Here is a 71,665-nt window from a genome sequence, read left to right on the forward strand (position 1 = left end):
CTATTCTATTCTAAGCACTAAAAAGGATCCCATCCCTGTTGTTGCTAAAGTGCCTGATAAAATTAGGAAGAAGGATGTTCTAATTGAGGTGTTTAGATCCTGTTGACATTTTAATTCCCCAAGTGCCTGCTGAGCCTCAGTACTGATGTTTCAGGTCTCTAATTGTATATTGGCTGCTGAGTCCGAAAGCCGACCAACTTTGGACTTTGATCCTTTAATCTTAAGTCGCCAAAAAATTATCAGTCCTTTGGAACAGCTCTTGGACAATGTCTGTCAAATGAGCCATGAGGGACCCTGAAATACAATTACCCCCACTCTAATCCTGGAGACTGCTTCCTATCTAGACTTTGCATGGGGATCAAGAAGCCCTGTATTTTTTCTTCCCTGCTCTAACTCCTTGCTTGTCTCTCTCCATCTCAGTGCTGGGAACAAAACCCACCAGCCATGGGATTTCCTTGCTTTGGAGATCAGTCAAAGGTCTAATTCTTCCACTGTGTCCCAAACAGCCTTCTTGTGCCATCTCAGCACCAGAGGGAATTTGCAAAGGCTGTAACATTGACATGGCTCATGTCAACACACATAGAGACTGAAATGTGCCGTGGAGTTATTAAAGACTCCTCTTGTGGAAGAATCCCCAAATCTCCAAAGTGGCAACTTCCTTAATCGTGCCTATTAAAATTCAAGAGTATTTCAGTGACTCTTTTCTCCTAGCACCAGCCTTAGTGGGGGTCAATAAGCACATAAGGGGAAGATTTCTGGGGCTGTCTCCTCCTTGGAACTGCGTCTTCTTCCTCTGCTGGCCAGGACCACAATGATCAGCTCTGAAGTTTGACTGCCTCAGGCCATCCTTTGGAGGCAGCCGGTTCTGAGGTCACAGATACAGGAGGTCATTCAAGGTATGGACTATTGAATCAAACAACATGCAATGTGATAGTAGGGGGAAGTATTGTTATTATGAGGAGGGCAGTTGCTCAGACACCCCATTGATAAAGAAAGAACGACCTGGTTGGGGGGATAGTATTAAGCACTCACAAGTGAATACTTCTCTAAAGGGCTCTACAGATGTTACGTGGGGTTTCCAGAGGAGTCTAAGTGTGTTGGGAGGAAGAACAGATCACAGATGCTTTGCTGAGGTCTTCCTGTGCCTTGCTCCCTCAGATCAGGTTTCTCCAATGGCAGGGCTTTAAGAGGCTCAGAATAGAGAGAGATGTCACAGGGACAGGGTGGAGGTATGAACGAAACTGAGAAAGAGCCCATGAAAGTGTCCAGATGTGCAGATAAAACCAGAATAAGATTCTCACCATGGGCTTCTTGTCTTTAGAACAGCTTACACTTTTTGATCTGTCTAGTAGCTGGGATTTCAAAGCTCCCAAAATTTCAGTGGGAGCTGGGCATCTAACTCCCATTGTCTTCATGGAAACTCCCAGCCTAAAGTGCCTGAAATGTTCAAATGTCTGACAGGGACAGTGTGCATCTTTGTCCCTTCGAATGGCTTCAGTAAGGACCGAGATTTATGGGTCTTCTACAGCAGTGGTGGTCAGTTAGTTCAGCCAGGCTTTTCCATCAAAATGTCTTCAGTTCAGTCTTGGACATATACCCCTTAAACATCCACACCTTAAAAGCTGCACCAACAGGGAATCTCTAAGGTCTACAGGATGGTGGTGGGCAATGCCCTTCTGCCAATTTCCCTGCCTTTCCCCAGAATTATCCACTACTTTCTCATTGTTCCTGAGTGCATCGCAGAGTATTGACCCTCACAGCCCTCTTGCCAAGCTGGAGAGCTGAAGAATTACACTTATTTTAGAAAGGGAAACTGAGGCACAGAGGCTGTGATTTTCAAAAGACACTAGAGTGGTTAGAAATCCACAGATCTATGGGAAGATCAAGGGGAATTGGTCACATAACTCCCTTATTCTCTTTGGAAAATCCCAGACAAGTCAGGGATGTGAGTTATCCATGGGCACAAAGATTGTCTGTGGCAGGACAGATATTGGACCTCACTCCCAAAGGCTTACTCACAAAGCCATTCTTCCCCATTGCTCACAGCAGCATCCCACTCTCCTTTAAAGCTGGCTGATATTCTTTTACAGAAACAGACACGTAAATACATTTTGAATTTTTATATTTTCAAGTGGGCAAAAAAGCCATTTTTCTCACCTTCTCACACTTTTTTTTCTCTCCTTCCTTCCACTGTTCCCTTTTTTCCAAATAGCAAATTAAAAATGGGAGAGAAAATGCTTGGGAGGATATGTTTTGTTTTGTATCAGAGGGGTAGCCATGTTAGTCTGGATCTGTAAAAGCAGCAGAGAATCACAGTACCTAACCAGATCAGCCATATCATCACTGGTTCATTCACCTGCACGTCCACCAATGTAATATACGCCATCATATGCCAGCAATGCCCCTCTGCTATGTACATCGGCCAAACTGGACAGTCTCTACGGAAAAGGATAAATGGACACAAATCAGATATTAGGAATGGCAATATACAAAAACCTGTAGGAGAGCACTTCAACCTCCCTGGCCACACTATAGCAGACCTTAAGGTGGCCATCCTGCAGCAAAAAAACTTCAGGACCAGACTTCAAAGAGAAACTGCTGAGCTTCAGTTCATCTGCAAATTTGACACCATCAGCTCTGGACTAAACAAAGACTGTGAATGGCTTGCCAATTACAGAACCAGTTTCTCCTCCCTTGGTTTTCACACCTCTACTGCTAGAACAGGGCCTCATCCTCCCTGATTGAACTAACCTCGTTATCTCTAGCTTGCTTGCTAGCATATATATACCTGCCCCTGGAAATTTCCACTACCTACGTCTGACGAAGTGGGTATTCACCCACGAAAGCTCACGCTCCAAAACATCTGTTAGTCTATAAGGTGCCACAGGATTCTCTGCTGCATGTTTTGTTTTGTTTTTCAAAAGCTAAATCAAAATGAAAATTTCAGTATGAATGGAATCAAAATAAAAATTGGGCAGGAAAAGCAATGAAACGAATATTATCATTTTGTTTCATCTAAAAAAAAATTCCCTGTGAAAAAAGTTTGAACCAAAAATATCAGTTTTTTCCCTTGAAAGATGTTGCTGGAAATAACATCTTTTTCAAGCAGCTCTAGAGATTTTCCAAATTTTTAATGGTGGGTGAGCAAATCATGCCTCTTCACCCGCAAGCTACCAATGCAGATCCTGAGTCAGTACCTTCCCCAGAAGTTGAAATTAGATCAAATTAGATCAAATTTACAGGGTTGGCTGGACTAAATTGACTACACAGTATGTAACTAGCTGAATATTGCAGGTGGGATGGGAGAGTTCGGGATGTGTGAGTAGAGAAATCTCTGGCTCTTAGGGTCTGCTGAAGCAAGAGTCCCCTGCAGCGGGGCTGAGGGGATAGTATTTAATTTAGGAAAATATAGACCTAGCCAAACCCAAACCCAAACCCAATGTCTTTCTTAGGGTGCAGTTAAGAAGGAGTCAATATCAGTAATTTAAAGGTGGAAAAATTACAAGAAACTTTTATTAATTATTATTGTCATTCAGTTTCCAGGTATATTTTAAGGACACCAAATGGAGCAGGAGAATCTAACCACCACAGTGACAGATTTTGTCCTCTTGGGCCTCACCCAAAGTCCTGAGCTGCAGCGATTCCTCTTTATTATCTTCTCCATAGTCTACCTGACAACCTGGCTCGGAAACTTCACCATCATCATCACCGTGATAACCGACCGCCAGCTCCACACCCCTATGTACTTCCTGCTGGCCAACCTGGCTTTCATAGATATTAGTGACTCTACAGTCAGTGTGCCAAAGATGCTCTTGGGTCTCCTCTCCCAGCGCAAAACCATCTCCTTCAATGAATGCATCCTCCAGATGTTCTTCTTTCACTTCATCGCTGGTGCTATGGTATTTTTACTTGCAGTGATGGCCGCCGATAGGTATGTGGCTATCCATAAACCATTGCAATATTTGACTGTCATGAACTGGGGTGTGTGCATGGGGCTAGTGACCGGCACATGGCTGGGTGGATTGGCTCACTCTGCTATTCAAATTGGAATGGTCCTCCAGCTACCGTTCTGTGGGCCGAACATCCTGGACAATTACTACTGTGATGTCCCACAAGTCGTGAAACTGGCCTGCACTGACACCCGCCTGTTTGAGCTGCTGATGGTCTCCCACAATGGGGTGATTGTCATAATTATCTTCATTCTCCTGCTCATTTCATACACCATTATCTTAGTCAAGATTAGGACACACCTTACGGAAGGGAAACGCAAGGCTCTGTCCACCTGTGGAACCCAGATCATGGTAGTATGTTTAATATTTGTGCCCTGCATCTTCATCTATGCCCGGCCCTTCCGGAAATTGCCTGTGGACAAGGTGGTCTCAGTCCTTTACACTATAATCCCCCCGATGCTGAACCCAATGATCTACACACTGAGGAATGCCGAGATGAAGAAGGCTATCAGGAGACTGATGAGCAGAATAGTCTTCTCAGGGAGGAAAATAAGGACATAATTTTTAAAAATTATGATTTCTCAAATTATTATTGTTTCAATTTTATTATTAACATGGTACATGAACTTGTCATACAGTGTTAACAACTCTCAGTAGGCATCTGTGTTTGTTCCCTCTATAGGACCCATTGTGTTGGGTCAAGCTGTGATAATTTTCTGTGGGTTTATTTTGTTCAAATTCTAAAAAATATTATACATTAGAAAATGTGGATGACCCTGTGATAGGTCTGGCTTCCCTCTTTTTTATTGGAAGGATTGTTGGGAAGCAGGGTCTGCTGCAAAGCTAGTCTCCAGGCAACCTAATGAGCACAAGAGGGGTGCCTAATTAAAGGCACCACCTATTTGGCGTCAAGAGTGAGCAGACTGGCTTTTAAGCCCAGCAGCCACAGCAGTTCCACAGCTGCTCAAAGTGTTCACCAGTGGCTGGGAGAGTCCCTGTGCTTTCTTGTTCCCAGCTGTTTCAGCCTTAGTCCTGTCTTGGGTCCTGCCTTCCCACACTACAGTTTACGTGATCCTGAGCTGTGCCTGCGATTCTTGACTTCTGACTTTGGCTCTGAGCCTTGGCTCTGATTCCTGACTACTGACTCCAGCTGTAACCACTAGGCCTGAGACCTGCTCTAACCACTGGGCACAACCGCCAGCGTCCCAGTCACTGGCAGGATTCCACATAGTTTATTCCTCCAAGTCACTAATGTGTTTTATACAGCTGTGAAACAAGAGGGGAAGTGGCTATGCCTCATCTCTGTCAAATGGCATAGCTGGGTGTGGTATCCAAGTAGGTCTGACAATTTTGGTTGGATGTATTCTGAGAAATTTAATCACATGGTATAATCCTTAATTAAAGATTAATCTTTAATTCCTGGAGACTCCAGGCCAGTCCTGGAGGATTGTCAGCCCTGCACCCAAGGAGATCAGATGCTGAACCCTCATGGAAACAGCAAGCTAGTGCATGAATTATAGATCCAGGGCATGAGTCAGTGGGACACATTGGTGCAAATCAGTGCAACTCCAGTAACACTAATGGGAAAGAGCCTCAGTTGGTATAAACTGGCCTTGCTCCATTGGAATCAATGAGCCAATTCCCCAGGAAATGGTGTATTTCCATTGTAGTCATTGAGGCCCAATCCCCAGCTGGAGTAAAAGAACTTTGCCCCATTGAAGTTAATATGGAAAATACTCGGCTGGTGTTAATTTGTGGAGCTCTGTGGAAGTGAATGGGAAAAATCCACAGCAGGTGTAAATCAACATTGTTGCAGCGAACATGTCCTAAGCTAGGCTAACATACTGCGGTTCAGTGAGTGTCTTCCACCAGGGAGCCTGGATGTTATTGCTGGCTGGGCTATTGTCAGCAACATTATGAGTTAAATTCTCACCATCGCCAGTGACACCTGTGCAAAACTGCTGAGGTCTGCACGAGTGCACAGGAGTACCTGAGAGCAGATCATGAAGGAATGGTATTGCACACAGTGTGCAGGATGTGAAGGAGTTGGGGCCGCAGAGGGGTCACTGTGATTGGACTGTGAAAGCAGCATGGTGGGATGGTTTGGGGGGGATCTGTGTTTACAACTTAAGAATGATGGTTGATGTTTTGAAATTGTCACTATTAAAATTGCCATGTTTCTGAATTCCTCCATGGAAAAGGAAAGTCCAGCATGGGCTGACAGTGATGTGTCAAGTGTCTGCAAGACCATGGACAATGATGTGTTGTTAGAAGCCAGTGACAGCTTACTCAAGGCAAAGCATATTGGTTCCATGGCCTCTCTGGGGCTGAGGGTTTGGAGATGGGAAGTTACTAACAACAGGACACAAAGATAAAGGGGGCAAAACAGGAGGGTCTAAAAAGACTCACACTGAAGGAGACACACAGGAAGTTTTGGGCATGAGAGGTGTACCCCGACTGACTGGGGGAGATATTTATTTTGATACACTACACAGCGGTTTGATAGTTTCTTCCTCCAAATCAGGCACCGCAATAGAATTATCAATAGAATGAGGCTCTTGAGGAGAGCCCAAGAAACAAGTCACATCCTGTTCTCCCACAAGTATAACATTTATTAGCAAAATCACCAAGATCACAGACAGTGTAACACAGCAAAGGCGGTAGAGCCAGTACAAAATGGCTAGCACTTCTATACTCACAGCATTCTTTAAGCCCCAGAATAGGTGAAGCCATCTGCTGGGTCATCAAGCCTACACATTCCACTTATCACCCTGCATTCGGGCTGGGTCTGACCTTTGATAGGGTGTTAGGCTGATGCCCACCATCCTTTATACATCTTAATGATGGGTTCTTCTTTTCCTGCTTCAGTTGACTTCCACCTCTCAACAATATTGGAGTTCTTATCTTCAGTAGGTCAGTCAGTTACTTATGTTATAATCATTAGCGTTTATGTCAATTAGTGGCCATGGTACATCTGCAACGAGTACATGTAAATTTTGGTTAAGTTCAACATCCTTTTAAACATCCCCTAAAATGCTAGAAGGATACATGGTGGTCCCTTCTGACCTTAAAGTCCATGAGGCTCCAAGCTCTTTGCTTTGCTTTTTCCCATCAGGTACCCCTCTTCTTTACTGTGATATTATAACTTAAGGTCAAACTATCAGTTAAATACAACGTATCTAGCAACTACATGCATCATCCTTTTATACCTAGGCCTTAGTTCTGCTAAGCTAATTGTCTAATAGGCTTGAGGCCTGTGGGCCCTTGCTTTATTCTTGTGGCAGGCTACATAGGGACAATGGACTGTCCAACCAAGGTCAGAGACCATGGGCTGCAAGGGTGAAGTCTCCTTGTTTCAGAAGTGTAGCCATGCACAGCTGCATCAGGATCGAGGATAGCCCCAGAGACCCCTAACCCAGCTCAAAAGACTGATAGTGACAGGTGAGGAAACAGAGGCAGGAAAATGTGTGTGGAGTTTATTGTATTGGAATATGTGATGTTGCACTCTATATGATTTTATGGAAAAATGCTAATGTAACTGGAATATGCTTCATGCAAAAGGTCTCTTGTAAGGTATCATTGGAAAGCTTATAATCTACTAAGTGTGGTCATCCTATTTGTATAAATATACCACTCTTGTATCTGAAACTAGAAATATGAAATATAACTCTCAGGAACTATTGTAATTATGCAAAGTGTGGGCCATTAATGGTGGTTTGGAATCTTGATGACTCCCATTAACTAGGACAATTGTCTGCAGATGGGTGTGTTTTACCAGTAAGTCTCCCTGTATACATGTGTGCTGGCAAGTGGGCAATGAAGTTTTACAGTGACATGTGATCATGTCACCTGAACTGAAATCCATCTTTAACCTGGTGCTTTTCCATTGAGAAGGGCAGGGGGGGACGACTGAGAGGGACAAAGGATTCACGCCTTACGCAAAAGATACATAAATGAGTGGAACAGAATAAAGGGAGAGCCATCATGAGGAAACCTCTAGCTACCACCTGAGATGGAACAAGGGCTGTACCAATGGAAAGGATTGTGCCCAGACTAGGAAGGCATCCAGTCTCTGAAAAAGACTTATTGAAACCTCTTTCAGGGTGAAATTTTATCTGTACTCAGTTGTATTGCAGTATTAAGCATATTTTTGCGTTTTATTTTATTTTACTTGGTAATTCACTTTGTTTAGTCTGTTATTACTTGGAACCACTTAAATCCTTCTTTCTGTATTTAATAAAATAACTTTTTACTTATTAATTAACTCAGAGTATTTATTAATACCCATGGGGGGACACAAACAGCTATGCATATCTCTCCATCAGTTTTATAGAGGGCGAACAATTTATGAGTTTACCCTGCATAAGCTTTATATAGGGTAAAACTGATTTATTTGGGTTAGATCCAATTGGGAGTTGGTCATCTGAGCGTTAAAGGCAAGAACTCTTCTGTAAGCTGCTTTCAGGTAAATCTGCAGCTTTGGGGCAAGTAATTTGGACCCTGAATCTTTATCGGAGGAGATGGGCATGTCTTGCTCAGCAAGACATGGTGCTGGGGTCCCGAGCTGGCAGGGAAAGCAGGGGCAGAAGTAGTCTTGGTACATGAGTTGGCAGTTCCCAAGGGGGTTTCTGTGATCCAACCCATCACAATATAGATCTGTGTATCTCTCCTGCTGTTAAAGAAAGAGCAATAGCTACTACTGGGCTGTTCACAGTGCTTTACAGGACCTTATCAGGTGACCGATGAAGTAAAAGACAAGGCCACTCTTTTGGGAGAGATTTGGCATGAGTTTGGGCTGAAGCAATGTGGGGGACCAGGGGTCATCACAGGACCTTGGGACAGGGCAGTGGATCATGTGGTCAAACCTTTCAGGAGGGGATATGATATCTACACCCCAAAAGTGTCCCCAATGGCCCAAAGACAGCAGCCATGCCTGGTCCATTCCAAAGACTGGAAGCTTAAAAGACTGGGCGGGATCACTGGTGGCAGGGTGTGAAGGGGAAGGGGCTGCACAGGGGTCACTGGTGGCAGGGTGTGAAGGGGAGGCGGCTGCACAGGGGTCACTGAGAGAAGGGCGAGAAAGGGATAGGTCTACTTGGGCCTAAAGATTATTTTTTTCTTGGTGATGATGAATGAAGGGAGAAACTGTTTAGATAGATAGATAGATAGATAGATAGATAGATAGATAGATAGATAGATAGATAGGTAGATCCTGCAGTCCATGAACTCATCATTATTACTAGAAAGCAGGGAAATAGCATTGCCTCTTTTTATAAATGGAGAAATTGAGAGACAATGTGCTGAAAGGGTTGATCAAGGTGATATCAGGAGGGTATGGGAGAGCCAGGAAAACAGTGCTTGGCATCAGTCACTATTGCTCTAACCACCAGGATAAATTTGCAGTATATTGCTGGAGTCTTGACTCTCAGTCCTCTGCATTGACACTTGGGCTGGGGAGCATTGTCTCTCTAATTCCCCCATTGGAATTGACTATGAAGCTTCCTACTTGCCAGCATACACAACACATGCATAATGCATGGAATCCCGCAACAGTGAGGTCCAGTGTTCCTCTGTGGTGTCTTCAACATCCTCCGGGCCAAGGGGTCAAATATGAGGACACACGAAGTCTGTTGTGTTTCTCTGTCTGTAAATAAACAATACTAGTGAAGATTCCACTGACATTTTAATAATTTTCCTTTAGACTAAATCTCCAGATAATTAATCCTCAGACCTCCAAAGCAGCAGCTCTCTTGATCACACCAGATATTCCTCAGGTGGATTTCCGAACGGTTTTGATCCCAGTTCTAGTGTCAATGGGAGGATAAGAATGATAAAAGGGGATGATTTCTAGGGAAGCATCCTCTTTGTAACTGACCTATTTCTCTTACCTATTATGGGAAACCACACACAGCTCTGAAATGTTCAAGGAATCCTCTGGTGGTTGGATATGGTCGGGGGGATATGCATAGAGAATCTGTTGGTAAGGAAATAGAGCTCCAGTTAGGGGGAAAGTCCTTAGCACTGGTAGACAGTTTCCTTTTCTAAAGGAAACAAATATTAGTTGGTATTTTGAAAGAAGCCTAAGGGAGTTAGATGCCTAACCTATTTGAAAGTCAATGGGCATTGGATACCTACGTCAATTAGATCCCTGTGAAAATCCCAGTCACTCTCTTTGTATCCCTTTACATGTTTGATTTTAACAATTGCTTCTAGTAGGACGGGTTGAATGGGTGGTGGCTACCCAGGTCTTGGCAAGAGCTGCAGACCCATGGAGTGGGATGGTTCTCGGAGTGTATGTCTACACTTACAGTGGCGTGTAGCGGACAGACACTTCATGCCCAGCTAGCCTGGGTAGAGTCAGCAGGGTAGACGGTGTGGAATGGCTTAGGTGAATAGAGTGCCCTACCTGCCTAAACCCTAGGATACGTACCCTGCACAGCTCTCTACATGTCCAGCCTACTCATCCCATGTCTGCACTGCTGTTTTTATCAGTCTAGCATGCCACTGCCTCCCTGCTGCCAGAGCCTTTCCCTGTGGCATATGGCTTCATACCCCAGTGACCGGTGTCATTCACTGCAGACAGTAGCGATATGTGTAATGCCTGTGCTCTATGAACAGCAGCAAGGGTAGATGCAGGCTAAGTTTAAGACTAAGGAGAAGATCCGAGTGAGGATGCCGAAGGGAAGGTTTAGATTCTTCTGAGCTGGGGGAGATGCGGATATGAATGATGTAGACCCTTACCTTCAACACCTAGGCTAGCCCGTAACTGCATGTGTATGAACTGGGGCTAGTGCAAGTATAGGTAAGGAGAACAAGGACTCTCAGGGCTGGAGCTGGAAGGATGGGAGAAGTCAAGGGAGTGAATATTGTCATGATTGTCTGGTGCCATAATGTAACTACTCACTACTGAACCCAGTTTTCCAGCCAACACGGGCCACTTATCCTCTGCTGTAGGTCAAAGTGGACCGAGCCGCGTTCTGCTGATATCACCACTGTGAGTATATCAGAAAGGACTTCTTGCTTGTTTGCTTTCTCATCCATTCCTGTTCATGAATTTCTATCTGAGTCTCTACGTCTCCATGCATTTAACTGCTTGTTAATGGATGACCTACCTCATATGATGGAAGAACTGAATTCATTAAAACAAAATCTTCATAGGTCTTACAAGTCAGGCTTAGAATATGACTCTGAACTGAAACAAAAGTTCCTGACTAGTTGTTATCTAGGTTGCTCTTTGCTCTATGGGTTTAATTAAACCAGGATAACTTTCAATGGGAACAGAGAAATTCTTTTTCACTATAAAATTCATTTAGGAATCTCTCTGTCTGGCTTTGAACTTTGTATGATGATAAGTAGTCTGTTTTTCTTTCTTCCCTACTTTCTAACAAGGCAGTCTTCATGAACATGAAATTTCCAGATATGGATGCCTAGAATTAAACACTAGAGTCTCTTCTAGAAAATGACTTGAGGACCAATCTTCAGCAAATAAGCCTATCTCCACATTACAATGTAATTACACTGCAATTACAACTAGGTCTAAGAAGATCTGGTGCAGGCTTTGGCTGGGGGTTTCAATAGGGCATAATGGAATTAGATATCCAAGTTTTGCTATCCTAGATGACTTGCAGTAGTGTCTGAGCACTGACATTCCCTTAGGCTCCTTTCAAAATCTCCACCTAAATTATCTGAATACCCCTGGAGTACAACCAGTGACACTACCTCCTTCAGCCATGAAAGCCGTTGCCAGTCTTTCTAAGCATCTCGGTTGGAGACTAGTTGGAGAAGTTGAGAGGGCATTAAACTAAGAATGGCTGGGAAGGTAGCTAAGGAGGGAAATGTGGGACAAACTCAAACTCAGTGTGCTGTGAACAAATTAAACCCAGGTGCTGAAGGATCTGAAGAGATTTTTTTTTCAGTTGCCATACACCAATGCTAGGTAACACGCAAGAGGGAAGGGAAATTCTCACCGATGAGAAGAGAGTTGATACAATTACCCTTTTTGATAACTGATTGGGATGTTAAAATTATTGGTTATCACCTGCTCAGGAAGGAAAGAGTGAATAAAAAGGGGTGTGGTGGGGGGACAGAGGGGCCTATCACTCCACATTAAAGACATCAGTACCTGTTTTAGAGTTATTGATAATTCAGAACCACTAGAGCTGGAATGCATATGGGCCAGTGTTCTAACTAACAACACTAAGGAGGGAATATTGTTAGAGACCACTGAATCAAATCAGAGACCAGAATGAGCTGCTCCTTGAATACCTGTCTCCAATGTATGGAAATAAATATGTTGTAATGGAGGAGCTAAGTATGGGACACACATACTGAAGGTCTCATGCAGCCAGTAGTAAACACCATTAGAGTTTCTAAAAAATTATAGATGATGATTTTATAACCCAAAGGTATTGCACCCAACACAAAGTAACTCCATATTGGACCTCATTATGACAAATAAAGATGCATTAATCACTGGACTGTAAGTCGGTGATTTCCTACAGACCAGTAATCATGACCTGATAACATCCATTATGGGCAAAAAAAGGACAGTCCCAACCAGTAATAGATATACTTGGTGCTTCAAAAGAACTAATTTCCCAAAGCTGAGGAAAATTATGGACAAAACTGATTTGGAGGAAAAAATTAGACAGCAAATTGAGAATTCTTAAAGAAGAGTTTATTAGATGGTCCAAAAGCCATGATTCTGCAGTCAAGAAAAAGGATATCTTTTGCTAAAAGACAATTTTGGTTCAATAGCAAAGTGAAGGCAGAAATTAGAAAGAATTTAAAGGAAAGCAGTATGTAACAAAATGGGAAAAAGAGGGAAAATAAATAGCAATCAAGTGCATACAATTGGTAAGAGAAGCTAAAGACATATGGGGAAAATACATGGTTGGCAGGGCTAAGGATAAGAAGAAGGAAGTTTTTAAAGTATGTTAGGAACAGAAGAAATCTTAGTAATGATATATGCCCATTACTACATGGACAAAATAAAATCATTAATATGATGCTGGAATGCAGTAGTGATCAATAAATATTTCTGTTCCCTACGTGAAAAGAAACAGGATGATATATTTGTATGACTTATGGTTGTTGAATTACTGTCTAGTCCAGCTCATGTTAATCTTTAATAAATCTTGGCATTCTGGGGAAACTCCAGAAGATGGGAACAGTGCTAATTAGAGCTGGGGGAAATTCTGATATTCCAATATTTCTTTTCATGTTAAACAGCGACAAAAAAATTAAAGTTTCAAAAATTTGCATGAAAGGTAAATTCTGAAATTTTCCAATTTGTAAATATGGGAACACTTCAGAGGAGGAGCCAGGAGGTGATTTTCTACCTCTGTGCACAGGGTTGGTGAGACCAATACTGGACTACTGGATCCAGGTCTGGTATCCATATTTTAAACAAAAAATACTTAAAATTTGGAGATGTTGCAGAAAAGAAAGAGAGAGAAAAAAGAGATAGATGGAGATAATGCATGGCAATGTAAGGCTTAAAGAGTTCAATCCGTTTAGCTTATGAAAAAGAAGATTGAGAAGTGATGATTACAGTGAAACAATACCTTTACCTTCTGTAGTGGAGAAAGGCAGAAAAAGAACCAATGGCCAGAAGCTGAGGCCAGACAAATTCAAATTAAAACTAAGGCACAAATTTTTAACAAGTGAGAGTGATTAACCATTTGGTGCGAAGTACCAAGGGAAGTGGTAGATTGTCCAGCTCTTGATGTCTTCAGATCAAGACTGGATGCCCTTCTGGAAAATGCATTAGTCATACACAAGTTATTGGGGTCAATGCAGGGATATCTGGATGAATCCTCTGGCCTGTGTTATATAGGAGGTCAGACTAAATGATCTTCTGGCCTTAAAATATATGAACCTATGAATAATAATTAATACTAGTGTTCCCTTTGCAGGCACATTTTAAGGTTGATCAATGGAACAGCAGAACCTCACCAGTAGAGTGAGAGAATTTCTTCTTGTGGGTCTAACCCAGAGTCTGGCACTGCAGAGATTTCTCTTTGTGGTCTTCTTCATAGTCTACATGATAACCTGGCTGGGAAACCTCACCATCATCACCACCGTGATCACTGACCACCAGCTCCACACCCCTATGTACTTCCTGCTGGGAAACTTGGCCTTCATTGACCTGAGCGAGTCCTCAGTCACGGTGCCCAAGATGCTGTGGGACCTCCTGTCCAAGCAAAAGACAATCACGTTTGGTGGTTGCATGTCACAGATGTTTTTTTTCCACTTCACCGGGGGCGCTGTGGTTTTCTTCCTCATGGTGATGGCACTTGATCGGCATGTGGCTATCCATAAACCTTTGCACTATCTCAGAATCATGAACTGGGGTGTGTGTGTAGGGCTGGTGGCTGGGGCATGGCTAGGTGGCTTTGTTCATTCCATTGTCCAGGTTGCACTGACAATCCAACTGCCTTTCTGTGGACCCAATACACTGGACAATTTCTACTGTGATGTCCCTCAGGTGATCAAATTGGCTTGCACAGACACCTACATGGTGGAGTTGCTGACGGTCTCCAACAGTGGGCTGCTCACCATCATCATCTTCATCATCCTGATTGTGTCATACACAGTCATCTTGGTCAAGATAAGGACCCATGTCCCAGAAGGGAAGCACAAAGCCCTGTCCACCTGTGGAGCCCAGGTTGTGGTGGTGAACATCCATTTCATGCCCTGTATCTTCATCTACGCTCGACCCTTCCGGAAATTTTCCATGGACAAAGCAGTATCTGCTCTCTACACAGTCATCACCCCAATGCTCAACCCCATGATCTACACGCTAAGAAACACTGAGATGAAGAATGCCATCAATCGATTAATGAACAGGGTCTTCTCATGAAGGAAACCAAATATGTAACATCTTTGTTAGTGGGTCAGTCTTATGTTTGCAACATGTAAAATTAAAGTAGGTGCCCTCAGTTTAGAAAGAGTTTTGGTTTAGATGAGGGAGCAAGAATGAATAAAATAAAATAAAAATCTTCATGAGAAACAAAAAGCAAAGTACATTTCTATCTGTTTCCAACAGCCTGCAGCAACTTTGGCTACAAAATGGCTACCGTCAATAACAGACCAATGAATATATGTGATACAGCAAACAATGAATTAACATTTACTTGGTAACAAATTCCATGTAGACTTTTTTTTTCTATTGAAAATAGGTTTTAGACATTTTCATCTACAACATTTAGGATTTTGTCTAAAAACCAAAACTCTGAAAAAAAAATTTTGTCAACTAAAAATAGATTTTTTTCAGATGTCAGGGTTTCAGTTGCAGTTAAAACCTAGGTAGGCTTGTTTTGTTTGTTTTCCCTGGGAAAAAATAAAGTTTTGTAATATTTTAAATTGTTATCAGTTGGGGGAGAGAGGAGAGGAAGGGGGAAATATTTCTCAGACAGCCCTGTTAATTGCTATTATTAATGTCTCCATATATTATTATTAATCACCACAGAATGGTGGTGTTAGTGTAGTTGCAGGTATTTTCTCTTACTATATGAGACCTTAATACAATATGGCCATGATCCTGATTGGAGTTTCTAGGCACTATGCAGGGAAACTATGCAGGGAAAAACTATGCAGGGGAAAAAAAAAACAGCCAATGTTCATATTGTTGTCCCCTATATATCCAAACTTGTTCTCTAAGCCTCAGAGCAACTCCTAAGGAGGGCAGGGATTATGGCATAAATCACATCTCCCGATTAGGCTGTAAACTGGGCTAAATTCCTGGAGTTAGGAGCCTCTTCTGAGGCAGACCACCTCCCTTGTAGCTTTTAATCTATCCTCACCTGGGATGAGGAACACCTCCTGTTCAAGTCATTCCCACTCCCTGAGGGAGAAGATAGAGGTCTATAAAATCTTGACTGGTGCATAGAAAGTAAATAAGGAATCTAGGGGTCACCAAATGAAATTAATAGGCAGCAGGTTTAAGACAAACAAAAGGAAGTATTTCTTCACACAGTGCGCAGTCAGCCTGTGGAACTCTTTGCCAGGGGATGTTATGAAGGCCAAGACTATAACAGGGTCCAGAAAATAACTCATTAAGTTTATGGGGGATAATGGCTATTAGCCAGGATGGACAGGGATGGTGTCCCTAGGCTCTGTTTGCCAGAACCTGGGAATGGGTGACGGTGGATGGATCACTTGATGATTACCTGTTCTGTCCATTCCCTCTGGGGCACCTGGCATTGGCCACTGTCAGAAGACAGGATACTGGGCTAGATGGACCTTTGATCTGAGCCAGTATGGCCATTCTTATGTGTTCTGAAGAAGGGATTTGACTAAGGCAGTAACCTGAGAAATAGTAGATCCCTCTTCACATCCCTTCTTGTCCTCAGGCAGAGGAGGAACTAGAACTGGAAGCCTCCCACATCGCAAGGGAGAACCCTAAGCACTGAGCTAAAAGTCAGAAGGATGGGGCCTTATCTGCAGAGCTGTCTTGTCTGAACTCCTGCACAGGGACCTGATCCAGTAGGTGAGCTCTGAGCACACTTGCTGGATCAGGCTGTGCTGGTGAGCTAGGCAGAGGGATGCTTATCTTCCCCTATTTTGTGCATCTCTCTAGGTTTTAGGCATTCAAGTACCTAGAGGGAGGCAGCAATGCACACGCCCAGAGACTGAAACATAGACTGGTAGCAGAGGTGCTGGAACTAGGGATGCTGGGATGGGGAGCTGCCTCATCCCCTGGCTTGAAGTGGAGTCCATTGTATACAGAGTTTACAGTTTGGTTCAATGGCTCTCAGCACCCCCACAATAAAATTTTAGGTACCTACAGGGTTAGCCAGCAGCTGCTAGAGGATTTTGTGAATCCCAATGGGCAGGGCCAGCTCCAAGCACCAGCCCAGCAAGCAGGTGCCCAGGGGTGGCCAATGGAAAGAGGCTGCACGTCCAGCTCTTCAGTGGCAATTTCCGGCGGGTCCCTCACTCCCTCTTGGAGCGAAGGACCTGCCACCAAATTGGTGCCAAAGACAGAAGTGGTGGTGGTAGAAGAGATCTTGGCTTTTTTTTTTTCTTTTTGCTGCTTGGGGCGGCAAAAACCCTGGAGCCAGCCCTGCCACGGAGTCTAATTCTGGGATGTAGGTGTCTAAAGTGGCAGCACCCCATGCGCAGAAAGTCCTCACCCCCCCTGCTGTGGTTCCCCCTCCCTTTCCTGTGTCTCTCCTCACAGACATGTTCTGTACAAAGTCTGGGCACCAGACCTGGCCTATCAGGCCTGGGAACTTTGATAAGCATCTCACAGAGGTAGGGGCTCTATTTATCTCCCAGAATTCTGTATATATTCTCACAGAGCTCTATTTATCTCCCAGCATTCTGTATATATTCCCTATATCACAGGGAAGGGGGGAAGTGACTCAGACACCAGAACCATATTGTGAAGTTTGATCTTTATTACACTGCACGGTACGGATCAGACATTTCTCCTTTTCCATGCTCAATTTGCAATCTTAGAATCCTCCTTGCTCAATACTACCAAGGACCCTTGTGCAACCCCGTGTCCCTCACAGCCTGACCTTAATGTCTATCTCATCCTTTATAATTGTTTCATTTCCCCTGCAAGCCAAACTGTTTTTTTTCTAACCAGCGTAACTTTGTCTCTCAATTGTAGCTTTTGTGTCATCTAATGAAGTGTTCTGAAGGAGTTCCTAATTATCCTTCCATTTTTCTGTTTAAACTTTTTCTACTACCTGATTCGACTCATTTTTGTGAAACTGGCCTTTTAAAGCACTGGATACTATTGCTTTAGATTTTATGCCGTTTGCACATAACAAATGTAATTGTGTACTGATCATTTGCACCCATGCAACAATTTTCTTTTAGTTCTCTTTTGCTGTCGAGATTTGGTCTGCTATAGAATTCCCTGCTGTTGGATGCCACATTTTTTGTGTTAGGAAATTGTCAGCTATCCTTTTTAAGAAACTCAGAGGACATTTTATGATTACCAGCATGCAACCTGCAGCATGTGTCAGTCAGACTGAAGTAACTCATTGTAACGCAGTTTATTTTCCTACACATTATTTGTAATTTTGGAAAATAACTTGTATTTCCATTTTTGAAAATGTTCCATTTTGTATCTTTAAAATATACTGCAAAAAACCAAACAACAAGCAAACAAAAAACAAAGAGAAATAAGAGTAGTGATATTTTTGTGCCTTTAAATTGCTTATATTAAATCAATATTGCCTCCACCTTAACAGAGATATTGGACTGGGAAATTTTCCTTGTTGTCTAAATTCAACACTAGTGGCTTGAAGGAATAAAGTTGCGGGGAATTCCTCCAGTGGAGAAGATGGTAGAGATTCCTAGTCTGGGGTCAATTAGACTATGTAATGAATCATATCTACATTTGGAATTGGACTGCGATGATTATAAACGTCATAGTAAGAGGTTGATCCCCAATACATATTTTTAAATGTAATAGAGATTATAAATGAGGTTTATTAATATTGCAGTGAAAAATATGTGTAGAATAATAATAACAAAAAAAAGTTAATGGAAAGTGTGATGGGGCAAGGCCAGATGGCTACAGTAAAGTACTGAGAAACAGGTATGTTAGCCCCAGGCTAAACAAATCCCTAGTACCCTGGTAACCAAATGGCAGTTGCTCCAGGTTAATCAAGGCACCTGGAGCCAATTAGATCTTTCTAGAAGGCAGATAAGAGATGAGCTTACTTTAATTAGAAACACTGCAGCCAATCAAGGCAGGACTAATCAGGGCACCTGGGTTTAAAAGGTTTAAAAAGGAGCTCACTCCAGTCGAGGGAAGAGGACCCAGAGAGAAGGAGTGTACTTGTGTGAGCAGCTGGGAGCAAGAAGGCAAGGAGCTGAGGTGAGCGCTGTACTGGGAGGAATGAGGAGGAAAGATTTCGACACCAGAAGGAAAGCGTCCTGTGGTGAGGATAAGAAGGATTTTGGACGGAGTGCCATGGGGACAGTAGCCAGGAGTTGGTAGCTGTATGCAGGTGTACAGGAGGCACTATAGACAGCAGCGATCCACGGGCCCTGGGCTGGAACCCGGAGTAGAGGGCGAGCCTGAGTTCCCCCCAAACCTCCCAACTCCTGATCAGACACAGGAGGAGCTGACCCAGACTGTGGGTTCCACAAGAAGGGAAGATCACTGAGGTGAACAAATCTGCCAATAAGCGCAGGACCCACCAAGGTAGAGGAGGAACTTTGTCACAAAAGATAAATTCTACCGTTATAGTTTCATCCCGAGAACAGGATTCTCCTCCTCAGTCTCATGATGGCCTTTTTCATTTTGGTGTTTCTCAGCATGGAGAACAATGAACAGCATCCAGAAGATTACAGAGTTCATGACTGAAGCCAAGGGGATATGGATTAGCATTCATGTCGCACTCCCCATCAGTACTTGGGCCAGGGAAGCTAATGATCCAACTAGCAGAACAAATTTGGGGATAAATCCTGGTCACGCACCATGTGAGGCATGTTGTGCATACGCTATGAAGACTGAACCCTGACTTATTTGGGGGGAATTTCCTGAAGGGTTGAGCATAGATGACTGTGATCTAAGTTCTGCAGGAGGATAGTGTATTGTTCTTCCCTTCTGTGATGTCTGTCCTTATCTTGGCTAAAGTGATGATGCAGAAAAAGAGGAGGAGTATAAAGATTATGAGGAGAAGCATTGCACCATTAGAGGCCATCAACAGCTCGCCCAGGAAGGTGTCGGTTCAGGCCAGTTGGATGAGTTGTGGGATGTCGCAATGAAAACTCTAAAGGATACTCATGCTGTAGAGTAATTCTCATTCTCACTCAAACCAAACCTTATACAGGAACTCCTCACTTAAAGTCGTCTCGGTTAACGTTGTTTCGATGTTAAGTTGATGATCAGGTAGGGAATGTGCTCGTTTAAAGTTGTGAAATGCTCTTCTAATGTCTTGGCAGCCACCTGTTGTGTCAACTGGTTGCAGGAAGAGAAGCCCATTGCAGCTAACTGGTGAGTGGTTGGAACCAGGGTGGACCAGCAGCCCCACTATCAACTCCCCCTATCAGCTCCCCACTCCTCTAAGTTCCCTGTGCAGCAGCTGTCCCTCCCCTCACTGCCATGTGCTACTCCTGCCCTCTGCCTTGGAGCTGCTCCCAGAGACTCCTGCTTGCTGTACAGGCAGAGGGGGGAAGAGAGAGGCTAATGTCAGGGTAACTCCCCCACCCTGCCCCTGCACCCCGCTTACCCCATCTTCCATAGAGCAGGGGGACACACCACGGAGGGAACATCTAGGCAGTAGTTGCAGTCTCGGGTCTTAGCAAGCTGATTTAATTAACAAGACAGTGTACTTAAGCCTGGGATCAGCTACTTAAGGAGTGTGTGTCTCTGTCTCTGTCTGCCCTCCCTCCTTTCCTGCTGCCTGGTAGAGTGTGAGAGTTAACCCCTGAGGGCTCAGTCAATTGCTAGTTCATTTAGCAGTAAGGCATTCCCTGGGAAATATCCCCCACTCTGACTCCTCCACCTCAACCAAGCTTCACAATCATCATCACTGTGTACCAGTATTAAATTATTTGTTTAAAACTTATACTCTGTGTGTGTGTGTGTGTTGTGGCAAAGTACCTGCCTCTCCTTTTGTTAGCTCAGTCCTTCTTAGCCTCGGAGACACAGGCTTGGGCAAAATAAAAGAAAAAAACCCCTTCCCAATCTCACAGGGTTTGGCTGATCCCTTCTCAGCCAGCCCCTTGCTCTAGTTTCCTCTCCTTCTGGGGAGAATGCAATCTGCCTTGCAAGAAGAGTCTCAGAGTTCAGCTTGCTTCCCTGCCAGGGAGGTTTTAAAAAGGTCTCCAGCAATTGGGGCAGGCTGAACCTAATTAGTTCCCTGCTAACCCCTGTCCCAGGTGAACCTTATTCCTCCAGGGCTAAGCCTTCCGGGACCAGTTACTACCCCTCTCCTGGTAGCTAATTGTCCTGAATTTGCCACAGTGTGTATATATTGTTTCACTTAAAGTCTCATTTTTCAGGAACATAACTACAACCTTAAGTGAGGAGTTCCTGTATATTGAAACTCACAAGGACAACTCATAGTCATTCATGATAACAATGGATAGTCATGTGGCAAGGGAAAAAAATCAATCTTCCTTATAGCATTCAGCCCATCTTAAACACTGGGTATCCTCTTACCTACAACTTCTGCCCTCGGTTAACCCATATGCAGCCCCCTCTTCTTCACATCATCCCCTCAGTGATCTCTGTGAACACCTGCCCCCCACACCCAGCCCTCAGTGTCCCCTGTGAAGCCCCCTCCCCTCCACACTCTGTGCTCAATGACGCTTGTGCAGCCCCCTCCCGATCAGCACTACCCTCTGATAATTGTGTAACCCCCCTCCAAATCCTGCCTTGTGACCTCTTTGCAGCCCCCTCCCCTTCACACCCTTTCCTCAGAACACATGGGTGGAGGGATAGCTCAGTGGTTTGAGCAGTGGCCTACTAAACCTAGGGTTGTATATTCAATCCTTCAGCAGGCAATTTAGGGATCTGGGGCAAAAATCAAACTTGATCCTGCTAGTGAAGGCAGGGGACTGGACCCAAGGTCCCTTCTAGTTCTAGGTAAATCTCTATGATTGTTCCTCAGTGACCTCTTTGCGGCCCCCTGCCCTCAGTGACCCCTTTACAGCCCCCCATCATGTCCTGCTCTCAATGATCCCTGTGCAACCCTCATTGACCCCTTTGTAGCCCTCCCCATCATGTCCTCTTACTGTAAAATTTCATATTTATTCTTTCTTTCTTTCTTAGAATAAAAGGATACAATATGGAAAAATTAAAAACTAAGAACCATTAGGAAAATATGTTCTTTTTTTAAAAAAAATATATATATACAGAAAATATTTGAAGTCATTCATTACCCATTATTTATTTGTTAACAATGGAAAGAACACTAAAAAATCCAGCATAAATGTTTTTATATGTTTATAACTCCATGTTCTTGAGAATAGCCATACTGGGTCAAAGGTCCATCCAGCCCAGTATCCTATTTGCTGACAGTGGCCAATGCCAGATGCCCCAGAGGGAGTGAACTTAACAGGTAACGATCAAGTGATCTCTCTTCTGCCATCCATCTCCACCCACTGACAAACAGAGGCCAGGGACACCATTCCTTACCCATCCTGACTAATAGCCATTAATGGACTTAACCTCCATGAATTTATCTAGTTCTCTTTTAAACTCTGTTATAGTCCTAGCCTTCACAACCTCCTCAGGCAAGGAGTTCCACAGGTTGATTGTGTGTGCTGTGTGAAGAAAAACTTCCTTTTATTTATTTTAAACCTGCTGCCCATTAATTTCATTTGGTGGTCCCTAGTTATTATATTATGGGAACAAGTAAATCTACTTCAGCATAACCTGTGAGCGCCACCAGTGGTCTTCTCCACTCCTGGGGTCATAGGGAGTGAAGAGGAGTGGTCTACACACCCAGACAAGCCCTCTGCTAACCCAGAGTCTCCATTCTTCTGCCTCTAACCCTGATAGGGCACACCTCTGATGGTCCACATATTTCTGACGGGGCCTAGGTTCAGAGTGGGGAAGAATCTGGATTTGCAGGGAGTGTGCATAGCAGAGATTCTCTGTGTCCAGGGGTTCTTACTGGGGGAAGATCACAGATGCTAAATAGGAGAGGGATCCCAGCTAGAGCCTCACAAGATGGGAGGGGGTTGCAATGGAAAACTTTAGACACTTCAGGGGTTCTGATGCCCAATTTGTGACCTTGATATCAGAGGTCCTAGCATGTGTATCTCACCTTATGATAATGATGGTCTTTGTCCCCTTCTAGTTACTACAAAAAGAGAAGTGGGTATTTACCTATGAAAGCTCATGCTTCAATATGTCTGCTAGTCTATAAAGTGCCACAGGAGTCTTTGCTGCTTTTACAAAAAAAGAAGGAATTAAATCTGATTAACTTTCCTAGGAATAAGGTGTGCTCTGCATCTCTGAACAATGATGTAGCTGTATTATGGTGCCCATGATTCTGGTGTTGAACTTTAAACACCTGATTTCAAAAGTGTAAACTCATAAAAGTTTCCAAGTGTGCATCTAGAGTGAAATATTCCAAGCTGCCATGGAATTGTGTATGCTGAATATCCATTAACATTTTTGACCATCTCTAGAACTGTTCGAAAACCCTTTGGAGGACCAGATTAGAATTCATAATGACCTTGAGAAACATGAGACTTGGTCCAATATCAATAAGATGAAATTAAAATAAAATAGGTGCAAAGTACTTCACTTGGGAAGGAAAAGTCAAATCCACAGCTACAAAATGGGGCATAGAACTATAAAACCATAGAATCTCAGGGTTGAAAGGGACCTCAGGAGGTCATCTAGTCCAATCCCCTGCTCAAAGCAGAACCAATCCCAACTAAATAAAAAATCTGCTGTACCCAAGGATTAAGAGTCCCACATGCTACCGACTGAGCTAGCCAGGCACTGCATGATTAGCAAGCAGGCCATATTTGCTGAAAAGGATTGGGGCGGGAGAGGTCAGAGTGGCTCACAAAATGGAATATTATTCAGTATGATGAAGTTGTGAAAAAGGCTAATATCATACTGGGGTGTACATAAGACATAGGAGGTAACTGTCCCTCTCAGCTCAACGGTGATGAGGCTTCAGCTGGAGTATCTTGTCCAGTTCTGGGTGCCACAATTTAGGAAAGACACGGACCAACTGGAGAAAGCCAGAGGAGAACATCAAAAATGATAAACTCTCAGGGCTGTTAAGTGCTGGAACAGGCTTCGAGGGGAGGTGGTGGAATCACTGGAGGTTTTTAACAACAGGTTGGGCAAACACCTGTCAGAGATGGGCTAGGTTCACACGATCCAGCCTCAGTGCAGGGAGCTGCACTTGATGACCTCATGAGGTCCCTTCCAGCCCCACATTTCTATGAGTCTATGAAAATTTCATTTCCCTCAATGTTTTTGTTTCAATTGTAAATATTTTTTCTTTCAAATTTTGGCTCCTTTTTTGGGGAAATGAAAAATATTTATCACTTTTAATGACATTTAACCCTGTATAGTGGGGTTCATGCATGGATCTCAAAGCAGCTTACAGAGCAGGTCTCTATTGTTAATCCTATCCAACAGATGGGAAACTGAGGCACAGAGGCGATGTGAGTTAGACAATGACACTTGCAGGCTATCGGTAGAGCTAGGAATATAACAGAGATTTTCTGTGTTCCAGTCCAGTGCTCTCTCTGCTTGGCTAGTCTACTTTTAATGTTCTCTCAATCAATTTTTTCCCTTAACTTTTTTACATTCCCTCACCTTTTCCAAAGGAAAAAATAAAAGGGGAGAATATAAACCGATGTGAGAAAATGTTGTGTGCATGGCAGGGGGTCGGCAGAGGGACCCTTTCTCTCATTCTTTTTTCGTTTGAAAGAGTAAGAAATAAAACTTCCAATTCAATTTTTTGGTAACAAAATGAAAGAACAGATTTTCCTCTCTGCAATTTGGATTTTGAGGGAAGCTCATTCTTCTTCAGGATGTCCTCTCACACCTCCCCCGCACAAGAATGTCATCCAGCCCAAAAAAATCTCATCCTTAAAAGACTGTGCTGTTTCCATGAGGAAAGCGGGAGGATGGCTACAGTTCTGTCACAGAAATTCTGCCCTACTGCAGACATTTTTCTGGCACCCTGGAAAACTCATATCCCCTCCCATCTGGGAGTTTTAAAGGAGAATAAGGAAGTCAGATGCAAGGAATCACACTCAGGTTTTATCCACAGATCAGGGCACTTCCCTGGGCTTTTCCTAGTTTTCACTTCCATGCTCCAACCTGTCTCAGAGAAAATGTCTTTCACATCAGAGCAGCATAGAGCCATAGGAGAAGCCATAGGAGAAGCTTGGTCAGACAGAGATAGTCTCACGGAAGGTCTCAGATAAGCTCTGTTCTCAGTTCTCTTTCTGACTCACTTAGGTTCCTCTAAATATCCAAGTCAATATCAGCAGGGACGCCCAGAGGATTCAAGGGGCCTGCGGCAAAGCGGGGAAGCCACGGCGCTTGTACTCACCTGGCAGCGGTCCGGGTCTTCGGCAGCAGGGGGCCCTTCAGTCACTCCCATCTTCGGCAGCACTGAAGGGCCCCCCGCTGGCCGAAATACCAGCCAAAGACCGGGACCACAGTCTGGCCAGGCCTCACAGGGCCCCTACGGGGCGTGGTGCCTGGGGAAAATTGCCCCATTTGCTCCATCCCTCTGGTCAGCCCTGAATATCAGAAAAGCTGTCTTCCCACCTCCATCACCTGCTATCACAATGTCTAGAGCTGGGTAAGGAATGATGTCCCTAGCCTCTGTCAGAGGATAGAGATGGATGGCAGGAGAGAGATCACTTGATCATTGCCTGTTAGGTTCACTCTCTTTGGGGCACCTGGCATTGACCACTGTCGGTAGACAGATACTGGGCTAGATGGACCTTTGGTCTGATCCGGTATGGCCGTTCTTATGTTCTAGTAGCACATTGAAGATGTTCTGCAGTTTTATTGAATTGGAAGTCTGCTTTCTGCAGTCAGAGCCAGCTGCCTCCAAATGACTGAGGATGGCCAAGGGAAGTCACATCTCAGAGATGTTCATTGCTCTCTTGACTGACAGGGGAAGCGAGCGTGGTTCCAAAAATGGCACATCCTCAGAAATCTTTTTCATGTATAATATCTGCCCAGGCGCTGGGCTCAAAGATTCCCTGAAATCCCCCTGAGCTTCACGGGGCCTGACTGAGAAGTTGCTTCCCCAGAGGTGTGAGGATTGCACTACAAGGAGAACCCTTAATAAGTTCCTGGAGTGTTTCATTTAGTTCATGTTTATTTCTGGCCATCCAAACTACACAGGCTTGTAAACTTTGCAGAGTTGTCTGGGGCTGACGCAAAGAGGATAGTCTGGACACAGTGGATGAACTAGGTGTTTGTCTGGCCTCCAAAGCAGCAGAAATCCAAGGACTCCTGGGTGCGACTCCTGGCACTGAGAGATCAGTCTGCTCCAGGGGTCAGAGATGGAGACTTGTAGGTCGTATGCCAGGTCTAGGAGGGATGTGAGGGGTAGTGGTTAGAACAAGCAGGCACGGTCATGCCAAATTCCTCACGACCTCTTTAACATACTTAAGCTACAAGCAAGGCTGATGATCCGGATTACCTTTTGGTGAGCACTGCCTGAAAGGTCAAAGTTCAAATTCAGTCCCCTTTTGCACTCAGCAGCCAATGGACAATCAGTGTCCAAGAATTTCAACATTCCAGCTCAACAGGAACATGGGAATGTATGGCATCAGTGAGGGACCTGGGACCAACATCTCCACTAGAATGATCTTCTCCTGAATTTGCCAGTCATGTCAGGAAAACAGAGAGGGGATCACTTGTTATGTGTGGAGGGACTGAGCAGCACATTAGACTGATGCCCAGATGTGTGTAGGCAGCAGCAGGGGCGTTCAGAGAATTAGCGCTAGATTTTTAAAGATATTTAGGCACTTAATGGGATTTCCAAATGCCTAAACCCATTGAGTACAAAGGCACCTAGGTGCTTTAGGACATTCCACTGGGCTCCCTTTAATACCTTTAACAATCTCGCCCTTATGCCTTGAACAGAACTGAATAGACCCACCTGGGCCGGCTTGCAAGAGACGAGAATTCTGATCTGTTGGGTTGGGAGCAGATCAATCACTTACCATTTTCCCAACACAACCCAAGTCTGCTGATTGCATGGGCATAGAAGCGATTATATTTTTCTCCCCGCCTCTCTCACTCTGTCTTTCTCCGGTTACCTAGATGGTCTCCATCACTGAAAAGCTGCCCTCACTGTGGAACCCTGGGGAAACCTATCTCCTTGACACCTTGCCCTTAGTGCCTCTCAGTAGTCCCCATCCCGGTCACATGCTGACCCCACTGACCTCAGCTGAATACCAAATCCTTAATTTTTTATGTTTTTGTTGACTTCATTCATTATATACAGGTGTGACTGATTTGACAATGATTGGCAATTCTGTTCTGAAGATATTACTGTCAGAAATATCATGTATGCAGTAACTGTGTCAGTCCGAGGATACTGGAGAATCAAGGTCGGGGAGGTAATATCTTTTACTTGACACATCTGTTGGCAAGAGAGACAATCTTTTGAGCTTACCCAGTGTTGTGCAGGTTTCCTTTGCGCATGAGGACTGTCAGGTCAGATTTAGAGTGATCACTTAGTGAAAAGTGTTCACCCAGGTGTGATGAGGTGTTTTGGGCCATTATCATTTTCCTGTGTGAGTTCATTGGAGAGAGTTGTGATTGTCTGGTTTCACCCATATAGTTGCTATTTGGGCATTTAGTGTCCCCCGCACTTTCTTTCCCCCTATGACTGGAGCATTGTTAATGGGCCACTTCATCTTGAATGATCCCTTGAAATATGTGCTAACTCTAGATGCTAAACTACCTAGTCCATCTTGTATTTAGCTGTGACACTCTTGAATAAGTTTCCCAGACCAGAAGAAGAGCTCTGTGTAAGCATGAAAGCGTGTCTCTTTCACCAGCAGAAGGTGGCAAAGAAAAGATATTACATCACCTACCTTTTCTCTGTAGAAATAGTGTCAAGCTGTTAGTGCAGAGCAGTGTTTGTATTGGAGGTCTTAACAGGAGTATAGATAGTTATAATTCATTTCTGGATCTGAAACTCAGGTTCAGATACACAGGAAGAGTAGATCTATTGTGGAACAGGTACCCAGTTTGATCTAAATAATTATAACTGTAGAACAGATTCTTTAGCTCTTAAATTTTGAGAATATAGAACTTTTTGAGAAAGAAAAAAGAACCATAATATTATTTGAAAGTTTACAAAATTATTTATATTTTGAAAACAACTCTGTTTTTCTCTTATTGAAAAATTTCATAATTGTTTCCTTTATAACAAAATATCCACCAATTTCTTTTTCTTTCTTTCTTTCTTTCTTTCTTTCTTTCTTTCTAAGTAAATATGGAAACATCAACATCTTTTTTTCCCCTTGACAAGAAAAATCTGGAATATGTACGAAAACTTTTTTTAATATTATTTATATATTATCAATGAAACGGACACTTTAAAAAAAATCCATCAAAATGTTTCCCAGCTCTATCTGTTACTGCACTCTATATAAGGATTAACTGAAAAGACAAGCAAGTCCAAGTTGTGTTTTGTTTGTTTTTGTCTTTTTACCTGTGAAGTTAGAGATAGAAGCAGAAATAGCATGTATGAAAATTAAAATCATTCCTTGTTAAAGTGAGGTTTGATCATTCTTAAATCATTTTGATGGAAAGTCACATGATAAATACAGGTAAGAGTTGTATATGTATAAGGGATAAAAATATAAGCCATAAAGCAAAAGATTGTTCCTAATCACTTCTTGCAATACTCTACAGTAATTTTCTCACCACAACCAGTACATTAGTTATGACACTTAATATACTGAACAGCTCTTTTCTCAGAGAAGATATTGATTCCTCATGGATTCCTGATTGGTCAAAATCATTCTTAGAATAATTTCGACCATCAAGTCTCAGTGTCAAAGCCTAAGCTGATGGAAACAATTTAGGGAGCTGCTGCCATTTCCTCTAGCTGGGGATCTGGTCCATTTACCCGAATGGAGTTATATCTTATTTAAACCGGTTGCTTTTCATCCCTTTATGAAGGTTCTGGCTCTCAGTCTATCACTCATTTGTGAGCACAGTTTCTTATGAGTGCACTGTATAATCACACAATACATTCCACATACCCATACATCTGCTCTCTGCTATGCTGAATTCAGTTTTTCAACGCAAAATGACATTGAAAGATAAATTATATATTTATTTCCCTCCTTGAGCACAGCACTCTCCTCATCAGTCTCCTGATGGCCTTCTTCATCTCAGCATTCCTCAGCGTGTAGATCATCGGGTTCAGCGCTGGGGTGATTACAGTGTAAATGACTGAGACCACCTTGTCCAGGGTGAACTTCTGGAAGGGTCGAGCATAGATGAAGATACAGGACGTGAATATTAAACACACCACGGTAATCTGGGTTCCACAGGTCGACAGAACCTTGTGTTTCCTTTCTGTGAGGTATGTCCTTATCTTGACTAAGATGATAGCATAGGAAATAAGCAGAATGATGAATATCATTACAAGTAGCACTCCACCATTGAAGACCATCTGCAGTTCGACCAGGTGAGTCTCGGTACAAGCCAGTTTAATGACCTGTGGAACATCACAGTAGAAATTGTCCAGGACATTTGGCCCACAGAATGGTAATTGGAGGAGCAGTCCAATCTGAACAGCAGAGTGAGCCAATCCACCCAGCCATGCCAGTACCACTATCCCCATGAGCACACCAGGGTTCATGATTGTCAAGTACCTCAGAGGTTTATAGATGGCCACGTACCGATCGACTGCCATCCCCACAAGGCAAAATGACATTGCTCCGGCGATGAAGTGGAAGAAGAACATCTGCAGGAAGCACTCATTGAATGAGATGGTTTTACGCTGGCTGAGGAGACCTGCCAGAAATTTTGGAGCATTTACTGATGAGTCGCTAACATCCAAGAAAGCCAAGTTGGCCAGCAGGAAGTACATGGGGGTGTGGAGATGGTGCTCGGTGATCACAGTGATGATGATGGTGAAGTTTCCCAGCCAGGTTGTCAGGTAGACTATGGAGAAGATGATGAAGAGGAATCGCTGCAGCTCAGGACTTTGGGTGAGGCCCAAGAGGATAAATTCTGTCACTGTGGTAGTGAGGTTTTTCTGCTTCATTTATGAACCTCAAAATGCTCCTGCAGAGGGAAGAGTGATGATAATAATCATTATGTAATCCTACTACATGTTACTGACATGAAATGAGCATTAACGGCACCTTAAGAAACACATTTGATTATGAATTTCTTTTGTTTGCTAAATTCTATAAATCTGTCCCCAGCCGCAGTGTTCAGTAACTCTGCTTCAGTAGATACAACTATCTCCACCAGTGAATAGAAGCGATCTGCACACTCAAACAAGCCACATACTAACCACCATATCCATTCATCTTCCTGAAATCCTGATCAGGCACACCACCCATCGGCCACAGATTCCTGGCTGGGCCTAGAGGTTCTGGTATGGGAAGCAAGTGGATTTGCAGGGAGTACATTTAGGCAGCAATTCTCAGAATCCAGGGGCTCTCATCTTGAGGATCATAGATGCTAAATTGGAGGGAGATCCTAGCTAGATCCTTACAAGATGGGAGGAGAATTGCAATGGAAAATTTGTGAACTGATTCATGGGATTCTGTTGCTCAATTCCTGGCCTTGATATCAGAGGTACTGAACACCTGTAACCCACCTTAACATGACGTTGGTCTTTGGCCTCTTCAAGTGACTCCAAGAAGAGAAGGAATTTTGTCTAGTTTACTTGAGCAGGACTATCATGTGCTCAGCATCTCTGAAAAACGCAATTGCTTTATTAAGGTGCCTACGGATTCTGGTGCTGAACTTTAGACACTCATATTAAAAAAGTGTGAACTCATAAATGTTTCCAAGTGTGCATCTAGAGTGAAATATTCAGAGTTACTATGGAATAATCATAATGCATGCTGAACTCTCATTAACAGTTTTGAAAATCTTTTGAGGTCGTTGAAAAAAATCCCTTTTTCGCAACAAAAAATTTTGAATTAAAATATTTGAGAAATATGTGAGAAAATGATGTGTATGTGGCGGGATAACAATTTCTGTTATTTTACTTACATATGAAAAAGGAAGAAATTAAGCATTCCATTAAAAAAGACAGAAAAGAGATTTTTCCAGATGAAAGTTTGGTTTTGTGCAAAAGCTCACATTTCTGGGGCTGTTTTGTTTGCTTGTTTTTGCCAAAAATGTCAACCAGCCCTAAATATCTCACCATTAAAGCACAGTGTTCTGTTGCTGCGCATGATGAGGGAGAATGTATTTGTGGGTAACTCATGGCTCTTGGATTCTGAGGAGCTGGATTCAATTTCTGCCCTACTACGGGTGCTTTCTGGGACCCTGCCTTATTCATGTCTCCTTCCCATCTGGGAGTTTCAAAGGAGAATAGGTGCAGGGAATCTCACTGAAATTATATCCACAGATCAGGGCATTTCCCTGGGCTTTTTTCAGTTGTAACTTCCCAGTTCCAACCTACCTCAGAGGAAATGTCTTTCACATCAGAGCAGCATAGAGCCACTGCCATAGGAAAAGCTTGTTCAGACAGAGCTAGTCTCATGAAGGTCTCAGACAGTTGTACTAAAAGGGTCTGTTCACTCCTCAAAATTCACATAAGAAGCTCTAAAAATCCAAGCCAATATCAGAAAAGTTGTCCACCCTCCCTGCAATCACAATGCCAATCGCTGCTAGTAGTAAATGGCAGCTTTTGTGCAATGAAAGTAATTACCTCACACAGACTGCCGTGTCGGTGATCTCAGAGCTGGCTGCCTCCAAATGACTGAGGATGGCCAGGGGAAGTCACATCTCAGACATATTCATTGCCCACTGACTGGGGAAGTGGAATTTGATTCCAAAAATGGCACATCCCCAGAAATCTTTTACATGTACAATATCTGCTCAGGCACAGGGATCAAAGACTTTCTGAAATCCCCCTGAGCTTTACAGGGCTTGATGGAGAACTTGCTTCCCCAGAGATTTGGGGAGCCAGTCCCAAGAGGAATGATTAATAAGTTCCTGAAGTGTTTCATTTGTTTATTTTATTTGTTTATTTCATGTTAATTTTTAGCTATCCAAACTCAACAGGCTTCTAAACTTTTCAGAGTTGTCTGGAGCTGACGCAAGGACTATATTCAGGACACTGTGGATGAACTGGGCCTTTGTCTCGCCTCCAAAGCAGTGGAAATCCCAGCACTCATGGGTGCTGCTTTTGGCACTAAGACGTCAGTCTGCTCCAGGGGTCAGAGCCAGAGATAGGAATGGGGACTTGTGGGGTGTATGGCAGTTCTAGGAGAGGAGTGAGGTGCAGTGATTAGAACAATCAGGCATGCTCATGCCAAATCCCTCTCATCCACTTTAACATATTTTGAGCCAAGAGCACGGCTGAAGATCCTGATCATCTGTTGGTGAGCTGTGACTGAAAGGTCAAAGTTCAAATTCAGTCTCCTTTTGGACTTAGCAGTCAACGGACACTTAGTGTCCAAGAATTTCAACATTCTAGCTGAAAGGGTAGGGGGTATAGCTCAGTGTTTTGAGCATCAGTCTGCTAAACCCAGGGATGTGAGTTCAATCCTTGAGGGGGCCATTTGGGGATTGGTTCTGCTTTGAGCAGGGGTTTGGACTAGATAATCTCTTGAGGTCCCTAATAATAAATGATTCTATGGGAACATATGGTGTGAGTGAGGGACCTGGGATCAGCATTTCTGCTAGAATGTTCTTCGTCCTGGATTTGCCAGCCATGTCAGGGACAGCAATGAGGGGATTTCTCTTGGCCATTGTTGCATGTGTAGGCTAAGCTATTCACCCAATGACTAAGAGCAGCACCTTGAACCAATGTCTGGGTGCATGTTGGCAGCAGCAGAAGGCATAAGAGAATTGGGGCCAGATTTTGAAAGCTATGTTGGCCTCTAATGGGAGTTTCAAAAGCACATGGGTGTCTAATCCCCGCTGATTACAAAGATGGTATTGAAAATGATTCTAGGTAACTAAATACATTAAAATTCTGGACCGTAGGTTAGAATAAATGGACATATCTGCTCTAATTTATTACAGAATAGAATTCCACTATGTTGGGTTGGGGGCAACTCATTTCCAGCAAATATCCCTGGATTTTGGAATTGCTTACCATTTTCCCCAACACAACCCAAATCTGTTGATCTCATGACCATGGAAGTAGCCACATTTGTATTCCTGCGTCTTTCTTTCTCTCTCAGGTTACCTGGATGATTTCCACCACTGCAATACTGCCCTCAGTGACCCCTCTGCATCCCCATCTCCTTCATACCCCGCCCTCAGTGACTTCAGTTCAATGCCATTCCTTATCATTCTGTCCTCAGCATCTACCGTTCCCTTCTACTGTCATCAATGATTTTGCACAGGGGACATGGGTTGCAAATGAGTCTCTATTCTTTTGATGTTCCAGCTGGAAGTAACATCCACTCGCTGTCCTACTGCTCTGAGGCAGTTGGGTGGGAGATTGGTTGGGTATTACTTAGCCAGATTTCACAGCCGATCAGCAATTTACTACTGCAAAGTTATAAAAATAAAGTTGATTGGGAAAGAAATAAAATATTTCACAAAATTATTAAACACTTTCAAAGCCATTTTTCATTTCAGATGTTATAAAGAACTTGTATTTTAAAATAAATATTAATAGCATTTTTATCTAAAAATGATGATTTTTTTTTTGGTTTTTCATTTTTTTCCTACTTCTATCCCTGTTCTCTCTTTTTTACTTTCTTCTGATTTTCTAAGGAAAATGTTAATAGAGGAGGAGAAAAGAAGGAAGAAAAGTAAAACCTACTCCCCACTCCCCGCCAAAAACAAAACAAAACAAACCCTCTCTGGATAATGTATGATAACATTTTTTGCTTCATTTTCAAAGTATCTAAAAAGCTACTTTTATCAATAACAACATTCCATCAAAAAATGATTGATTAGCTCGGTAAAAGTCAGGATTAGGAGAAAAAAAAGAAAACAACCAAAGACCTGTAGTTTAACCTGTAAAGCTAGAAATAGAAATAGAAACATACAAAAGAATTAACTCTTATCTTCTATGAAAATAAAGACTGAATTTTGTTAACCCATACTGATAACTAGTCATACAAAAAATACAAGTAAGCTGCAAATGTGTGTGAGTAAAAAGATCTAAGCCATACAATATTAGAATATCATATTTCTCTCCTGTAATACGTTATCAGATAATATTTATGCTAATTAAGGACACCATTTTTTCAACATATATGAAATTGCATATTGCTCCCTTTGAGAAGAAATGATTTGTTTCAGGAATTGAAAGCATTTGTAGAATATTTTTTTTAACCAAAAAATTTCAGTCAGAAAATCAGCTGTTTGTGAGCGACGCCATTTTGCATCAACTGGGGATCTGGCCCACTGACTCCAGTGGATCTGTGTACAGCTTTTGGGGATCTTAGCCATTGATGCCAATGGATCTATAAAGATTTAAACAAGCCTGGGATCTGGCCCATTGACTCCAATGGAGGTACACAGATCTAAACAAGTTGGCCCCATGAACTTCAATGGAGATTTGTGACCCTGGATGTGTAATTTATTCATTAACACAATTTCTCATGAATATGTAGTATGTGTTCTCTTCAATAGAATGCACATTTCACAGGGCATGTACATCTGCTCTTTGATGTGTTGAGGTCTGGTTTCTAATAGAAATGATCATTCAAAGATAACCGATGTCCTTCGTTTCATCCATGACAACAGCATTCTGCTCATCAGCCTCTTGATGGCCATTTTCATCTCTGCATTTCTCAGGGTGTAGATCATTGCATTCATCATTGGGGTGATTAGAGTGAAAAAGACTGAGGCCAACTTGTCCATGGGGAATTTCCGGAAGGGTCGAGCGTAGATGAAGATGCTAGGAATGAATATTAAGCTCACAACCAAGATCTGGGCTCCACAGGTGGACAAAGCCTTGTGTTTTCCTTCCGTGATATGTGTCCTGATCTTGATTAATATGATGGTGTAGGAAATCAGCAGACTGATAAATAGTATGATGAGGATCACTCCACCATTGAAGACCATCTGCAGTTCAACCAAGTAGGTGTCGGTGCAGGCCAGTTTGATGACTTGTGGGACATCACAGTAAAAATTGTCCAGGATGTTAGGCCCACAGAACGGTAACTGGAGGAGAAGTCCAATCTGAATAGCAGAGTGAGCCAATCCACCCAGCCATGCCAGTACCACTAGCCCCGTGCACATGCCACGGTTCATGATAATCAAATATCTCAGTGGTTTATAGATGGCCACGTACCGATCAATGGCCATCCCCACAAGAAAAAACACCATTGCACCCCCGATGAAGTGGAAGAAGAACATCTGGAGGATGCACTCCTCAAAGGAGACTGTTTTATGCTGGGAGAGGAGACCTGAAAGCAGGTGGGGAGCATTGACTGAGGAGTCGCTGACATCTATAAAAGCCAGGTTGGCCAGCAGGAAGTACATGGGGGTGTGGAGTTGGTGGTCGGCGATCACCGTGATGATGATGGTGAAGTTTCCCAGCCAGGTGGTCACATAGACTATGAAGAAGACCATGAAGAGAAAATACTTCAGTTGCTGATTCTGAGTGAGGCCCAAGAGAACAAATTCAGTCACTGTACTGGTGAGGTTCTGCTGCTCCATTTCGTGTCCTTAAACTATACCTGCAAATTGAAGAACACTAATAATAATTATATTTTGTTCAGCTTCCCTTTAACTTATTGATATTAAATCTATTTTCGATCCACATTAAGAAGCACACTTTGTTTGGGGCTTTTCTTATTAACACAGTGTCCTCAGCCTCACTTCAGGAGAACCCTGATTCATCAAACCCAAGTCATCCTACCCCTGCTCATCACAGGATGGGGCGCTGGGAGGGAAGTGGAGTAGTCTACTCACCAGAAGAGCCCTCTGCTCACCACAGGGCCTTCCCTGATTCAACAGACTTGCCAAACGTTGGTATTCACTGTCAGGGTTTAGATTTTCAATCTCTTTCCTCCTATCTCTCACTGCTTTACTTTACCCCACCTTTTCCCACCGTATGGGGAAATTTAAAAGAAGGTGAGAAACTGTGAAAAAATGGTATCTCTCACAATTTGCTGTGCGAAGATTAAGAAATGAATCCAAATGAAATGACAAGTTTCACTTTGTTTGGAAATTTTCTCATGGAAAAAAACAGATTTTCATCCAAAAAGCCATTTTCCCATCAAATATTTTGAGTCTGAGAACCTTCCCCACCCCTTTTTTTTGGACAGTGACATCTTTTGACAGAAGACAATTTTGATTCAAAATTAAAGAAAAAAACATTTTGATTGAAATTTTCTGATGAAAAATTAAAAAAAAATACAATACAAAGCAGAATTTTCCCATCCATTCTCTTTTGTGGGGTATATGCCAGTTCTAGGAGGGAAGTTTATTGCCAAAGCCTGTGGGGTGATGACTTCTATTTCTGTCTTGCTATGAACATCGTCTGTGACCCTGGATAACTCACACCCTGTCTTGGATTGGGATTTCCAAGAGACAGGAAGATAGTTGGGTGTCCAGTTCCCATAGAACTTGATTGAGAGTTGGATGCCTGAATTCTTTCAAAAGCTGAGCCTCTCTGCATCTAGTCCCTGTCTCAGAAATGGAGTAACCAATTGTTCCCTATTCTGCAGGAGTGTGAAAGCACCAGACAATATCTTAGAACCCGTTAGAACAGAAAATAATACAAAGGCTCAGTATGATCTCCCCAACGAAATCTCTCCTTGCTTCTCACCATGGACTCTGAGCATCCCACCTGCAATAAAAAACTGGTTATCACAAGTATCATGCTGCACATTTCAAGAGTCAATGCCTCTTGCAGCGTGCTGTCAGAGTCAGCTGCCTCCAGACAAAGCGAGGAAGCCGTGAGAGAGTCACATTGCTATTCTGCCAGGCAGGGGAAGTGGATCTCATTCCAAAGCCAACACAGCCCCAGAAATCTTCCTCTTACTATAGTGTCTGACTCTATCATCAAAGACTCTCTAATGAAAACCCTCTCAGCTTTCCTGGGCAGGATCAAGAGAACTGCCTCTTGGGAGACTGAGAAAGTCTGCCACAAGGGGAATCATTAATTAATTCCTGGGGTGGTTCCATTTGGTTACGTATTGATGTTAGCCACCAAAACTCATAAGTGATCTCTCTCCTGCCATCCATTGCCATCCACTGACAAACAGAGGTTATCAACCAGCTCTGGATTCCCCTGCTGGGCTGGCAGACACAAGAGGGATATTGAGGATGCATGGAACGAAATGGACTTTTGGGTGGCCTGTGAAGAAGAAGAAATCCCAGAAGCCCCAAGTTTAATTCTCGGCACTGGGAGAGAAACGTGATCACTGGCCCCAGAACCAGGAAGTCCCAGGGGCCATGGTTTTAACAAAAGAAACCTGTGCACTGTGGGGAAAAAACGATGATACTGTTAAAAGCCAAGATGCACTGTGAGATTGGGTCAGATGCATTCCTTGGTATCCACTGCTATCTAGAGAGACCATATTTCTCAAAGGGAAAATGGGACACCACACAGGGCCGGCCTGAGCCCCCTGCCCCTCCTCCCCATGTAAGCCACCTCCTTAGCCCTCCTTGCTTCCTGCCTGTAGGGCCACCCTGAGCTCCCCTGCCACCGACCCAGGAAAGGCCCAAGGGCCCCCCCACAACCCCTGCAGGTGTGGCAGCCCAAAACTCCCTGCCACCTGCTTGCATGGAGCTGGCCCGGCCTGAGCTGCTCATTTACTCCTGCCCCCTGCACATTCCTCTGCACCCCACTAGGGGTTACACCCACTTTTTTGGCAAAACTGTGCATTTGTCCTGTTTGCTCTTGCCAACCGATGCTCTGTGGCATAAGATGGTGATGAGATGATCCCGGGATGGCTGGGAAAAACGGGATCAAAATTGCATTAAGTTTACAATTTTTGCTTAATAGATATCGTATTGCTCTGATCTGCTACAGCCTGTGGATGGTGTTTGTTAGGTTTTCTACAAATATAAAAATATATTTTTTTATTTTATTTTATTTTTATAAAACAGAAAAAAAATAATTTTATATGGTAGGTCTTACATGGGGACACATTTACCTCCCTTCAAAGTTGTTTGTTTTTATTATAATTTATTTTGCCAACACCTTTTTCCAAGGAGATTTTCAATTTAGAGTTACAATTGCTAAAATACGCATCATATGTAAACAAAGATGATTTGCTCGTAATGTACAGAATTGTAAGTTACAGTTCAATAATAAAAATGGTGCAGTATTAATAGTGGCGTATACCCATTAAAATGATAAATGCAAGTGAAGCACAATACATGAAGTGCAAAAATAAAATGCAATGTGATTTTTAGAACTAAAGTTGTCATATTTTTTCCAGTTGTTCATACTGTAATTATAGGTTAAATATTATAATGTGGCTACTTTTTGTATTCTGGTTATTTGTACTAGGTGTACTCTGTGGGATATTATTTCCATAATACACAGGCCTAAATAGAATCCATCCCCCCTTCCCATTTCTCAGTATTAAAAAATAGAGGAACATTATTTTTCTCCCTAAGTGTAGGAACTCAGACTCTGGACACATGCAAGGAGAATGTGTGCGGAATAAGAAGCAGCCATTCTTACACACTGTCTCTTCAGAGTAGATTACTTTAACAATAAAAAAAAGGCTGCTTCTGTCTGAGGAAAAGTAGTTAATTAAAAATAGGGGAGGCTTAATAGTGGGATTTTGAAAGGAACCCAAGGGATATATAAACCGAGAAATAATGATTAGGGGTAGGAAGGTGATTTTACCTCTGTATGCAGCGCAGGTGAGACTGATACTGGAATACTGCTTCTGGTTTTGGAGAAGGTGCAGAACAGAACCACAAAAGTGATTCATACGCCGGAGAAAATGCTTAACGGTGAGAATCTTCAAGAGCTCATTCTGCTCATATTATGCATTTCTGACAGTGACATGACAGGAAATAATATAAAAGTAAAGTATCAAAGATAGAAATAGAACGGTGCAAAAAAAACCCCAAAACAAAACAAAAAACCCACCCATCCCACGCACATTTCAAATGTAACCAACTTTAACCCTAGGAAGTGTTATGAGCTTCCAAGAACTAGTTGAAATAATGTGCCAGACAAGAATGAATGATTGGGACAAACAACATTTATTTTCCAGGAAATCTCTAAGGGGAGGTGATGCAAATATACCAGCTCATGTCATGCAAAAACTCTGCCTCTTAAGTTGCGCCCTGAGGTGGAATCTTTGTCTGCTGATCACCTGTGACAGGAGGACAAAATCAAAGGTTCCAAATATATAAAGGAACAAATAAGCGACTCATGTGGTTGCTTGTTCTGAGCTAACAGCTGTTCCTAACTTGTAACCACAGAACCCCCACCACAGGAGTTTGAAGGACTGATCACAAACCAGAGCCATGGTGGGAGCTGGAGTCAGCCCACTAGGGTAGACACAGCATGTATCCAGAAGGAATTTTTCTACTGGAGTAGGAACACGTCCTCCCCAAATGATGCTACCTGTGCCAGCAGAGCCCCTCTGAAACAAAATTCTGACACTTTCCTAAATGGCAATTTCCCCAAACTGAAATTTTTCAGAATTTTCATTTCATGGGAAATTTTGAAAATGTTTGGTTTTGTTCTAGCTCGGACTGAAAACACATTTCAAAATGTGAAAATTTCCCATGAGCCAAAAGATTTGAGACCAGTTCTACTCTCTTCCTCCTTTTCTGACTTTTTTCAGTCTATTAGTACATCTATCTATCTATCTATCTTAGGTAATTCCTCAGACACACTGTTAAGGGCTATTGTCCAATAGTTTCATACCTGGACTCAAAGTTTGTGTCTTAATGCTAGGGTGGCTCTAGATGGCAGAAAATCTAGGCTGCAGTGTGTAGGAGAAAGTGTGTGTGTGCTGGCGTGTTGCGCTCTGTTGTGAAATGCTGGCCATATTAGAGTCAATTATTGGACTTTCATTGATCTCAGCACGGCCAGGATTTCACCCTCTGTGGTTTTCTGGAACTCTCTCTCTCTCTCTCTCTCTCCTTTTTTCTTGATTTCTCCATAAAGGAATACAGCCAAGAAAGCTGCCCAAACTGTTTTAGGCATGACATTTTGTCCAGTGGACAAAGAACTGAGAATGGTCTATAGCTATTTCTTAACCCTAGGGTACACGGGCTCAGTTTTCCAGACACAGGGACGCGTGGAAATGGCAAGACTCAGCTTATTCCCTGTGCATGTAAAGACCCCTGTGGGCCTTGACCTGCAGCCTTTATTTCATCAAACTTCCTACATATTGCAGGACTGGGTCCAGTGGGACTTTCGGGTGCATGTTTATGAACTGCTGACCATCCTCAACTCCATGAAGGTCCTTCAGGCCTAGAATGGCACCCCCTAGAGGTATTGTGACTCCCCATCTCCCATTCTGCAAACTGGTACGGAAAGGCTGCAGCATGGCCTAGTACACAGGGTACTTCACTGGGCCTCAGGACATCTGTGTCCTCCTCCCAGCTTTCTTACAAGATGAACTCAGGCAACTCATTTCCCTTCTGTCTTACCTCTCAGCCTTGCATACTTAGATTATAAACTCCTTGGGCAAGATCTTTCCATTTTTTGGTTTCTGGGCAGCACCCAACAAAAGGGGACCCTGAACTGGGTTGAAATTTCTGGATGCTACAGTAATCACAGTAATAGTGGCTCAAACCAGAAGCCCATCCAGAACCGGAAACAACACTCCAGCTAAGGCTTAATCAGCGTGGCATTATGTCATCATAGATTCATAGATTCATAGTTTCTAGGACTGGAAGGGACCTTTAGAGGTCATCGAGTTCAGTCCTCTGCCCTCATGGCAGGACCAAATAGTGTCTAAACCATCCCTGATAGACATTCATCTAACCTACTCTTAAATATCTCCAGTGATGGAGATTCCACAATCTCCCTAGGCAATTTATTCCAGTGTTTAACCACCCTGACAGTTAGGAAATTTTTCCTCATGTCCAACCTAAACCTCCCTTGCTGCAGTTTTAGCCCATTGCTTCTTGTTCTATCCTTAGAGGCTAAGAAGAACAACTTTTCTCCCTCCTCCTGATGACACCCTTTTAGATACCTGAAAACTGCTATCATGTCCCCTCTCAGTCTTCTCTTTTCCAAATTAAGCAAACCCAGTTCTTTCAGCCTTCATTTGTAGGTCATGTTCTCAAGAACTTTAATCATTCTTGTTGCTCTTCTCTGGACCCTCTCCAGTTTCTCCACATCTTTCTTGAAATGCGGTGCCCAGAACTGGACACAATACTCCAATTGAGGCTTAACCAGCACATAGTAGAGCGGAAGAATGACTTCTCGTGTCTTGCTCACAACACACCTGTTAATGCATCCCAGAATCACGTTTGCTTTTTTTGCAACAGCATCACACTGTTGACTCATATTTAGCTTGTGGTCCACTATAACCGTTAGATCCCTTTCTGCCGTATTTCTTCGCTAACGTCTTTCCATAGTGTATGTGTGAATTGATTTTCCTTCCTACTGGAGCACTTTGCTTGTTCTTTGTTACTTCATCGGTGTACTCAGACCTTCTCATTTGTCCAGTGTCATTTTGAATTATGACCCTGTCGTCCAAACGCACTTTGCATCTTCCCAGTTGTTGTATCATCTGACAACTTATAGCATACTTTCTATGCCACATCTAAGTCGTTGATGGAAATATTGCAGAGCTGTTTCCCAAAACGCCCCTGGGAACCCTTTCCAGCAGATTGGGAACCGTATAACAATCTTTGAGTATGTATCCGACAAGTATGCACCCACTTTGTAGCCCCATCTAAATGCATTTGCCTAGTTTATCGATAAGGACTATCATGTGGCTGTATAATACCTTCTAAGGTCTAGGTTCCACATCCCCCGTGTCCTTATCCACAAGCTCATTTCTATCAGAACCTATCAGATTTGGCTTTGATGATTTGTTCTTTACAAATCCTGTGGTCTTCTCTTCACCCCACCTTCCAAGTGTTTGCAGATGATTTCCATTATTACTGTGCTTCATATCTTCCCGCAGAGTTAAACTACTGTCTGTTAGTTTCCTGGGTTTTTTATTTCCCTTTTTAAGATGGAACTATATTTGCCTTTCATCTTCTGGATCTCTCCCGCTTCTCCCATGATTTTCCAAAACTATGCTGAAGCTCGTCCCTCTCTTAGCTTCCCTTGGTATTCCTGGATGCATTTCATCGGCCTGGTGACTTGCAGCATTACTTTCTAATGATTTTTAACTTGTCTTTTTGTTATTTTATCTTCTAACTACCCCCTTCGCATTTAAACATTTAGTTATGTAGCATTCCTTTCAGACTTCTCGGTGAGGACCGAAACAAAGAGTCAGTAAGATCTCTCCATTTCCATTTCCTGTACTGTTTTCTCTTCTCAACTGAAGCAGTGGGCCTACCCTGTCCTTGGTACTCCTCTTGCTTCAAATGTACTTGATAAAAAGTCTCTTGTGTTTCCCTTTTTCCATAGCTAGTCTTGAGACTCATTTTGTGCCTTTGCCTTTTTACATCTTGTCCCTGACCTTCTTGTGTTGTTTCCTATATTCATCCTATTTGTAATCTGTCCTAGTTTCCATTTTTTGTATGACTTCTGTTTTATTATTTAGATTCATTGCAAGCTCTGGTTACCAAGGGGGTTGTTTGCCACAACTTATTATCATTTCCTACGCCAGAGGAATAGCTTGCTTTAGGGCCCGTTCAGGTGTCCTATTGAACGCTTCCCAACTCTCTTTTTTGTTTGTCCCCTCAGTCTTGAGTTCCCGTGGACCTGTAACTTATACAGCTCTCTGAGCTTACAATCATCTTCTTCTGAAATCCTTGGTCTCTATTTTGCTGTATCCCTTCTACCCTTCCTTAGAATTGCAAACTCTTGATTTCACTAGATCCACTTTCCCCAAGCTGCTTCTACTTTCCAAATTCTTCTAATGAGTTCCTTCTTTATTTGTTTAAAATCAAGTCTCGAAAGCTTCCCCCTCCGATAGCTGTTTCAACCTTCTGAAATAAAAGTTGTCTGCATGCAGTCAACAAGCAGGACTGTATTGCATGTCTTTTCCCCTATGACTGTTAGGTTTACATGTCCATCATAGATTTTCTGCAGCCCACACTCAATTTGAGGTTTGTATATTTGTAGTGTTTAAGAAAGCCTCATCACTCTATCCAACCTGGTTAGGTGGCTGTAGCAGACTCCTTACGTACAACTTCATCCTTGTTTTTTACCCCTTTTATCCTTAACCCATGAGGCTCTCACACTCCCGATCTCCTATGTCCATCTCCACCTCAGTCAAGTGGAATTTTTAATATACATAAGGCAGCACCTCCTCCCTTTATTCCCGCTGTCTATCTCCTGAGTTGCTTTACCCATCACACACTTCCAATATAGTGTATTATCCACAAGTTCGTGATGCCACATGTCATATTGTATTTATTTATTAGCACTTCCAGTTCTTCCTGCTTTTACCCTACTTCTCGCATATGTATAATAGGCATCTAAAATACTGGTTGGATCTTGCCTCAGTTTTGCCCTGACTGCTTTCTTCTTGCCATATTACCCGCTCCATCTGGTTTCCGACCCATCTCCCAGTTCATCCATGTTCCCACTACCTGTGGCTTTGGCTGACCTGTCCTGTCAACCTAGTTTAAGCCCTCCTCACTAGGTTAGACAGTCTGTGTGCAAATAGGGTCTTTCCCCTCCTTGAAAGGTGAATGCCATCTCTGCCTAGCAGTCCTTCCTCAAATAGCATCCCGTGGTCGAGGAAGCCAAAGCCCTTCTGGCGACAACGTTTTCGCAGCCAGGCTTTCACCTCCATGATGCATCTGTCTCTGCCCGGGCCCCTACCTTTGACAGGAAGAATCGAAGAGAATACCACCTGCACGCCAAACTCCTTCACCAGTACTCCCAAAGCCCTCAAGTCACTCTTGATCCGCTCAGTGTGACACCTCGCAGTATCATTTGTGCCCACATGGATGAGTAGCATAGGCTAGTAGTCAGAGGGCTGGACAATCTTCAACAATGCCTCTGTAACATTTCGGATATGGGCCTCAAGCAGACAGCATACCTCCCGAGTTGAAATGTCAGGGCGGCAGATGGGCGCCTCTGTCTCCCTCAGCAGAGGGTCTCCGACCACCACTACCCTACATTTCCTATTCACAGTGGTGGCAGCAGACCTCCCAGGCTTAGGGGTACGAGGCTTCTCCTCCCTTACTGTAGGAGGTGATTCCTTCTCTCCTGTATCAAGAAGAGCATAACGGTTACCTATTACTATGGCAGGAGGGTTTGCTCAGACAAAACTCTTATTTGTACTTACTGTAAGTTTTCCTGAGTAAAAACTGGGTAAAGACTCAGGATTTAGGCTGGGAGTTTGACCAGAGACTGCAGGAGTTAGATGCAGAACTCTCTTTAAGAGTCAACATCATTTAGGTGCCTAACTCCCTTAGGCCCCATTGAAAACACCAGCCTTCTCCCATTGAGTCCAGGGATAGTTTTGCCTGAGTAAGAACTAGATAGGACTTCAGTATTTGGCACATTGACTTTGAAGCGGGTTTACATGAGTACGGAAGAAGCAAGGCCCTAAGGTTTTGGCTCATGGTCTTAAGTGAGAACATTTACTGAGCAAGTACAGAGTATAACTTCAGTAAAATGGAAAGATTTGACCAATTGACTTCAATGGGAATTTCATGTGAGCAAACACTGAGTAAGAATTGAGTAAGGACATCAGGATCTGGTCCCTGTAAGTTGCAGGCTTTTTGAACTCACATTTGTAGAAGAGTATCAGAGGGGTATCTGTGTTAGTCTGGATCTGTAAAAGCAGCAAAGAGTCCCGTGGCACCTTATAGACCAACAGATGTTTTGGAGGGATTATTAACACAGGTGTTTCTACACATAACTTTATTACCAGGACACTAATTAAGAGGATTCACACTAGTAATGAGAGAGGATAGCAAGTATCTTCCAGAGACATAACTAAGCACACTGTTAACTTCTCCTGCTTCTCTCTCCATCCAGTCGTGTTCAGAACTTTTTTCCCCCTAACCCAGTTCAGGAGTTTATTAAACAGATTTCTGCACCATTCATTAGCAGGAATTGGTTGAGGGAATTGTGTCTCCAAAGTTACACCGATTTGTGTGGGGTTTTGCATGTGAGATGGGAAAAGAGAAAAATCTAATTGTTTTGTAGCTAATTGGATCAAAAAAAAAACTGGTTGAAATGTTTGCCTCTGCAGAAAACTGACATGTCCTCACTGTCTTTGGATCACAGACACACCGGGGATTTGTTTATTTGAAAGATCACAGGAATATAGGAATTGCTGTAATGGATCAAACGAGTCCAGAGAGCCATTCGGCAGAAGTCCAGCTGCCTAGACCCTATCAAACCATGAAAATCTAGGTGGTTTATTAGCCTATATTCAGTTATCATGTGAAGTGGTTTAGAATGGCTTGCGTATGATTTCAGAGTGATAGGCCTTTTAAAAGAGCTATATGTTCAACTCCCATTGGATTTCAATTCAAACAAGATCTTAAATCTCTTAAAGGCCTTTGAACTCTGAGCCTAAATCCTCCATTTACCCCAGTGTTAGCATGGGTGATTCATATGGCCCGGAGCTTCGACCACACATACAAATACTCATACCCTGATGTGGAGGGAGAACAATAGGGATGAGAAAAGAGTTAAACAATGGTCAGTGTTGATAAATGCAAAGTAATGCACGTTGGAAAACATAATCCCAACTCTACAAATAAAATGATGGGGTCTAAATGAGCTGTTACTCCGCAAGAATGTGATTTTGGCGTCATGGTCGATAGTTCTCTGACAACATCCACTCATTGTGCAGTGACAGCCAAAAAAGCTAACAGAGTGTTGGGAAGCATTAGGAAAGGGATAGATAATAAGACAGAAAATATCATATTACCTCTACATAAATCCATGGTACACCCACATCTTGAATACTGTGTGAAGATGTGGTTACCACATCCAGGACCGGCGCTAGGGGTTTTAGCGCCCTAGGCGCACGGCAATTACCAACCCCACTCCCTGGTCCCGAGGCTCCAGTGGAGCTGCCGCAGTTGTGCCTGTGGAGGGTCCGCTTGTCTGAGGCTCCGGTGAAGCTGCCACAGTGGTACCTGCGGGAGGTCCACCGGAGCTGCGGGAGCAGCCGACTCTCCGCAGGCACAACTGCGACAGCTCTACCAGAGCCACCTGCCACCCCCTCCGGCAAAATGCCACCCACCTATAATCCTGGCGCCCTAGGTGATTGCCTAGCCCGCCTAAATGGAAGCGCCGGCCCTGACCACATCTCAAATAAGTTATATAGGAATTGGGCAGCAAAAGTGATTCGGGATATGGAATGGCTGTCGTATGAGGAGAGATTAATATGACTGGGACTTTTCAAATTGGAAAAGAGACAACTAAGGGGGGATATGATAGAGGACTATAAAATCGTGACAGGTGTGGAGAAAATAAATAAGGAAGTGTTATTTACTCCTTGTAAAAACACAAGAACTAAGGGTCACCAAATGAAATTAATAGGCAGCAGGTTTAAAACAAACAAAAGGATTTTTTTTTTCACACAACGCACAGTCAACCTGTGGAACTCATTGCCAGAGGATGTTGTGAAGGCCAGGACTATAACATGGTTCAAAAAAGAACTAGATAAAGTCATTTAGGATAGGTCCATCAACGGCTAGTAGCCAGGGCCGGCTCCAGGCACCAGTGCAGAAAGGAGATGCTTGGGGCGGCCAATGGAAATGGGCAGCACATTCGACTCTTGAGCGGCAATTCAGTGACAGGTCCATCAGTCCCTGTCGGACAGAAGGACCAGCTGCCGAATTGCTACTGAAGAATGAAGCGGCGGTGGTAGAGCTGCAGCTGAAGTGCCACCAATCGTGGCATTTTGGGGGATTTTTTTGGCCGCTTGGGGCGGCAAAAATGCTGGAGTCGGCCCTGCTAGTAGCCAGTATGGGCGGGGATGGTGTCTGTAGCCTCTGTTTGCCAGAAGCTGGGAATGGGCAGCAAGGAATGGATCACTTGATATTTACCTGTTTTGTTCAATCCCTCTGGGGCACCTGGCATTGGCCACTGTCAGAAGACAGGATAGTGGGTAGATGGACCTTTGGTCTAAACCAGTATGGCTGTTCTTATGTTGTAAAAATAATAATATTTACCTCTACACTCTGACTTACAGTGAAGACACCAGCTATTTCCTGTGAGCTGGACATTTCCACACTGGAAGATTAACTGAGACCTAACACAATCGATATACAAAGCCCAACTGCACAGTCACTAGCAGAAATCTTCTCTGGGCCTGCTTTTCCTCTTACACCAGTTTTAGACTGGTACAAATCTCTGGAGATCAGTGGAGATGTTCCTGGTTTACTTGATGATTAGTAAGAGGGAAATTGGGTCCATTGATTCCAAAGCAGTTAACTCTGATCTACACCAGGGTGAGTGAGAAGAAAATTCATCCTCCTTTAGCTACTAAACTAGGATTTTAGGTATAGCAGCATAGAATTCCATTTCTTTTTCATTCAAGGACCTCAAAGGACTTTGCAAGCAATGATGAGTTTAATCTCACTGCACTGGTGAGCATTACTGCTCGTATTGTATAGAAGGGTAAACCGAGGCACAGATCGTCGCGTTGACTAGCCCAAGGTCACAAAGGGAGCGGGTTCCAGAGCTGACAGTAGTATCCACGGGGCCTAAGTCTCCCTCTCACTTTCTATTGGCTTTACATGTGCATAATTTCACTGATTTGTGTAGAAGTTAAACAGATCCGGGGGAAAATTCCTTCTCGACCCCAACTATGGGGATCAGTTAGACCCTGACCATGTGGGTGAGACCCACCAGCCAGACACCTGGGACATATTCTCTGTAGTAACTCAAAGGCATCCCCATCTAGTGTCCCATCACCAGCCATTGGGGATATTTGCTAACCGCAGTTGCAGATGTGCCCCATGACATTGTCAGCAGCCCCATCATCCCATCCCTCCACAAACATAGCAAGTACAGTCTTAAATCCAGTTAGGATTCTTGCACTCACTGCCGCGCTTCGGAGGCTGCTCCAGAACTTCACACCTATAATGGTTAGAAATGAGGCTGCATCTCTGTCACAGAGGTCACGGAAGTCACAGATTCTGTGGCCGGTGCTGGCTCAGGGGCTGCCTGACATGGGCAGCCCCTGGGCCAGCAGCAGCAGTTTGGGTGTGGGAGGCATCTTAGGGCTGGGGCAAGGAGATGGGGGGGCACTTACCTGGGGGGGAAGGTCCACAGATCCCAGCATGGCTCCCAAGGGGAGAAGCGGCCAGGGAAGCTCTGCAAGCTGCCCATGCCCACAGGCACTGCCCCCAAAGCTCCTATTGGCTGCGGTTCCCAACGGACCAGTGGGAGCTGTGCTTGCAGACCCAGTACTTGCAGTGGGAGCAGCGTGCGGAGACCCCCTGGCCATCCTCCCCGTAGAAGCTGCAGTGATGTGCTGGTTGGAGCTGGGTAGGGAGCCTGCCAACCCTGCCAATTCCCCCACCCAGCACCAGAAGGGGTCCTGGGCTGTGTGCTGCTCCCTGCCTCTGTCCCAGCACCAGCAGGGGTCCCAGGCCATCCTCCAGCACCCGCAGCACCCTCAGAACAACTCTTCTGAGCACCCCCAGCCTCCTGGCCCAAGTTTTAGTCAGGGGTATGTAGTAAACATCATGGACAGGTCATGGACTGTGAATTTTTGTTACTGCCTGTGACTTGTCCGTGACTTTTACTAAAAAGACCCATGACTAAAAGGTAGCCTTATTTAGAAATCTTTGCTTAATTTCAAGCCTACACTTGCTGATGGCCAGTTTATCTCCATTTGTTCTTGTGTCCACATTGGTAATTAAATATCTCCTCTCCCTTCCTGGTATTTATCTCTCAGATGTATTTATAGAGAGCAATCCTAGCTCCCCTCCACCTTCTCCTGGTAAGGCTGAACAAATCATGCTCTTTGAGACCCCTGTACACCCAGCCTGATTTTGTAACCAGTAGGAGAAGCAGGGTTAGGATAACATCAGCCAATGAATGGGCTGGGAACTATGAGCGACCCTCTCTAACCCTTCGTCCCCTATCCCAGAGAGAAGTCTAATCCTGTGGTGATTACAGAGCTAATCCAGGATCACACATATTGCTTCTTTATCCCGGTGCCCCCTTTGCAACTCTGGTTACCCAATTCCTGTGTCTCTAGGCCAAGCCAAGGGGACGAGCAGCTCTTTAAGTCATAACAAGAACCAATGGCTGGAAGTTAAAACCAGACCACTTCAAATTAGAAATAAATACCACATGTCTAACAGGGAGGGTGATGAACCCTGGGTGGAACCAACTCTCAAGGGAAGTCGTGCATTCTCCAACTTCTGATGTTAGACCCAGATGGGATGCCTGTCTGGAATATGTGTGTATTGGGCTCAATATAGGCATAAATCGGTGACATTCAATAGCCGGCACTAGGCAGGAGTTTAGATTAGATGTTTCCTTCAGGCCTTTGGATCTATTATACTAATCTTCCGTCATTGTGGACAGTCCTGAAGTCCACACTATCTTCTGGTAGTCCATCTTCAGGGTGTTCCCATCCTACTGCGATGTTGTTGCCGAGGTCAACCCCCGTGTATCAGTTATACATGTGCTACTGTATAAATAGCACAATATACAAAAGGACAGTTTCTGAGCTGATTTACTTCAGTCGAGTGTCTGGCCTTCAACTCCCAGTGTTGCAAGTGCTCACTTGAACTAAAGTAAACTCTCCATTAAATATCTGCAGTATGGGCTCTATGACACACAGGGTCCATGCCTCACAATTGAAGCCATGGGGAGTTGAGGGAGTGCCTGTCCTTTCAGGATCACATACACATACTGAACAACCAGTGAAAGCAAAATCCCAGTAGGAAGGCAGAGTTAAACTATTGCTCACCCTCCCTCCAGTTGTGACAGACTAAACCATTTTTGCCCTAATCCACAAACAGATGGCAGGCTGTAAAACTGGTGATGTTCCAGGTTACAGAACCCGGTTGTCGTTGCCAACCCTGGGAATAAGCTCCTGGAGTCTAGACACTCAGGGTATGTCTACGCTGCAGAGAACCCTCACATCAGGGAGTCTCAGAGCCTGGGCCTAGTGACGTGGGTGTGCGAGGCTCATGTTACAGGGCTAAAAATAGCAGTGTAGATACTCTCATTCAGACCACAGCTTTGGATCTGGAACCCATCAGTCTCAGCATCTGAGCTCCAGCTCCAATGTAAATCAGGAGTAACTCCACTGGAGTTACAAGAGAGGAGTGTTAGGCTCACAGTCTCCAGGGCTTGCCATCATCGACTGGATAGGGCACTGACCCTGTGTTCAAGAGGGTTCAATTCCTTGTTGCTCCTTAGACAGCCTGTGTATCCTGGGGGAAGACACTTAATCTCTGTGTCATTCAGTTCTCCATTGTAAGGCTAGAGTAATAGTTCCTTATTTCACAGGGGTATTGTGAGGGTACCATCCATTCACAATTAGGAGGGGCTCATATGGTGTTGAGGACCATATGAGTAGATAGACAGAAGGCTGAATTTGTGATTTAACTAACAATATGTCCTTGAGAGCCCAGGAGAGGTCAGATGCGTGGATCCCAGCCCAATGCTCAGTCCATCAGAACTCATGCCTATTGTTCATTGCTGATTTCACAGAGCTATATACACAACACAGGAGAGCTCCTAGGTTAGCTTGCCCTAGAAAAGGCATTTTAAAAATATGCTGGGTGTTTTCCACTGGTGTGTGGCTTCCAGTCTCCGTGACCCCTGGACAATGGAGTTCACAATTATGACCAGGGAACGGGGCATTGTGGGATAGCTGCTGGAGTACTGCTAGGGTCACACAGTGTCTACACTTGCACTACATCAACCTCAGTAGGGTAACCAAGGGCTGGTCTACACTGGTGGGGAGGGGGTTTCAAACTAAATACGTTAACTTCAGCTATGCTATTTGCATAGCTGAAGTTGAAGTATCTTAGTTCGACTTACTTGGCCGTCCTCATGGCGGCGAGTCGACTGCTGCAGCTCCCCCATCAATGCTGCTTTCTCCTCCTGCTGAGGTGGAGTATGGGTGTCGATTAGTGGATCGATTTATCATGTCCAGACGAGACGCGATAAATCGATCCCTGACACATCGAACACTACCCACCGATCTGGCGGGTAGTATAGACATACCCCAAGACTCAACACCATTTGGAGAGCTGATTTCTCTGTGTCACCATAACGAGGTGCTCATGTCAGCCGGAGACAAATTAGAGGGTAGACTCATGCACAAATAGGTTGATGCAATGTGGATTATGTTGACCTAACTTTGTAATGTGGACCAGGACTTAGTTGTCAATGGCTGAACCCCAGTTTCATCCAGGTCAAAATGACTCCTTAAGCCAAGGTAAATGATAATGATGGGAGACATGACTGCTGAATTTAGGGAAAAGAGCTTGCCCATGCTGGTACTGGATCCTAGAAGCAATATCTATCTATCTATCTATCTATCTATCTATCTATCTATCTATCTGCTGTGGTTGATCAATACTGCTAAATCTCATTTCTTAGATAGTTTTTGTAGTAGTATTTTGGAAACTTTTTTTTCTCCTTCCCCCAGGAGAAAAGTTTATGATTGGCCCCGGAGGACAATGTTATGGAACATACTAATCAGATGGCTAAAAATATATATGGTGAGCCAGAAAAGAACTGGCTATTTCCCACATGCTTCTTTGCTGCCGGGGGAGATAATTTCAAGTAGCACATAAATTATTCTTGCTCAACACTGATGCTTCAAATATGTTACTGCTGGAACCCATAATCTTGTCATGTTGGCCAAATGGTGGCTGGATACTGATGCAGATTATGCTATTAGCAGGTTCTCGACTGATAGCCAAAATTGGCACATCCTGCCAATACATAGTGCTGAGGTTAAGACTGGGGTTATTGTCAGTACAGTAGTGAACAGTTAAATTAGCGAGTCTGTGCTCAGTGGTTCTATAACTCCTACAATGAAGTTATCTCTTACACAAATTTCCAAGCTTGGAAAATCTGTATGGAAGCCAGTGGTCTGGGTATAGGCAGGAAGAGCGCAGCTGTCATTAGCTGAAGATGTCCTGAAAGAAGAGAACTCTGCTTTCTGGAGTCCATATAGGCTGGACGGGACCTCTCTCCTTTGAGAAAGGACAACAGATCCAAATGCAGCCCTTTGAGGATGATATGTGGGAGATGAAGTGAGTATTTCTGACTGTCATATTTTGTGTATTTCACGGTTTTCTGGTGTTATTCATATGGGGTGTCATCAAGGCGTTTTTGGATAGGACTTGTTTCTCCATTGCCTTGCAACTTGGGTTGCCATTTATTCTTGTGCAAAGTGGGTGTAGATCAACAACAATCATTATTTTTATTGCCTGGAAATGCTAAACAAAAGTGAAGCCCCACTGTGCTAGGCACTGCACAGATATATAGAGAAAGCCAGTCCCCACCTAAACATCTTGCAGACTAAATAGGAATGACAGAGAAAGGTTGAGAGGAGACAGAGAGGCACAGAGATGGGAAGGAACTGTCCCAAGGCCACACAGCAGGCCCGTGGCAGAGCCGGGAATAGAAAGCCCAGACTGTCGCTAACATTCTGCTTTTGTAGCATTTTGCACACATTTTGCTCTGCTGTAAATGAGAACATAAGGTGCAATAGATGGAGAATGGGACCCTGAGTCTGGCATGTTGTCCAGGAAATTCCACTTTGTAAAGAGAACTGTAAACCCAGGAGTTTTACCTGGCAGTTGCATTGTAATATTTAACTAGGAATTGTACTGCATCTTCTCCAACAACTTCCTCCTTTGCACCACTCCCCACACCCCATGCTTATCAGACTCAGATTTGCTAACTTGTCGCTTGTGCGACTTTTCATTCTGGTCATCCTCTTGAATCAATGCCCTGATGAGAGACAGATCATCTTCTGGCTCTTGCATTGCCAAGCAAGTTTCATTTACATGGCCAGCTTATAACTCATAGAACTATAGCAGGCAGCAGGACTGCAGAGGGGTCACAGAGGGCTGGATGTGAAGGGGCCAGGGCTGCAGAGGAATCACTGAGGATAGAATTTCACTGGCAAAATGTTCATTAGTGGCAATAATGCATTAATTGGAGAGAATCTTCCTAGGTTTGTGGATTGTTGGCTTTAGTTTTTTTCATCTTGTACCTGGAGAATAAAACAACATCATCTTTATTTTATTTGTGAGCAAGGCAACTTTGAACACAATCATCAGCTCCATTTGGAGATGCAGTTGAAGACTCAGAGAATAAGGAAGCTCTTCAGATGGTGATGTTACTGGGGTGGGTTGGATTTTCACTTAAGTTGACTTGATCCCTTGACTTCCATAGGCTTCATTCACACCAGGCTGAGTGAGAGGGGATTCAGCCCTGTTGAATGAGGAACACACCAGAGAGAAATATGAGCCCCAGTGTTATTTATTTTCTTTTATTTCATACCACTAACCTACATGATGCTTCACAAAACATAGAGCAAAATCCTTTCTAAGCCTTGTAGATCTTAAAATTCTAAGAAACATGGATATTTCACATTTCTCATTTGAGAGACTAGAAAAGCCACTCCTGTCAGATTCTGTACTAGCATCACAATTTAGACCACTGTTTTATTAAGTAGTGTGAAATAATGCCTAATACACAAACATGCCATTCAATAAATGCCATCAATAGATCTGTTTTTCTCATACCTTGCACCACGCATTAAGAATTGTTGCATGATGAATGCAACCTGGTTGTAAAATGGTACCAAATCCAAATTCCTTTGTTACTTATATTAATCTCTGGCAACTACTTTATATTCTATTTGTACAGATGTAAAAATGGATCTTCTCTTTGCTTCTCTTCTCACTTTATCCTGCTTCCCAACACTTATCTCAGCATCTTTGACATAAAATAGATTGCCCATAGAAATGTGTCTAAGGTTCTGACTCTTCTCCATTTTGAGGGTATAAAAACCTGCTTAGGTAGGGTTATTTTCCTCTTTGTTTTGTTTGTTTCAGGTCTCTTTATAGTTCTTTTGCTTTGGATGAATTTTTCAGTGACTAATTTTTACTGATTGATTTTTTGGGGTAGGTAGGTATGGGGTAGGTATGGTATAGGGCAGTGGTTTTCAAACTTTTTTTCTGGTGACCCAGTTGAAGAAAATGGTTGATGCTCATGACCCAACAGAGCTGGGGAAAAGGGGTTTGGGGTGTAGAAGGGGCTCAGGGGTGGGGCTGAGGGTTGGGGTGCAGGCTTACTTTTGTTGGCACCTGGTCAGTGGCACAGCTGGGGTACAGAGGCAGCTTCCTGACTGTCCTGGCACTATGAACTGCACTGCACCTTGGAAGAGGTCAGCAGCAGGTCTGGCTCCTAGATGGAGGTGTACAAGCAGCTCCATGTGGCTCTCACCCACAGGCATCAACTTGCCCAGCTCCCATTGGCCAGGAACTGGCCATTGGGAGTGCTGAGCCAGTGCTCGGGGCGGGAGAAGCACGCGAAGGCCTGTGGCCCCTCTGCCTAGGAGCTGGACCTGCTGCTGGCATTTCTGGGACGCAGCACGGTGTCAGAACAGGTAGGGACTAGCCTGCCTTAGCTGCACAGCACCATCAATGGGACTTTTAATTGCCCGGTTGGTGGTGCTGGCCAGAGCCATCGCGACCCAGTGCCTGACATGCTGTGATGCAGTACTGGGTCATGACCTGCAGTTTGAAAACCACTGGTGTAGGGCATGCTGTTGCCACAAAGCGTGATGCAGGGAAGAGCAAATCCTGAAATATTATTAAAGATGATGGACAAATAAACAGATTGTCAAAGTACATAGCAGATTTAGATGGCCAATTCCAATTAATTTTAGCCTGCTTTGAAAATATCAGCCTACGTGTTCAGATCAGATCATCATATGCTTGGGAGAAAAATAAAATAAAATATGCCTCATTCCATTTTTGTGATTTAGTTATTTTGCATCATCATTGACTTCTGCTTCTGTATTTTCATTGTTGTTGTTGTCTTTTTGATAGATTCATAGATTTCAAAGCCAAATGGTACCATTATGGATCACCTAATCCGGCCTCCTGCATAACACAGGCCAAGGAACCTCTCCCAGTGATTCATGTATCAATCCCAATGATCCAGTCTTGTTTTAGAGACTCTTCTCCTTCTTTATGTTCTTGCTCTTCATCTTCATCTTCATTTTCTTCCTCATCATTTTTTTCTCCATCCTCTCCTGCATCTCCTCCATTATTATTTACAGTTATCTATTAATTAAACCTCATGTTTCCCTCTGCAGTTCTGAGTAAAGTTTTCAATAACACTTAAAAATGTGTTGGTTTCATTATTTTATTGTTCTCTGTCTAGGTAAGGGCCGTAGCAGGTATGGAAGGAAGAAATGGGACACGTGTGACTGAATTCATCCTGATAGGTTTCCCTAGCCCCCGTGAGGTGGAGATTGTCCTTTTCATGCTTTTCTTCATCATCCTTGTGGTGGCGATGATTGGGAACTCCATCATCATCACTTTAATATGCACTGACAACCGCCTGCAGTCACCCATGTATTTCTTCCTCTGCAACCTGTCCCTCATTGAAATCCTCATGACTATGACCGTGGTCCCGAAAATGCTGGAGAACTTCCTCTCAGAGAGGAAGACCATCTCCTTTTATGGGTGCCTGGCTCAATCCTACTTCTATTTCTTGCTGGGAATCTCGGAGTATGTCCTGTTGGCCATGATGTCCTATGATCGTTATGTGGCCATATGCTACCCACTGAGCTACAGCACCATCATGAATGGAAAGGTCTGCATCTGGCTGGTGGTGGGGTCATGGATGGGGGGATTCTTCTCTATCTTGGTTCCTACCGTGATCAAACTTGGACTGCCCTACTGTGGCCCCAACATCATCAACCATTTCTTCTGTGACAGTGCCCCCTTGTTGCACCTGGCCTGTGCTGACATCCAGCTGGTGGAATTCATTGATTTCATCATCTCGCTGCCTGTGTTGCTAGGGTCCCTGCTGCTGACCGTCATCTCCTATATGTATATTATCTGCACCATCATCCGGATCCCATCTGCCAAGGGCAGGCAGAAAGCTTTCTCCACCTGTGCCTCTCATTTCACCGTGGTCACCATCGGCTACGGCACCTCCATCTTCATCTACGTCAGGCCCTCGCAAGCCAGCTCCATGAACCTCAACAAGGTTGCCGCTCTGATGACCACTGCAGTGACCCCTATGCTCAACCCACTCATATTCAGCCTCAGGAACCAGAAGGTCAAGGAGGCATTGAGAGACTCAATCGCCAAGTGCCTGGGGCTCATCAAACACGCAGTCTGAGCTGGGCTAAGAAGGAGAGAGTGCAGAAGTATTGAGGCTTGATATTTCCTAGTACCTCTGCTTCACAATGCAAGGTGCCCATGGGCATGATTATTCGGTGCAGACAACCTCCTGGAATTGACTGAGCATCCACAAGTCTCACTGTTGTCCTTGAGGATGCTCAGCATTTCCCAACAAGCACCTGGAAGGGTCATAAAGGAAGGCTGATGTTTTCTTTTCAAAGCTGCCCATTGTGTCGTTTAGCTGCTCCTTGTGTTTGCGGTGCTGATGGCTGGGTTATAAACTGACAAGTGATTTATAAGGGTCCCACAGCAGCAGCATTGCACTGGTCCACTAGTGTGGGACTTGTAGGATCTCAGCTAGGAACGAAAACCAGGATAAAGATGTTGATCATTTCCCCGTGACCAGTGCAGAAGAAGTGGGTGTTTTAGGAGGGAGATATGAAAAAATATACCAGTATGACTAAAATAAAAGTTTTCTTTCTTTCTTTCTTTCTTTCTTTCTTTCTTTCTTTCTTTCTTTCTTTCTTTCTTTCTTTCTTTCTCTCTCTTTCATATCAATAATGCAAAAGAACCTGCCTTTAGAAGAGAAATATATTTAAAAAATTCCAATCAGAATATATAAAATAAAATGTTCTGCATTTAAAAAGGAAAATATAATGTATGCATCATTTCTTTGCTCACAGTATATCCCTTGTGTGAAAGTGACCCTCTCTATAATCAGCACTCTACAGATGTGTAAACGGACGTGCAGAAAGGTGAATCGATTTGCCCAAGTCATACAGTGAGTCAGAAAGAGAATCCAGTATTCCTCATTCCCAGCCAGCTACTCTAAACAATTAGACTTTCTTCCTGCCAGAGCTGGAAGTAGAAGCCAGGAGTGCTGACACTCAGAGACCCCGTGCTCTGACCACTAGATACCACTTTCATCCCTGAGCTGGGAATAGAAACCAAAAGTAGAGCTGAGTGAATCACTGAGTTTTTTGGTTCAGTGGCCAACCCAAAAACTATGGAAAAATTAAAATAAAATTGTGTCACCCAGAAATGGATTTCTTTTCTTCCTCAAAATGGATAAAAACTCAATTGGATTAACCAAAAAAACCCAAAACATTTTGGTTATTGTGAAATGAAACATTTAATTTTAGTTTTGGTCAAATAAAATAGTTCATTTGACCAAAATTATTATTATTATTTTATTTTGTTTGTTTCATTTTGTTCTGGGTGGGTTTTTTTTCCATTTTGTTTGTTTGTTTTTTAAGAAATCTAGTTAACCCTCTAAAAAATGTCATTTGAAAAAAAAGTCAAAATGGTGCATTTAGAAAATGTCAAAATCAACATTTTTTGCAGCCAAAACTACTCACCAAATTCATGAATAGTTTTGGTTAGCCAGAAACTTTATTTTTGACCAAAAAAAAATATTCGTTAGAAAAAATTTGTCCAGTTTTACCCAGAAGTGCAAACTAATAGGCCACTCCAATGTAACATCTAGAGCCCGAATCTCTTAATTCTCAGAGTCAAGGGAGGAGTTAGGAACAGAACACAGAACTATTCCTACATTCTATAAATCCAGTTTGGACCCTTACTATCTGTCATTACCCCCTGATGGTTGATACTCTCAGATGATCTAAACCTTTGACTGCCAGATGCTGGAGCTGGATGACAGCGGATGGATCACTTAAAAATTGCCCTGTTCTGTTCATTTCTTCTGAAGCATCTGTCACCAGGCACTCTTGGAAGACAGGATACTGGGCTTGATAGACAACTGGTCTGAGCCATTATGGCCATTCTTATAAGACAAAATAATTCTACAGAATCAACAGTACTGAACTCTGGCAAGTAGTGCTGAGTTTCTTCACCAAAAAAATGCAGTTTTGGTTGACCCCAAACTGTTCATCCATATGTGTCATGTTTACCACACAGTATTGAGCAAACTGAAAAAAAGAATCTAAATGTTTTGATAATGTGGAAGTGAAACATTTAATTTCAATCGAACTCGACAAATTTAACTTTGATTTCAGTCGTTTTGGCTAAAGGATTCATGAAATGTCATGGGAGTTTTGGGAGATGTGGGCCTCTCTTTTAACCTTTGCATGATGGGAAATTTCTAAATTTGTGTTAAATCTTCACAATGTAGCCAAGATAAAATGTGTATGTTGCCCAACGCCACACAAAATGGCGGCGGGGGGGGAGAGCAGAAGGAGGAGCTCCATTGTAACCTTTATCTCAGTCGTTAGGGTGCCCACCTGGGATATGGGATGCCCTGGTTCAGATCTGCTCTTCACATTGGATAGAGGGTGACACTCAACCCAGGTCTCTAATCTCCCAGGTGAGCCCCAGGCCTAAGTCTCTTTGTGGATCTGGGCCTTAGCCATCCCGTGAAAACCAAAAACAAGAGGTTTGGAATCCTCAGCCCCCGGGTGTGTCCAAACCAGTGTTATGTGCCTAAACTTACAAGATATTAATAGGGTTGACAGAATTCATTTTTTTTAAATAATTTTGGCAGATATTATTGATGTGTATTTTTAAGTTTTTAATATTGTTTTAATTTTCACGGTTGTGCAAAATCACAGATTTTAAGCTTTATTTTCCCCTTCAATGTTTATTGATTTAAATTTTCACAGTTGCAGCCAATTATGGGGGAGGGGATCAGATAATAATTATTTAAAGAGGGTAGACGCTGAGATTCAGAAAGTTAAAGCTTTATAAAATGTTACAACCCAAATTGGCAACATCACATGGCAAAATATACAAGGTCAATATCCTTAAATCAAACTCTAATCAGTGCTTAGGCAGCATTTTGCTTACTTTGCCCATCAGTCAATTTTGATTATCGATGGAAACATTTGTTCGTCGAATTGTGTGTTTGGTGAAATTGCTGTTTAGCAATATTTATCGATAACAATCTATTCCTTCCCTTCTTAGAAATGAGGAAAATCCTCACCGCATCCTACACTGTCTGATGTGGATTTAGATGTGTTCAGAGCCCATCTACCAGATCAGGTTTCACAGGAGAAAGAAGTACAGTCATGTCTATGTTTGCTGTGATGGGCATGAATCATGGCAGAAACATAGGCACTTTGGGGACTTTTGCAGCAAAACTTTCGGCATTTGAATTAAGGTACTTATAGGGCTCTGCAACAGCTAAGTGGGGGCTTTGAGGATCTCAGTGGTGCCTAAATTTTGAACTTAGGTGTCTAAAATAGTAGTGTTGTTTTAATTTAGATGTAATACATGCACCCAAAGGTGTTAGCATCAGCCAATCACTGACCAGCATCAAATGGTGTTAACAAGTGTGACAGATCCAGACCAGTGAGGTACAGGAGTCTGGTAGAAGGCAGATATACTGGTCACTGACTGAGTAGTTTTCTGTTCCCTGAGTGATCAGAGCAGGGGGTACACTAGAGTAATTAGGAACCTACTAGAACCAATTAAGACAGGCAGAATAATTAAGACACCTGGAGACGTTTAAGAAACTGCTAGAATCAATTAGGACAGGCTAGCTAATCAGGGCACCTGAGTTTAAAAAGGACCTCACTTCAGTTTGTGGTGTGCATGTGAGGAGCTGCGAGTAAGAGGCATGAGGAGCTGAGAATGAGAAGACATATTGCTGGAAGACTGAGGAGTGTAAGCATTATCAGGCACCAGGAGAAAGGTCCTGTGACGAGGATAAAGAAGATGTTGGGAGGAGGCCATGGGGAAGTAGCCCAGGGAGTTGTAGCTGTCGCACAGCTGTACCAGGAGGCACTCTAGACAGCAGTAGTCCACAGGGCCCTGGGGTGGAAGCCGGAATAGAGGGTGGGCCCGGGTTCCCCCACAAACCTCCCAACTCCTGATCAGACACAGGAGGAATTGACCTGGATTGTGGTATCTTAGAATATGTGCTAACTACTTATGCTAAACTGTCTGTTTGATCTTGTATTTAGCTGTGACACTCTGAATACCTTTCTCAGACCCAAGGAAGAGCTCTGTGCAGCTTGAAAGCTTGGCCTTGCCTACACTACAAAATTAAGTTGACCTAACTTATGTCGGCATACCTCTGCCATAGTAAATTACATCGCTAGTGCATGTCTACACTTTGTTCTTTGTGTCGTTGGTGCAACACACCAGCAGTGCATGTATCAATTGTACTATTGTGTGCAACATTGTGGAATGGCTCCTGAAAGCCATTAATAGTTGACATAAACAATGCAATGTCTACACTGATGATGCATCAGCCGAAGTACATTGACTTTGACTCTATGCTGGTCATGGAGGTGGAGTTATTAATTCAATGTAGTGGTGTAGTTAAGTCAGTGGGAGCGAAATGTAAGAGTAGACATTTCCATACTTAGGTCAATGAAAGCTACCTAATGTTGCCCTAACTTTATAATGTAAACCACACCCTTGTCTGTCTCACCCACAGAAGTAGGTCCAATAAAGGACATTGCCTCACCCACTTCATCTCTCTAATATCTCTTGCAAGGGCTTTTGTTAATAATGCTTAGTTCATAGGTAGCAATTTCTGTATAACCATCTAAAAGCACTTTACAAACATTGATAAGTAACTTGCCCTTCATTTGACAGATGGGGAAAACTGAGGCAGAAGGTGGTGAAATGACTTCACAAATGTGTCAAGAATATAAGCCTCTGCTTTTGATTCCCAGTCCTGTGAGATAGTCACTAAGCTAGCTGAACTCTCAAACGGAACAAGCAATAAAACACGTGGAATTATAATACTTTTTTCCCCACTCTAGGCTATTCTGTATAGGATAGGGACCTGGGAACACCCCCCCACCCCCGACCAACACAACCCCCTATCCATGCAGGGACTGAAACTTTGGAGGCTCAATGTCACATATGCTCATCTGGGCTCAGCTAGGACACAGAATTTGGCCCACAGATTTCAGTCCTCATTTGTAGGGTAATAACTTACCTGGTCAGTCTGTGTGTGTAGGGATCGATTCCAGTACCAATGACCGTCTACTGCTTGAGCCAACGTACAAGTTAGGTAATAGGCTGTCGTAGCTTTCCTACTCCAATTTGAACCTTAGCGTTCATAACCTGAGAAGCTATCATGAACCCCTCTAAGCTTAATTACCAGCTCAGATTTGATCTCGTTGCCACTATCCAAAAATTCCAGGGTTTTGGCTCCCTCTGGTCTCCCCAAAACCTTCCCTGGAGGGACCCCAAGACTCAGAGACTCTGAGTCTCACAACAAAGGGAAATAACCCACTTCCCTTCCCCCTCTCTCTCCCACCCAGACTTTCCTCTCTGGGCTAACCTGAGAGTACTGATGCAATCTCTTTACATCACAATACCAAGAAGCATGTCTCCTCTATTCCACAAAGGACAAACCCCCCAAATAAATACAAGGGAAAAACAGAAAAAATGATATTCCTATCCTCTCTCCCACTCTCCCACAAATTCCCTGGTGCTGCAGAAGCCTTACCCTCCGTAATCTAACACAAAGAGAATTCACCTTCCCATTCGTTCTTAGCCACCAAGTAGAAATCTTTGCTTGATTATTCTATATTCGCAGAGATATGCACGATTGTCTTTATAATACACGAGATAAGCTATTATTATCTTATATTAAAGGATGATATGAAGCAACTAGCATTGCATTATGATCACTCTGCGAGTGAAGTTCACAACTACATCTAGGGACTAGCTACTTAGAGAGAAAAATATGAATAAACGGACATCAAAAGAGAATACAATTCAAACATTCCAGCAAACTACAACACGTTACAAAAAAAAACCAATAAAAGCTTTACTGTTCTTTTCTACCTTTGTACTCAGAATGAAACTGAAGATAGAAGCTTGAAGATAGGAAGAACCTCTCATAGCTGAGAGACAGACCGGAGAACAGAGAGAGCAGACAAAGGGGACACACACCCAAACATTACATCCTGAGCGTTTAAAAAATCCTGTTTCCTGATTGGTCCTCTGGTCAGGTGTTTGGTTCTCTTTGTTAACCCTTTACAGGTAAAAGAAATATTAACCCTTAGCTATCTATTTATGACATAGGCAACTGGAGACTCATAACTGTAGAAAAGGACAACAAACATTTATACCACAGTCACAACTCTAATCTGTATGAAATCGCACGGTGGGTGTAGGACTGCTAGAAATTTGGAGATGCTGCTTCAACCAGAAAGTATGTGGGTTACAACAGTGAGAGCAGACATTGCCTCTGTGTACATGATCCTGAGTGATCTGCTAATAGCAAACTTAGAATGGGCAGATTCTGATCTCCCTGGAACTGGTCTGAAGTATTTATAAGTAGTGGTTCCGCAGAACGCATGGTAGTTCAGTAAGATTTATCCTATATGGCTGAGATCAGAAACGAGGTGGCTAACTTTTCATTTAAATGGATGGCAGGATGAATATGAGATGTAATGATCCTGTTTCTTGGAAACTTGGGATTCATACTGTCTTGCAATTTTGCCATTTTGATTAACTCGGTGCGAGCAAAGTTTTTTATTTCCGATATAAAATTTAAAAGAGATTTGTTTTAAAAAAGGAAGTTTAAGATTGGGATTTTATTTGGAGTGTTCTCATTTTACTTTATGCAAAAGGAAATCTTCCAGTCCAGTCCACGGGCCCAGCCCTGTTCCCAAAAAAATCAAAAACAAAACTCTTATTGACTTCACCAAGAGCAACATCTGGGTTTGTTACTTTCATACAAAGAAAATTCCATTTCTCTTCTGTACTGCACGTCCTGTCTGGCAGCTCTTGGTCATATTAGCAGTCACACTGGGGTGTGTGAATGGGGTATGAATGACTTCAGTGTGTAAGTATTTGGTGTGACTGGGTATTGTGTGTGTCACACTTCCAGGGGTTTCCAGGATTGCGAGGCACCTGGCTACCACCTGCCTTGAGTGTGAAGAAGTTTTGCCTGTACTTGCTGGGGGCTGACTGTGTGTCACCAGCAGCCTCTAGCAACACTAGGCCTCTGCAGACATTGCTCTTCCTTCACAGCTTAGCAATAGGCATTCGCTAACCCACAAACCCTCCTAGCCTCCAACACTTTTTCCAGTGGACACTCCCAAAGTTCACAGATCCGCAAGTCCCAAAGGGACAGTGCCCACTTTTACCTCAGATTCATTCTCTGCTCAAAACACCATCCCCAGATATATTCACAGTAAAAATGAGAAGAAGTTTAATAAAAAACAGAGACTGGAGAAGAAGCAAGTTTGCAAGTTATTTTGTGTACTTGAAAGCTTTGTTTAATTTTGTCTAATAAATTTATGTGTGTGGGGGGGATAAATAGGGTGCTTTGGCAAATTAATGTGTTTGTGATACAGTAACCGGGCGTGACTCGCCCCTGCGACGCCTTCTGCTGGTTGCTTCAGGGAATTAGCTCAAATATGCAGCTCGGAGCGCCCTCTGCAGGCCGGTGATCCGCCTTATGGCCCCATGTCCCTCCCTGGACCCTGGTGCCCCTTTTACATGGGGTGCTGCCCCCCTGGCAGTAACCCCTTTCTCTTAGGGGTTTCCCCTCCCCAGGGAACACCCCACCCTCTATCCCCACTTTGCCTCAGGGTCTTGGCCACTGCCCAGTCATTAGCTAGCCCCACGCCCTAGGGCAGACTGCAGTATTAGCCTCTCATCATCGGCAAAGGGGTTTGGGCCTGCTGCCTTGGCCTACCCCTGGGTTGCACCCTACAACCCCAGTACCTCCTAGCCTACTCCTAGGCCACAGCCTGGGGCTTTCCAGGCAGGAGCTCCCCGGCTCCACTGCCTTCCCCAGCCCTGCTCCACGCTAGGTACCTTGTCTCAGCAGCCAGGCCCTTCTCTCTGAACACAGAGAGAGAGTCTTGGGCTCCTGTCTTCTCTGCCCTTTTATAAGGGCCTGTGGCTCAGTTTGGGGCATGGTCCCAGCTGCAGCCACTTCCCCAATCAGCCCAGCTCAAAAGGCTGCTTTCTCCAGCCCCAGCCCCTTCCCGGGCTGTTTTTAACCCCTTCAGGGCCGGAGCAGAGATCCATTCTGCTACAGGTACATAAAAGAATCAGAAATATATTTAAAATAAGAAATATTAAATAATAGATAATTCAGTTATTGCCATAAGGAGCAAACACAAACAGACTTGGAAGAATTCAGAATGAAGTTCTGTCTACAAGACAGCGACTATACTGGCACAGCTACATTAGTGTAGCTATGCTAGTGTAAACCCACAGCATAGATGCAGTTGACACCAGTGTAAGGGTTTTTTCTGTCAGTGTAGGAACACCATTAGCTACATTGACAGAAAACGTCTTCCATGAGTTAGGGCAGCATAACATCTCAATGATGAGTGTGGTTTTTTCATGCCCCCGACTGATGTATCTATGACAACCTAACTTTTAAGTTTAGACCAGGCCTTTGGGGAGTGGGGTGTGTGTGTGTTGGATATAGACGGTGTGTGGAGAGTATCTGCTTGGGTATATGGCAGAGCTGTGTAGGTGTCTGGGTGGGTGAGGTTTGTTCCTTTGCTTGGCACTGGCATGTACGTTAGGCGTTTGTGTGATTTCAATGGGAGTTAGGTAGCTAATCGGTGAAGGCATTTTGAAAATCCCACTAGACACCTGTATGTATCTTTGGGCACCAAAATGCCGGGAAGGTGAAGGTAGACAAATTCCTACATTTTTAATGGGGAGAGTAATTAAACACTGAGACAATTTGCCAAGTGTTCTGGTGGATTCTCCATCATGGATAGTTTTTAAAAGAAGACTGGAATTATTTGGGAGCAGTGCTCTGGCTTAGGTTGTACAGAAGGTCAGACTAGATGATCACATTGGCCCCTTCTGGCTTTGGCATCTATGAATCCATATATCTGAAAATCTGGCCTAACGTGATTTGCCTAGGGTCACCCAGGGAAGCAACTGGACAAGTGTGGGGACAGAATCTCAGCCTCTTTCCTTGCAGCTCTTCGAAAAGGACCATCCCCCTTCCTCTGCGCTAGGATAATTAAAAGCTGCACAAGTAGCCTAGAATCTCCTTTCTTTCTTGTGGCACTGAGGGGTGGGGCTGGGGACCCAACATCACATCTTAAATTCTTGTTCACCTTGCCACATGTTACATGACGGTCTCAGGTCTGGTGGGCGCAATGTACCCAGGACCTCTGGGTTCTGAATCGCTCCAAGCTGAGCTAAAATCCCAAAGGATATTAGCTCAGGCTATGGCAGACTCATCTGCCACTGAGGTAAAGTAGGAGGTGGGGGAAAATGTACACATCATATTGTAATTAGCTAGAGCAACAGCAGGCACATCCCTCAGCTCTCACATTCCCAGTGCATTCCTGGATGTGTCCTTCACTCATTATAAATGTCCCAGTTTGGGACAGACAGGATTCAGGTGTGCGGAGAAGCTCAGGTGCTGCTTTGCAACTCCAAACCCTATTCCTGAGTGAAGAGGCAGCAGAGACATTGATAATCGTACCCACATGAGCTAGTATTTAATCGGAGGGCATTAATTTGACACAAGAAGAAGTATCTAGAGTGCATCCAGGATAAATCTAAGGTACCAGATTCTCACAGAGCATTAGAAATTTTAGCTCTTCATTAATGTATTGATCTACTAAAGAGCACATGCAATTAGATTTTTAATGTCCTATATAATGACTTTTGTGAGAGGGGGAGGAATAGCTCAGTGGATTGAGCACTGGTCTGTCAAACCTAGGATTGTGAGCTCAATCATTAAGGGGACCATTGAGGGATCTGGGGCAAAAATCTGTCAGAGACAGTATTTGGTCCTGCTGTGAATTCAGGGGACTGGATTCAATAACCTTTCATTGTCCCTTCCAGTTCTATGAGATAGGTATAGCTCCACATATTTTAACTGTCAAAAAACAAAGCAGTTCAGAGTGCTCACACTCTTTATCTAGCGATCCCCGTATGCTCCCACTATTCTTCTTAACCTCTGAGGATAGGACAAGAAACAACAGGCTTAAATTTAAGCAAGGGTAGTTTAGTCTGGTCATTAGGAAAATCTTCCTAACTGTTGGAGAGGTTAAGCACTGGAACAAATTGCTTAGGCAGGTTATGGAATCTCCATCATTGGGCCTTTTTAAGAGCAGGTTGGATAAACACCTGTCAGGGATGGTCTTGATAATACTTAGTCGTGCCTTGAGTGCAGGGGACTGGACTAGATGACCTCTCGAGGTCCCTTCCAGATCTATCTATCTATCTATCTATCTATCTATCTATCTATCTATCTATCTATCTATCTCAGTGACTCTCAGGATTTGGCTCTGCTCTGGAAATCCTCATATTAAGACATACATTTTTTCTCCTGTGGCTCAAACAGCTGCGAGCACCATGGAAGGGGCTAACCAAACTGAAGTGACTGAGTTCATTCTCATGGGTTTCTCTGCATCCCCGGAGCTACAGTGGATCCTCTTTGTGATGTTCCTGATCATCTACCTCCTGACCCTTGCCACCAACACTTCCATCATTGTCATAGTCAGGAGTTGTCCGAGCCTCCACTGCCCTATGTATGTGTTACTCAGCAACCTCTCCTTCCTGGAGATCTGGTACACCTCAGTGACAGTTCCCAAGTTGCTGGCTGGGCTTCTGCCAGGGAACAGATCAATCTCTGTCCGTGGATGCATAACCCAGATGTTTTTCTTCTTCTCCATGGGTTCCACTGAGTTCTTCCTTCTAGCAGTGATGGCGTATGACCGCTACTTGGCCATCTGCCACCCTTTGTGCTACTCCACTATCATGTGGAACATCTTGTGCCTCAAGCTGTCGGTGGTCGCTTGGGTGTCTGGCTTCTTGGCCTCCTCTGTCCTCACAGTGTTCGTGTCCAGGCTGTCATTCTGTGGTCCCAATGAGATTGACCACTTTTTCTGTGACTTTGTCCCCCTGGCCAAGCTCTCCTGCTCAGACACGCATCTTAGCAAGCTCGTGTGCTTTACTCTGACATGCACTGTAGCCGGGACCTCCTTCCTCCTCACCACCGGTTCCTACAGCTGCGTCATACGGACAGCATGGCGGACGCCTTCAGAGAGTGGGCTCCAGAAAGCTCTGACCACCTGTGGTGCCCACATTGCGGTCACAGGCATATTCTATGGCTCAGCACTTTCTATGTATGCCCGTCCACCTGTGATGGAGTCCTCTAACATGGACAAGGTGGTGTCACTCTTCTACTGTGTCCTGACCCCACTGCTGAACCCCATTATATACACCCTACGGAACAACATGGTGAAAGAGGCACTGAGGAAATCAGTGACAACCTCAGGATTATTTAAGGTCTAAGGAAGAACTTTCCCCGGCTGGCTTCATTATGTGGAGTGGTACCAGGAACTACATCAATCACAAACCTCACTGGGGTTGGGTGGGAAGCAACCTTCAATTAGGATGAGTTAAGCAGAAGCCTCTCACCTAAGGCAAAAGGAGGTTGTGATCCTGCCCAGGAGTTTGGACTGAGTGGATGGCGGGCTATTACTGAGTATTGTTTGGGGGGGGGGTTGTGTATGTGTGTGTAGGGGGAAGAGTCTGGGGTGTGGGAGAGGAAGGCAGAACACACAGAAGCTGATAACATACAGGAACAGAAAGAGAGGCAGAGGCAAAAAATCAAAAAAGTCAAGCAGTAGCTCGTAAGCCTATCGAGACCTTGGGAAAAGCTAGAAAGAGAAAGTTTTCTGGCTAAAGAGGTTTGAGGCTGTAAGCTAAGAATCTGCCTCTTTTGTTTGTTCTTGTTTTCTCTTGCGTTCAGAGAAGTAGGACTTTGTACGTTCCTTGTAAATAAACAAGATTGCATCAAGGAAAATACTTCCATCTGTAACATCTCCAGGGTCCCAAAATATAACTAGATACTTTTTGATTCAAAAGGGGTCAGAAGTATTTGATGAATGCAAAACAATGTTATCCCAACACTAGTCAGCTCTGTAGATGGTATACAGTTCCAGAGAATGGTGTGACACCTGGTAAACAACAATGCAGTCAAGGCTGGAACTCAAGATGTATGGGAACTTATCTGTTTGTACTTCTGGTAGAAGTTGATTTCTACAACAGCGACGTAGGGTGAAATCCTGGATTCACTGACGTCAATAGGAGTTTTGCCATTGATTTCAATCATGCTAGATTTTCACCCTTCCTGTTTAAGAAGGTCTATAATTACAGATACTGTGTCTACTGCTGATTGGGAATTTTTCATCAAAATATTTATCAATGGAAAATAAAGTTTCTGGAAAACTTAAATCTTAAACTTAAATCTTCCATAGGAAAATTTTGATTTTGCCAAAATATTCTCATTTTCCTGCTCCAATTCCTTTTTAAATTATCTATCCACAGTGGTGGATTTCACCTAGTGAGACAGAGGGAGCTCTGGACCAGTATAGCGCAGAGCACTCATCTGATAGCTAGACAATTCTAACCATCAGAGTGTGAAGTTCTGTAATCGCCCCCCATGAGGAGCAGTGGGGGCAGAAATCCTAAATGGCCTCAAGACTGAGCTTGATAAGTTTATGGAGGGTATGGTCCATTGGAACTGCCTACAATCGCATGTGGCATATCTGAACCTGTTAGTAGAAAGTCTGCCCAACAGCCGGTGATCGGACACCAGATGAGGAGGGCTCTAAGTTACTACAAAGTATTCTTTGGCTGGTAGGTCTCACCCACATTCTCAGGGTCAAACTGATAGCCATATTTGGGGTTGGGAAGGAATTTCCCACCATGTCAGATTGTCAGTGACTTTTTTGGGGAGGGGGAGGGTCACATTTCTCGGCAGCTTAGGGTATGGACCAGTTGCAGGTTTAGACTAGAGTAAAAGGTGGATTCTCTCTATAACTTATATTCTATCTATAACTCTCTGTAAATCATTATATGAGTGTGACATTGCACTGCATACGATTCTATGCAAATATGCTAATAAGTGTGACTATTTTGTAACTGGAATTTGCTTCATGCAAAAGGTCTCTTGTAAGGTATCATTAGAAAGATTATAATCTACTGAGTCTGGTTATCCTGTTTGTATGTATGTATCATTCTTGTATCTGAAACTGGAAATATTAAATGTAACTCTGAGGGCCTATTGTAATTATGCAAAGTGTGGGCCATTAATGGTGGTTTGGAATCTTAATGGCTCCTATTAACCAGGACAATTGGTTATAAATGGCTCTGTTTACTTTTAAGTCTTCCTCTATACATGTGTGCTGGCAAGAGGTTAGCGAAGTCTTACAGTGACATGTGATCATGCCACCTGGACTGGAATCCATCTTTAACCTGGAGCTTTTCCATTTAGAAGGAGGGGTAGGACCCCAGAGTGGGACAAAGGATTCCCGCCTTGTGCAAAATATATATAAGGGGGTGGAACAGAACAAAGAGGGCTGCAGTCATGAGAAATCCCCTAGTGCCACCTGAGCTGGAATAAGGACTGTACTAGGGGAAAGGATTGGGCCCAGACTAGGAAGGTGTCCAGTCTGTGAAAAAAGCTTATTGAAACATCTCTGAGGGTGAGATTTTATCTGTATTCAGTTTTCTGACTGGATTAGGCTTAGACTTTGCTTGGTAAATCACTTTGTCTGTCTGTTATTACTTGGAACCACTTAAATCCTACTTTTTATATTTAATCAAATCAGTTTCTACTTATTAAATAAGCCAGAGTATGTATTAATACCTGGGGGGTGGGGACAGCTGTGCATATCTCTCTATCAGTGTTACAGAGGGCGAACAATTTATGAGTTTACCCTGTATAAGCTTTATGAGGGGTAAAACGGATTTATCTGGGGTTTGGACCCCATTGGGAGCTGGGTATCTGAGTGCTGAAGACAGGAGCACTCAGTGGTCCAGACTTGTGGGGGATGTGGTCCAGACTTGGATCTGTGTTTGCAGCAGGCAAATGTGTGTGGCTCAAACAAGGCAAGGTACTGAAGTCCCAAACTGGAAGGGAAAACAGGCTCAGAGATAGTCTAGGCACATCAGATGGTAGTCCCAAAGGGGGTTCTGTGATCCAACCCATCACAGTGAGGATGTTGTAAACTCAGCCAGAAGTGAGGGGTGTATCAGAGCAGTGAGTGGGTGAGATTCTGTGGCCTGCAATGTGCAGAAGGACAGAGGAGATGATCTCGATGATCCCTTTTGGCCTTACAGTCTATGAATCTAACAGATCTGTTCAAATCCGTCCTCCCACTCAGGGATTGTGGAGGTGGGGGGACTTGAACTAGGAGTCTCCCACATCTCAAGTGAGTATGCTAACCACTGGGCTAAATGTTAGGAGAGATTGTGTCTTGTCCCCTCCAAAATGACGTAGGTGCCTAACACCAAGGGATGGTTGGCAGCTGAGAATCTCAAGCAGGGGGAGGTGCCTCCCTGCCAATGGGATTAGGAACATGTCTGCAAAAGAGGACACCTCTCTGCTGATCACCTCCCTGTGGCATCTCCCCACCTAGCGGCCTGCCTTTTGTGAGTCACATTCGTAGTCCCCATCTCTCACTCATTGCACAGGGAGCTAAGGCACCAGACTCATGCTTTGTGAGCTTCAGTGATTCTCCAGCTTCCTAAAAGCTAGGCATGGTGACACTGAGCCTCACCATACCCAAGTTATTTTGTGAGTCTATTCCTGGATTCCTAATTTGGGGGTGTGGGCTCCACCAGGCAGAAGAGCATCTGAAACAGAGGCAATGAGACCCTGAGTTTTGAAACCCCTTATTCTCCCTTGTGATCCTAGACCTTACTCTCCAGAATTAAATAGGAGTCTCTGGAGGACAACTGAGAGGTCCGTCTGTGCCCTCCTGGAGAGCCTTCAGCACCTCTGCAGTTCAGGAAATGATGTCTTTCTGTTAGGTTAAACCTGGTCAAGAATTATTATGGTGATAAACAACACAAAACAAAGAAGGATTGATACGCATTGCAGTGCAAATCTCGGATAATTCCAGTGATGTCAGAGGACTCACACCAACATAAGTGACCAAACAATTATATCCAGTGTGACCATATGATGTCTCAATATTAGATACTAGTGCTTGTTCCCTCTACCAGGGCTGGTTCAGAAAGGTTCATTTTGTAAAAAAGGTGACAACATGTAACTATGACATTGAGGTTGAAGTTTTAATTTCAGAAAATCAGGATATTCATCATAATTTAGATTTCCAAAACAAATGTAACTCTGTGACCTTGCAAAGGAGCAGCAGAATCAAATATGGTATTTCATCACCAAGGAGAAATTTCTACATATTGTTTACTCCTGCACCCCTCAAACAATAACAGAAAATGAAAGAAAAGAAGTGTTGTATAAGTGTTAATTATTTTCAATGACAAATTAATGTTTTGATAGGTAGACACAAATCTAGATGATACAGATTAATATACTTGGAATGAGGACTTTCAAAGGGTTCCATCTCCTACTCAATTTAATGCTTTATTATATTTTTCATTGAAAATTACCGTTGCTTTTCAATCAAAGGTAAGTCTCTAAACACCTTTGTTTCCTTGACAATGTCCCCTCTAGACTCAAAGAAAAAGTCATACACAGAGAAAGCTGAGAGTATTATTCCCACTGACATTGATCTGAGGATGAATTTTCAACATCAGTGACAAATAACAATAAGGGTTCTGTCTGGTATTTTCAAAATGGCCCAAGGAAATTAGGTGCCTAAATCCTATTGTACATCCATTGAGGTTTGGTGCCTAACTCCTATTTCTGCTTCTGAAAATCTGCCCCTCTTATTCCTGTTAAAACCAGTGGAATATCAGTAGCTAAACCCTTTAAGTGGTTTAGAAAATCCAAGCCTATGAA

General features: G+C 43.6%; 6 protein-coding genes across 6 annotated transcripts; 4 read left to right on the plus strand and 2 right to left on the minus strand.

Annotated features, from left to right (window-relative positions):
• The first annotated feature begins 3,563 nt into the window (after positions 1 to 3,563).
• LOC116820440 (olfactory receptor 4D2-like) lies at positions 3,564 to 4,511 on the plus strand. The gene has a single exon (XM_032772913.1). It carries the CDS (start codon positions 3,564 to 3,566, stop codon positions 4,509 to 4,511), a length of 948 nt encoding a protein of 315 aa, XP_032628804.1.
• Positions 4,512 to 13,887: 9,376 nt separating this feature from the next.
• On the plus strand, positions 13,888 to 14,814 carry LOC116820441 (olfactory receptor 4D1-like). The gene has a single exon (XM_032772914.1). It carries the CDS (start codon positions 13,888 to 13,890, stop codon positions 14,812 to 14,814), a length of 927 nt encoding a protein of 308 aa, XP_032628805.1.
• Positions 14,815 to 28,726: 13,912 nt separating this feature from the next.
• On the minus strand, positions 28,727 to 29,674 carry LOC116820450 (olfactory receptor 4D2-like). Its single transcript, XM_032772923.2, has one exon. The coding sequence runs from the start codon at positions 29,672 to 29,674 to the stop codon at positions 28,727 to 28,729; it is 948 nt and encodes a 315-aa protein (XP_032628814.2).
• A 4,589-nt stretch (positions 29,675 to 34,263) lies between these two features.
• Positions 34,264 to 35,226, minus strand: LOC142047754 (olfactory receptor 4D2-like). Its single transcript, XM_075072414.1, has one exon. The coding sequence runs from the start codon at positions 35,224 to 35,226 to the stop codon at positions 34,264 to 34,266; it is 963 nt and encodes a 320-aa protein (XP_074928515.1).
• Positions 35,227 to 55,009: 19,783 nt separating this feature from the next.
• LOC116820463 (olfactory receptor 6M1-like) lies at positions 55,010 to 55,963 on the plus strand. The gene has a single exon (XM_032772935.2). It carries the CDS (start codon positions 55,013 to 55,015, stop codon positions 55,961 to 55,963), a length of 951 nt encoding a protein of 316 aa, XP_032628826.1. The 5' UTR covers positions 55,010 to 55,012.
• Positions 55,964 to 66,243: 10,280 nt separating this feature from the next.
• Positions 66,244 to 67,185, plus strand: LOC116820451 (olfactory receptor 6F1-like). Its single transcript, XM_032772924.1, has one exon. It carries the CDS (start codon positions 66,244 to 66,246, stop codon positions 67,183 to 67,185), a length of 942 nt encoding a protein of 313 aa, XP_032628815.1.
• Positions 67,186 to 71,665: the final 4,480 nt, after the last annotated feature.

This window comes from Chelonoidis abingdonii, chromosome 14, assembly GCF_003597395.2.
Source record: "Chelonoidis abingdonii isolate Lonesome George chromosome 14, CheloAbing_2.0, whole genome shotgun sequence".
Classification (NCBI taxonomy): Eukaryota; Metazoa; Chordata; order Testudines; family Testudinidae; genus Chelonoidis; species Chelonoidis abingdonii.

What these genes read in the sequence shown, in the direction of transcription:
- LOC116820440 (XM_032772913.1), top strand. Translation starts at nt 3,564, where the DNA reads ATGGAGCAGGAGAATCTAACCACCACAGTGACAGATTTTGTCCTCTTG.
- LOC116820441 (XM_032772914.1), top strand. Translation starts at nt 13,888, where the DNA reads ATGGAACAGCAGAACCTCACCAGTAGAGTGAGAGAATTTCTTCTTGTG.
- LOC116820450 (XM_032772923.2), bottom strand. Translation starts at nt 29,674, where the DNA reads ATGAAGCAGAAAAACCTCACTACCACAGTGACAGAATTTATCCTCTTG.
- LOC142047754 (XM_075072414.1), bottom strand. Translation starts at nt 35,226, where the DNA reads ATGGAGCAGCAGAACCTCACCAGTACAGTGACTGAATTTGTTCTCTTG.
- LOC116820463 (XM_032772935.2), top strand. Translation starts at nt 55,013, where the DNA reads ATGGAAGGAAGAAATGGGACACGTGTGACTGAATTCATCCTGATAGGT.
- LOC116820451 (XM_032772924.1), top strand. Translation starts at nt 66,244, where the DNA reads ATGGAAGGGGCTAACCAAACTGAAGTGACTGAGTTCATTCTCATGGGT.